The sequence below is a fragment of the Homo sapiens genome, chromosome 12, assembly GCF_000001405.40.
Source record: "Homo sapiens chromosome 12, GRCh38.p14 Primary Assembly".
NCBI classification, from domain to species: domain Eukaryota; kingdom Metazoa; phylum Chordata; class Mammalia; order Primates; family Hominidae; genus Homo; species Homo sapiens.
Window position 1 is genome coordinate 113,612,718 of NC_000012.12, and position 71,756 is coordinate 113,684,473.

General features: G+C 46.6%; 2 long non-coding RNA genes across 3 annotated transcripts, besides 2 other annotated features; both read left to right on the forward strand.

Annotated features, from left to right (window-relative positions):
• Positions 1–26,325: 26,325 nt before the first annotated feature.
• Positions 26,326–31,798, forward strand: LOC105369990 (uncharacterized). 2 transcript variants are annotated; one of them, XR_945348.1, is made up of 4 exons: positions 26,326–26,706; positions 30,468–30,583; positions 31,287–31,377; positions 31,758–31,798. It is a non-coding gene; the product is annotated as an uncharacterized LOC105369990 (long non-coding RNA). The 2 variants fall into 2 exon arrangements; XR_945347.1 differs by lacking the exon at positions 26,326–26,706 and having other exon boundaries at positions 30,034–30,583.
• Positions 28,777–29,295: an enhancer, noted in NCBI's record as "H3K4me1 hESC enhancer chr12:114079299-114079817 (GRCh37/hg19 assembly coordinates)". NCBI's record gives its function as "activates a minimal SCP1, AML or CMV promoter by ChIP-STARR-seq in naive H9 embryonic stem cells {active_cell/tissue: H9 hESC(naive)}" and the evidence as "EXISTENCE:reporter gene assay evidence [ECO:0000049][PMID:30033119]".
• Positions 31,799–40,917: 9,119 nt separating the features above from the next.
• On the forward strand, positions 40,918–43,283 carry LOC105369991 (uncharacterized). The gene is made up of 3 exons (XR_945349.2): positions 40,918–41,246; positions 42,494–42,635; positions 43,124–43,283. It is a non-coding gene; the product is annotated as an uncharacterized LOC105369991 (long non-coding RNA).
• Positions 50,673–53,283: an enhancer, noted in NCBI's record as "VISTA enhancer hs1571". NCBI's record gives its function as "enhancer in: midbrain (mesencephalon)[5/5] | forebrain[4/5]" and the evidence as "EXISTENCE:transgenic organism evidence [ECO:0001131][PMID:17130149]".

Genomic DNA, 71,756 nt, shown 5'->3' on the forward strand with positions numbered 1-71,756 from the left:
TACCGTTATAGAGTAGTTCTACCACCCAGAAATGACAGATAGAAATGACCTCAGAAGCATAGATAATAGTAAAACGTAGACAAATAATCAGGACATGGTGAGTTTGGAGTGCTTATTACCTTTGCTTTAATATGATTGATTTAATTGTAAGCTTATTTTAGTTAATTTTTAATGGGTGGTTGAACACCCAGCTTGCCAAATTCCTGTACATGTGCTGGTCGGCTCTTGGGAACCAGCTCGAGCTGGCTGCAGCTCACTGCCTGCTTGCAGAATATTCTCTGTTTGCTCGGGGCCCACACACTCCTGTGTGCTTGTCATTGCTACATGATGTCAATCAGCAAATTTATCACTTTGTGATAAAGGAAAATCAATAGGCACTTTCCACTCTTCTCCCTGAAAAACAGCCTTCCAGGGGACCCTGGGAGATTGTGTTTTCAGATCAGGAAAGTGGAGTTTGCTGCATTCCCCTGTCTGGAGCTTATATTCTAGATTGCAAGATTGTGGCCTCGTTCCATGCCCATGTGTTCATTCAATAGCAAACCACGAATGCCTACTGTGTGCCAGCCTCTGGGAGAGGGAGATGGAACGAACTCAGTTACAGGCATTCTTCCCTTTCCAGAGAACCATCAACTCAGGAGCAGATGGTGGGCAAGAAGGCAGCTTCAGCCTCCACGGGTTCCTGCACTTCTCTATGAATCGGGGTTCCTCAGAAAGCCTCCCTTTGAGGACTTGCACTTCCCTCTTGCATCTCCCATTTTCTAACAAGATTTCTTCCCTTTGATCCTTAGACTGTTCCTAAGTTAGTTGATAGACTTAAATATAAAAAAGACTCCTATAACTTAATTGCAGAGCTACCTATGAGATTGGCACAGATCAGAAAGCTGAGAAATACAAAGTGTTGGTGAGGACATGGGGACACAGGCACGCAGCTGCATAGCACATTCTGGCATGACCTGGTCAGATTAAGTCTACAGATACTTCATGTCCCAGTAATTCTACTGCTGGGCATAGAGGACAGGTACATCCCTACCCAGGTCCCTCCTTCTTGCTTCTTGGGGTCACCAAACCAATAAGGGTCTAGGATGGACAGAGATCAACACTGATGGCTTTCTTTGCTTTCATCCACCTCCTGAATCTGTGTCCCCTGCATAAAACCCATTGAATGAGAGAAAAGATAAATTTTTTAATTTTAATTTTTTATTTTTTTAGAGATAGAGTCTCTCTGCTACCCAGGTTGGAGTGCAGTGATGTGATCACAGTTCACTGCAGCCTCAACCTCCTGGGCTCAAGCAACTCTCCCAGCCCAGCCTCCCAAGTGACTGGGACTAAAGTTATGCACCACCACATCTGGCTAATTAAAACCAAAACAAAACAAAACACTTTTTTTTTTTTTTTTGGTAGAGATGGGGTCTGGCTATGTTGCCTAGGCTGCCCTTAAACTCCTAGCCTCAAATGATCCTCCTGCCTTGGCCTCCCAAAGTGCTGAGATTTCAGGTCTGGCCACTGTGCCCAGCCCAGAAAAAATTGTTTTAGCTCCCTTTCAGCAACCATAATAAAATTTATTGAGCACTTACTATGCTACATGTGTTATCTCATGGAATCCTCACAACCATTCCAAGAAGGGGGACATATGATTCCTCCCAATTGAAAGTCAAGGAAACTGAGGCTCCAAGACCCATCATTTCTTGCCCAAGGTCACATAATCAGTAGATGCTGGAGCCTGCTGGGGTGTCAGCCCTGTCTGAACCTAGAGCCCATGGGACCTTTCCCCTCACTTGTCAAATTGAGTTACAACTCTCTGTTTATGCGTTCTTGAGGGCATGATCTGGGAACATTCACTGCCTAACCATAGTGTCTGGCATGCCATAGGTGCTCAATAAATGTTTTTTGTTTGTTTGTTTTTGAGGCAGGGTCTTGCTCTGTTGCTCAGGCTGGAGTGCAGTGGTGCAATAATAGCTCACTGCGGCCTCAACCTCCTGGGTTCAAGCAATTCTCCCACCTCAGCCTTTGGAGTAGCTAAGACTATAGGTGTGTGCCACCACGCCCAGCTCATTTTTGTTTATTTTTTGTAGAGATGAGGACTTGCTATGTTGCCCAAGCTAGTCTTGAACTCCTGACCTCAAGAGATCCGCCCACCTTGGTCTCCCAAAATGCTGGGGTTACAGGCATGAGCCACTGTGCCTGGCCTCAATAAATGTATGTGAAGTTAGCAAGGGGTTGAAAGAGAACATTTTTCCTCATCTTGGTATTGGGAGGATTAAAGGAGATAATGGAAACAAAATACTTAACATGTGCTCAATAATTTTTAAAAATTAGCTGTATGATGGTCTTGATCTTCCTGCAGGCTTATAAATAACCAGGTTTTTGGGAAAAGTCCCAAGCATAGGGAGTTGGGAGGGGATTTGGGGAGCAGAAGAAAATACAGTGTGAGGAAATTTTCAACACTGAATTGTTGAGCCCGGGAGCAAATGCACAAATCATGGACTCATAGAAAATCAGGCCTGGCAACAAACATTTAAAAAAATGCTCAACATCACTAAATGATCAGGGAAATATACATCAAAATCACAATGTCTTACTCCCGCAAGAATGGCCATCATCAAAAAATTTAAAAAAAATAGATGCTGGCATAGATGTGGTGAAAAGGGAACACGTCTACATTGCTGGTGGGAATGTAAACTAGTACAACCACTATGGAAAACAGTGTGGAGATTCCTTAAAGAACTAGAAGTAGATCTACCATTTGATCCAGCAATCCCACTACTGGGTATCTACCCAGAGGAAAAGAAGTCATTACATGAAAAAGATACTTGCACACACACTCATAGCATCACAATTAGTAATTGCAAAAATATGGAACCAGCCCAAATGCCCATCAATCAATGAGTGCATAAAGAAACTGGTGTGTGTGTATATATATATATATATATATATATATATATATATATATATATATATATATATATATGTATATGGTGGAATACTACTCAGCCATGAAAAGGGACGAATTAATGGCATTTGCAGCAACCTGGATGTGATTGGAGACTATTATTCTAAGGGAAGTAACTCAGGAACGGAAAACCCAACATTGTATGTTTTCACTCGTAAGTGTGAGCTAAGCTATGAGGATACAGAGACATAAGAATGATACAATGGACTTTTGGAACTAAAGGGGAAAGGGTGGGAAGGGGGTGAGGGATAAAAGGCTACAAATTGGGTTCAGTGTATACCGCTCGGGTGATGGGTGCACCAAAATCTCACAAATCACCACTAAAGAACTTATTCCTGTTACCAAATACCACCTGTTTCCCAAAAACCTATGGAGAGAAAAAAAAAAGAAAAAGAAAATCAGGCCTGGGATGATCCAGTCTTTGCTTCACAGTGATAGAGGAGAAACTGTGGCTCAGAGAGCAGCACTGATACCTGGATGTCTGGCTCCTGGGCCACTTCTTACTGCCACCTGGTTGTCCCATGAGTATCATTCCTCTCCAGAGTGGGAGAATAACTTGCCTACCCCATCAGATTTTTCTCTGACTTCCTTCTCTCCTTTCCTTTCAAGGGCTTGGGAAGAACCAGGCTCCTAAAATTTGACTTGAGCATCCATTGGTGAAGCTGCTTTCCTAGAAAAGAACTGGGTCCAGAGCCTCCTGAAAACTTGAGGTCTCTGTGTAAAGGTGGAGCAGGGGCCATCCCTCCGTGGGGACTGAGGCTGTCTTCTACATATGGCTTAGAGGTCTTATGGTTTCTTTGAGGTCACCTCTGGGCTGGTGGATGGAGCTCTGGGAGGAGCCAGAAGGCTGCTGGTGATAAAGAATACAAACTATGGCAGCAACTGGTCAAGGACACCCAAGTCCTGCATGGCTGCTGGTGGCAGCATCTGGGGAGAGAGGCTGAGCACAAGGTGGTCCCCTAAACTGATGGGCACAGGGCAGCGAGGGGATGGAGAAGGGGGAATGATGGGGATGCAAGAAGTCAGCCCAGCTGCTGAGAGCATCTCTGTCCTCTCTGTACCTCTCTTGCAGAAGGAAGGCCCCCTCGCCGGCCTTCATTCTGTTCCTTGCATGCCCCAAGCTTCCTCCCGCTGTGGGGTCTTTGTCCTGTGGTTCCTTCTGCCTTGAACACTGTCCTCTGAGATCATTGCTGGCTCCTTCACATCATGTGAGTCTCTGCTCAAATGTCATCCTCTCAGATCAGTGAATCCAAAGTCATCTCCCAGCCAGTCACTTCCTAGAACATCCCCTTTCCACTTCCTTTGTAGCCCTCAGCACTATCTGCAGGGACCTCCCTCATTTTCTGTGTGACTTTGGGCAGTTTCTTAACCTCTCTGTGTCACATTTTTCTTATCTGTAAAATGGTCATACTAGTACCCATCTCATGAGATTGTAATACTGATTAAGTGAGATGATGTATGTAAAGTGCTCAGAACACTGCCTGGTATGGAGTAAGCAGTATAGAAGTGTTAACAATTATTATTATTATTATTATTATTATTATTGTGTTTGATCCATTGTCCTCCACCCCCAACTAGAACATCATCTTAATGAGGACACATACTTTGTCTGTCTTGTATTCTAATGCCTGGTACAGGGCTTGGTTCATTGTAGGTGCCCAAGAAATATTTTTTGAGTGAATGAATGAATGAATGAATTTCTAAAAGAAACTAAGCCACAGTTTTAATGAAACCAGGCAATGGGTATTAAAAGCATTGGGGTTTGGGTAGGCTCTTGGATACATACATGGAGGTAGGCACAGTGAAGGCAGGAAGCTGAGGCACCTCCAGATGCCTGTCCCCGGGGCTGGGCCCTTCTTTCAGGTAAGGGGGCAGGAGGAGGAAGGGGCTTTCAGGAACATGGCGGGAGGTGCAATGCAGATTTGGAGGGGGTTCTGATGGGGCTGCATAGTTCCCCCCTGTTCTAGGAGCATTTGCTGTCTCAGGCATGCAGTGGATCTATGATCTGGAAGGGACTCCAGAAGGAGAGAAGTGAACTCAGGAACCTGTTTATCCTCTGCCCACCTGCCATCTTGCAGAAGAGGAGGCTGAAGTCCAGCCCCAGGATTAACACAGCATCCTGGCAGCAGGGCTGGCTCAGTCCTTCCCTGGCCCCACATCTCTGGTGTGCCTGGTCTTCATACAGCATTGGTACCTTCCCAGAATTGAGCTCCTCCCTTTTCACCCTGGTCGTGGGTAGTTTAGGGGTCTATTTGGAAGATGAGACCTGAGGCTCTGTACAGGAAGCCCCGTGGTCCCTGAAAGGCCAAACCTTGGACTCCCGGAAGATCTTCTCAAGTGCTGGAATCCATCTGCTGACATCTGTCCTCCGGGCCTTCACTGTGACCAGACTCCAGGAGACAGCAATGGGGCAGGGCCTGGAGTGGGAGGGGCCTGTGCCAGCCCAGGTCACAGGCCGTAACGGTGATGACCCCTCTGCTCCAAGTGACAATAGCAGCAACAGTAACAACATAACAGCACTGATTTAAAAATTCATAATACTGGGCCAGGCATAGTGGCTCACACCCATAATCCCAGCATTTTGGGAGGCTGAAGCAGGAGGATCACTTGAGCCCAGAAGATCAAGGCCAGCCTGGGCAACATAGTGAGACCCCTTTTCTAAAAAATTTTAAAAATTAGCCAGGTGTGGTGCTGTGCACCTGTAGTCTTAGCTACTCATGAGGCTGGGGTGGGAGGATTGCTGGAGCCCAGGCGGTCGAGGCTGTAGTGAGCACTGTTTGTGCCACTGCATTCCAGCCTGGGCAACAAAATAAGATCCTGTCTCAAAAAAAAAAAAAAAAAAGATATTTACTGAGCACTTACACTGTGCCTGGCACTGTCCTCAGGGCTTTAAAATATTACTCATTTATTTCTCACAAAACGTATGACATGTATGTTAGATAAGAGAATCGTGGCAAAGTCAAAGTCCCTGAATTGGATAATTACATGGGGGTGATGTTGTGATTAGGAAATGCACCCTAAGAACTTCATGGTGAGATGGTACAAGGCTACAACTTGCGAATGGCTCAACAAAATGAAGTAGATAGGTATGCAGATAGATGAATTCATATGGAGACATATGTGTCAACATATTAGCAATTGGGGAATACAGATAAGAATATACAAGTGTTCATGGATCTTGCAACTTTTTTATAGGTTTTAAAAATTTTTTAATAAAAAGGAAAACCAAAAATGTAAGGGCAACACTAATATTGTCCCCATTTTACAGATGGGGGAACTGAGGCACAGAGAAGTTAGCGCCCGTAGTAGATGCTTTAGAAATATCAGCTGTTTTATTATTTACATATGATGAGGCCAAGGCTCAGAGACACTCTGTAACCTGTCCACCATCGCACAGCAAGAAAGTGGGTGTTTGCCTTTGAAGGGTCCTATCTCTCTGACCTGCTAAGGTTACGTGGACCCCAGGCTGGCTTGGCTGGGGTAGGGGCGAGTGAGTGGACTCTCCCCATGCCTTCAGATCAGGCCCCTAGTGTCCTCCCAGCCTTCTCGGGCCCCTTAAGACAGGGCGAATCTTTGTGGAGCTCCCTTTCCTCCCTCTCTCCTTGCCCCTGCAGGAACCTCTCCTGGGAACCCTTACAGCTCTCCCTGATCTCCCCCATCCTCTGTGCACCAGCAGCCCCATCAGAGGGGCCTGGCAGGGTGGGGATATTTGCCAGCAAATACAAGCTATGTGTTAAACACTCCGCCAGCAGCTTCTCCACACCCGGCAATGTTTGCTCAGCAAACATCACTAATTTTCTGGTTTCTTGGGCTGTGCTGGAGCCCCTAGAGCAAAGCCTGTTTTTCATCAGCTCCTCTGACAGTTCCCTGTCCCCATGGCCACCAACCAGGCTCCGGGGCACAGAGTTGAGACCTCCTCCCAACACAAAGTCCCAAGAAGATCTGTGGGGAGAGAGAAGGCTTCTCTGGTTTTCTGGGACAGCATCTTTAACCAGAATTCCTCTAGTGCTGGGATTCTGGGATGTAGGAGAGGGGCTTCAATTATTTCTTGACTTTGAGTGTGTTTGGGGAGTTCTTTTCCTCTCTTCTGGTCTCTCTCCCATCCATCCTCCAAGATTCAGGAAGCCAGTTTATTCCAGTTCATATTCATCCGTCCATCCATCCACCCATCCATCCATCCAACCATACATACATACATTCAGGTTTTTTTTGAGCACCCATTTTGTGTCAGGGAGGGCTGGGTGCTGGAGAAACAGCAGTGCATATGACCAACCTGACCAGCATGATTTCTTGCCCTCCTGAAGCTGACATAATACAGCGGTTAGAGGCCAGACGCAGCGGCTCATGCCTATAATCCCAGCACTTTGGGAGGCTGAGGTAGGTGGATCACCTGAGGTCAGGAGTTCAAGACTAGCTTGCCAACATGACAGAGGGAAACCCCTTCTCTACTAAAAATACAAAAATTTGCTGGGAGTGGTGGTGGGTGCCTGTAATACCAGCTACTTAGGAGGCTGAGGCAGGAGAATTGCTTGAACCCAGGAGGCAGAGGTTGCAGTGAGCCGAGATCGTGCCACTGAATTCCAGCCGCGACAGAGTGAGACTCTTTCTCGACAACAACAACAAAAAAGCAGTGAGCAAATAAATCAACAAGGCCATTCGAGAAGGTGAAGAAAACAAAACAGGGTGATGAAGGGGGTGCTGCTAGCTTGCAAGGGTGGTGAAGAAAGACCTCCTGGAAGACGGGTTATGTGAGCTCAGCCAGTACAATTGACTTTTTTTCCCTCTCAGGCTCTGTATGGCTCAGCCTGGCACTGTTACAGGCCCTGTCTTTATTTAAAATGTGGATATCTTGTTCATCATAGATTTTTAAAGTGTAAATAACATAAAATCCATTCTGACCATTTCAAGGCGAACAATTCAGTGGCATCTAGTGCATTCGCAATGTTGTGCAACCATCACCGCTATCTCACTGCAGACCATTTTCATCACCCAAAAAGGAACCCCTTATCCATTCAGCAGTCACTCCCCAGTCCTCCTTCCCTCTCCCCTGACAATTGCTAATCTGCCTCTGTCTCTGCAGATTTGTCTATTGTGCAGTCATACAAATGCAATCTGTGGTCTCTTTGCGTCTGGCTTCTGAGCGTAATGTCTTCGAAGTTCATCCATGTGGTAGCACTTGTCAGTGCTTCCTTCCTTTTTATGGCTGAGTCATTTTCTTTTGCATGGATAGGGACCATATTTTGTTTATCTGTTTACCTGTTGCTGGACACATGGGTCATCATAATTTTTTTTTTTGTTTTTCATTTTGACTTTTAAAAATATCACATCAAAATTGCATTGGTCTACGGAAGAGGGTTTCAGAGAGAAGGAAACCTGCGTAAGGGCCTTGAAGGGGGATTATGAGCTTGAAATCAGACATTCTGGGGGAGGGAGCTCCAGGCAGAGGGAACAGCCAGGGAAACCCCTGAGGCAGGAATATGCTCTGGGCAGTGGAGGAGCAGTGAGAAGCCCAGATTGGCTGGAGAGGAGTGAGCAGAAGGAGAGGGTGTAAGACTAGGCAGGGGTGGAGGGATACAGGTGAGGGTGACAGGTGGCTGGACCAGGTAAAGCCCTACAGGCCAGGGAAGGGAGTGTGGATTCCATTCTGAGTGTGATGGAAGCCACTGGTTGGTTTTGAGTTGGTGAAATTATGCAATCTAGTTTCAGTTTGCAAAGCTCTCTGGCTGCTCCACGTATGTGTGGACAAACAGGAGGCAGGCAGGCTTGTTGAGGGGCTGTCCCTGGCATAGAGGTGAGACACCATGGGGGGCGGGCCTGCACCAGGGTGGTGGTGATGGCAATGGACTTGGAGAGAGCTGTCAGCTGCCACATAGATTTTGAATGCATAGAGAGATGATCCATTCATCTATTCAGTTGGCAAGCAATTACTGGACACTAACTATATGCCAGGCAGTGTGAGATACTAGGAATACAGGCAAACAAAACCAGACAAGGACTCAGTCTTCATGGAGCTCACAGTCATTAAACAAATAATTACAGATATGCTCAGCTGTGAAGGCCAAGGTGCAGGCATTTTGGCGCTATTGATCTATGGCTATTTCCAGAAATGGAATCCATCGTTCAGAGGAAGTCCCGCTGTGTCATTGGGAGATGTGCCAAAGAAAATTCTGCTTCTCTCTGATGATGCCATCAACCAAGTAGTCATTCCCAATGTCCTGCAACATGGCAGCACCCTTGGGATAAACACTTTGAAGGGGGAAACAACTGCTTTGGATGGTTGAGTTCTGAGCGGTGTTAAAAAAAGAACCAGGGACTGGGCGTGGTGGCACATGCCTGTATTCCTAGCACTTTGGGAAGCCTGGGTAACATGGTGAAACCCTGTCTCTACAAAAAATACAAAAATTAGCTGGGTATGGTGGCGTGCACCTGTAGTCCCAGCTACTAAGGAGGCTGAGGTGGCAGGATCGCTTGAGCCCAAGAAGTTGAGGCTGCAGTGAGCTGTGTTTGTGCCACTGCACTCTAGCCTGAGTGACAGAGTGAGACCGTCTCAACAAAACAAAACAAAACAAAACAAAACAACCAAAAAACAAAACACACACAAAAAAACAAAAACAGGGACTCTCCGCCCATCAGCTCCTCTCCCTCTCTGGTCTGTAGAGGAAAACTGGAGGCCTGCAGGGAAGCTGGAAGAGGCCCATTAGTTCCCACCAAGCCCCCTTCCTTCAGCTCTCTTCGGCCGCGGCCGGCTCCTCTGCAACCAATGATGAGTCATGGCAGGGGGCTGATTTGGAAGAAACGAGGCCAGGAGACCCTTCAGCTCTTGCAAAGGAGACACCCCATTAATCTTTAACAAATATGAAGTTCCACGAGGCCGGGCCCTCAACTAATGAGGCCTGGTTTCCCAGGGACTCCCCCGGGGAAGAGGAATTAACCACCAGAGGTACTCGCGAGCAGGGAGTGGGTCTTCTGAATGAGGGCAGGTTTTTCCCTAGACTGACTCATCAGGGGCCACCCTGACAGTTCCCCATAGACTCAGGCCATATGTACCACTATTCCCTGAATATGCCTCTTTATAGACACTTGCTTTTAAAAACGACCTTACGGAGGTGTAATTGACACAGAATAAATCGTGCTTATTTAACGTGTACAGCTGAGTAAGTTTTGATGTATTATACAACCATGAAGCCATCATCACAATCAACGCAACAAACATATCCATCACCTGCAAAAGTTTCTTCTTTGTAATTCCTCCCTCTCATTCCTCTCTTCCATCCCCAGGCAGCCACTGGTCTGCTTTCTGTCACTACAGATGAGTGTGTGCATTTTCTAAGGTTTTATATAAAAGGAATCATACTCTTTTTTTTTTTGGTCTGTCTATAAGTGAAAGAAACTCAGCATAATGCTTTGGAGAATCATCAATGTTCATCATTGTTCATCCCATCAATAGTTCATTTCTTTTTATTCATTTTAAATTTATTTTAAAATTTTATTATTATTACTTAGAGATGGTCTTACTCTGTTGCCCAAGCTGAAGTACGTGGTGCAATCATAGCTCACTGTAGCCTCCAATTCCTGGGCTCAAGCAATCCTCCTGTCTCAGCCTCCTGAATCGCTGGGACTACAGGTGCACACCATCATGCCCAGCTAATTTTAAAAAAAAATTTGTGTAGAGATGGGGGTCTCACTATGTTGCCCAGGCTGATCTCGAACTCCTGGCCTCAAGTGATCCTGCTGCCTCTGCCTTCCAAAGTGCTGGGATTATGGGCATAAGTCACCATGTCCGGCCCATTCCTTTTTATGGAGCAGTAGTATTCTGCTGTATGGATATACCACCAGTTTGTTTATTGATTTCTCTGTGTCCATCAGGACATTTGTACATCCATTCTCTTTTTCAAAAAATAAATTTATAATTTTAGGATAGTTTTAGACTTAGAAAGATTGTGAAGAAAGTATAGAGACTTCCTATATAACCCCACTCAGTTTCCCTTGTTATTAACATCTTAAATGGTTCATTTGTTACAACTAATGAAACAATGTTGAAACATTGTCATCATTAACTAAAGTCCGTACTTCACTGAGATTGCCCCAGTTTTTACCCAATGTTCTTTTTCTGTCCCAGGATCTATCCAGGATCCCACATTACATTTAGTTCTCAAGTCTCCTGAGGCTCCTCTTGGCTGTGACAGTTTCTCAGGCTTTCCTTATTTTTGATGGCCTTGACAGTTTTGAAAAGTACTGCTCAGGTATCTGGTAGAATGTCCCTCAATTAGGGTTTGTCTGATGTTTTTCTAATGACTAGACCAGGGCTATGGGCTTCAAGGAGGAAGACCACAGAGCTGGACCGCCATTCTCATGACATCATATCAAGGGTATGTCCACTATCATCGTGATGTGCCATTGTTGGCACTAACCTTGATCACCTGCCTGAGGTTGTGTTTGTCAGGTTTCTCCACTGTAAAGTTACTCTTTTGCCACTGTTTCCATACAGTATTCTTTGAAAAGAAGTCACTATGTGCAGGCTACTCTAAAGAAGCGGGGAGTTGGCTGGGCATAGTGGCTAGAATCTGTAATCCCAGCACTTTGGGAGGCTGAGGCAAGATAATCTTTCGAGCTCAGAAGTTTAAGACCAGCCTGGACAATATAGTGCGACCCCATGTCTAAAAAAAATTTTTTTTTAAATCAACTGGGCATGGTGGTATGCGCCTGTAGTTCCAGCTCCTCTGGAGGCTGAGGCAGGAGGATCTCTTGAGCCTGGGAGGTTGAGGCTTCCATGAGCTATGATCACGCCACTGAACTCTAGCCCAGGCAACAGAGCAAGACCCTGTGTCAGAAAAAAAACAAAACAAAAAGAAGCAAGGAGTTATGCTTCACTTCCTTGAGGGCTGAATATCCACATAAATTGTTTGGAATTTTTTTTTTTGCATGGAGATTTGCCTATTCTCACCCATTAACTTATTATTCAATCAGTTATTTGTTTATATCAGTATGAAAGCATGGATATTTATTTTATACTTTGAGTTATAATCCAATTCTACTCTATTAATTTTGTTGCTCAAATTGTTTCAGGTTTGGCCATTGGAAGCTCTTTCAGTTGGATACTGTATCCCTTTGACATGTTCTCATTATTCTCTCTCTGTGTGTGTGTGTGTGTGTGTGTGTGTGTGTGTGTCTGTGTGTCTGTGTGTGTCTGTGTTTGAGCACTTTATTACTTTCTGGTATGACAAGATGCTCAAAGCTCATTTTTTATATTTCCTTCCCCAACCCCAGAACGATCCATTTCTCCAAGGAATCCTGGTTCCTTTTATTGGAATAGTACTAAACCAAGATCTGGGCACTAAAGTGTGCTCATTGCTTCTGGGGTGTTGTGTCAAGGCCCTGTTGGCTGACAGAGCAACGAAATGTAGGCATGCATACATCTCTCTCTCTCTCTTTTTTTTTTTTTTTGAGACAGGGTCTTACTCTGTGGCTGAGGCTAGAGTGTAGTGGTGTGATCGTAGCTCATTGCAACCTCAACCTTCTGGGCTTAAATGATCCTCCCACCTCAGACTCCTGAGTAGCTGGGACTACAGGCATGCACCACCAGGTGTATAATAATACACCTGGCTAATTTTTTTAATTTTTTTTTAGAGATGGGGTCTTATCATGTTTCCCAGAATGGTCTTGAACTCCCAGACTCAAGTGATCCTCCTGCTTTGGCCTCCCAAAGTGCTGGGATTACAGGCGTGAGCCACTGTGCCTGGAATCTCTCTCTATTTTTATATGCATCTATCAGTATCTATATTAAGCTGAACATGAGTTCACACTGATGTCACCAATGCTAATGTATAATACTTGGATCATTTAGCCTCCTCTCTTTGCTTATCTGAAACTTTTCACTCCAACAATGAGAATTCTGGCTCCTACCATCTGCCTTCCATTTACTTAATTGTTTAATTCTGGTATACATGTATAGTGGTTTCAGAATTGTTAACCCATATGCTTGTGGGAAACAAGCTTATCAACTAGAGTACTGTGCTTGCATACAGTTCCTTTTGCCTTTAGTCTTTTTTTCCTTTTTTTTTTCAGATGGGGTCTCACTCTGTCACCCAGGCTACGGTACAGGCATGATCATGGCTCACTGCAGTCTTGACTTCCCCAGGCTCAAGTGATCCTCCCACCTCAGCCTCCTGAGTACAGCCTCCTGAGACTAAAGGTGAGCGTCACCCTGCCTGGCTAATTTTTCTATTTTTGTAGAGACAGGTGTCTCTACACTGGGCAACACTATGTTGCCCAGTCTGGTCTCAAATTTCTGGGCTCAAGTAATCCACCCATCTCAGCTTCCCAAAGTGCTGGGATTACAGGCCTGAGCCACCATGCCTGGCCCCATTTTGAGTTAATTTTTGTGAATTATATAAGGTCTGTGTCTTGCCTCTTCTTGTTATTATTGATTCATGTATTTATTTTTAGCATTTGGATGCTCAATTGTTCTAGCATTATTTGTTGAAACAAATGATCCCTTCTTCATTGAATTGCCTGTACCATTGTAGAAAATCAGTTGACTATGTTTGTGTACAATCCACTTTAAAATTAAAATTTACTTTCAGAAGAAACTTTACAGACTTACCAGCATCTCTTGCCATAAATATAAGGAGATTTTGAAAATAAAATAGAAATGGATATTATAGTTAAATACTCTGCTGTCTGCCATGATTTTGGGGCTGGGACTGGCAGCATCATTACTGAAGGGAGGTGAGTGTATGTGTTAGAGAGGTGTTCATGTGCATCTGCTCTCTGGTCCAACAATTCAACTCCTGGGTCGATATCCAAGAGAAATGAATGCTTATTTGCTTAAAACATGTACAAAAATATTTATAGTAGCCCAAATTCCACTAACAGGGGGATAAAACAGCAAATTGTTGATGGAATGCTATATAGTTATAATATAATATTATATATAAATAAGTATATATTATATATTATGGTATTATTGTATAATATAGTTATTACTGCATAATACATGATATGGTTTGACTGTGTCCCCACCCAAATCTCATCTTGAATTGTAGCTCCCTTAATTCCCATGTGTTGTGGGAGGGCCTGGTGAGAGGTAATTGAATCATGGGGGCAGTTCTCCCATACTGTTCTCGTGGTAGTGAATAAGTCTCACGAGATCTGATGGTTTCATAAGGGGAAACCCCTTTCACTTGGTTCTCATCCTCTTCTCTTGTTTGCCACCATGCAAGATGTGACTTTTACCTTCTGTGTCGTGATTGTGAGGCCTCCCCAGCCACATGAAACTGTGAGTCCATTAAACCTCTTTCTTTTGTAAATTGACTTTATCAGCAGTATGAAAACAGATTAATACAATATATATAATGTATATATTGCACTACAATATATATTATATTATATAGTATAACATATAGAATATAGTGTAATACCTATTATACTATAGTAAATATATAATAGTAATATAGTAATAATATATAGTAATAAAAATGAATAAACTACTGATGCATGTTGTATTAGGCTGTTCTTACATTGCTATAAAGAAATACCTGAGACTGGATAATTTACAAAGAAAAGAGGTTTAATTAGCTCATGGTTCTGCAGGTTGTACAGGAAGCACAGTGCTGGCATCTGCTTGGCTTCTAGGGAGGCCTCAGGAAGCTTACAGTCATGGCAGAAGGTGAGCAGTGAGCAGGCACGTCACATGGTGAAAGTAGGAGCAAGCGAGGGTGGGTCACTTTGAAATTACCAGATGTCACGATAACTCACTATCAGGAAGACAGCACCAAACCATGAGGGATCCACACCCATGATCCAAATACATTCCACCAGGCCCCAGCTCCAGCATGGGGGACTACAATTCATATTGAGATTTGGGAGGAGACAAATATCCAAACTATATCACATACAAAATGGATTAATCTCAAAAACATTACGCCAAGATAAAGAAGCCAGAAACAGGAGTTCACCCTGTATAATTCAATTTCAATGAAGGTTTAGAACCAAAAAACCAAGTCTACATTGATTGCCATTGGGACTGATCTGGCAAGGGAGAACTTGAGACAGTATTGTGGCAGGCTGCCGGGTGGAGGTGGGATAGAGAGTGATGTAATAATAACAAGGGGGAACATTTACCAAGTGTGAACTATGTGCCAGCCACTGTTTTTAAGACCTTGTGTGTATTAATTCATTTAATCTTCCCAGCAACTTCATGAGTGAGTACTGTCACTATCCCCATTTTACAGTGAAGGAAGCTGAGGTACTAGGAGGTCAGGCCACTTCCCCAAGGTCACACAGTGAAGTCAAGAAGTAGGATTCACACATGGCCTATCAAGTTCCTGTATTTTTCCACTCATTGTGCTGCTTCTCAAAGAAGCAAAAGGGAGACTGTTGGGGGTTAGTGGCAGAAGAAGATGGAGTTTTGGAGTCAACAAGCTCATTGGAGTCCTGAATGGGCCACTTGCTACCTGTGTGATCTTAGGCAAGTCTCTTAATTCAATTCCTCATGTGAACAATGGTGCTACCAGTCACTCCTACCATGTTGGATTTGGGGATGACACCCAGCACATAGCCACAGCCCAATGAATGGCAGTAAGAAAACAAATCATCTACATTTCTATAGCTATGCTGGGATTGCTTTTGGAGTCATAACTAGTGAGATTACTTCTCATTTTGTGGATGTGGAAACAGAGGCTCTGAGATGAGAGGGACTTTCCCAATTCCATCTGGCTGGAATTCACAGCTCCTGGCTCCTAGTGCAGCCTAGCACATCTCTGAGGGAAGTGGAGAAAGCAGTGAGCCAGGAGGGGCTGCAGAGAATTCTCCCATGTCACTAATGTACCCTCCAAGGTTTTCTAATAGGACAGCACATCAGAAAGAGTAGTCACAGAATGAGGTAGGAGAGATGATGTCAGATGAATAGGAGGGGAAATGGAGAGGTGTCTTTCATTCTTTGTTCACTTACTTATTCCTTCCTATTTATTAGGTGCCACTGCATACCAGGCATCAAGCCATGGACTGAGGAGGTAATAATCACTGCCATCATGGAGCTTATGGTTTCAAGAGGGAAGTTGCTCAAGCAATTATACAAGTAAATGAGAAATTCTAGCTGTGGCAAAGTGTCATAGAGGTGAGAAACATGATGCCATGAGCACCAACAACAGGAGGGTTTGACTTGGTTGAGGAGGTCAGGGATGGCTTCTTTGGGAAGGCAATACTTGAGCTAAAATCTGAAAGAAGAGTAAATATGTGGAGTAGTCATCAGGATTGTTCATAAATATTTGATTCCTTCTCTTTGTCCAGGGATATGCATGGTAGGGTTGCACTTTCCTGCCCCATTGAACCCAAGAGTGGTCATTGCTTCAACCAGTGAAATGTGAACAGAAGCAATGGCTCACTTCCAGGCAAAAGACCTCAGAGGCAGTACACATTTTGCAATATTCTATTTTTCCTCTATCATAGTTGCTAGCAATATTTCAGATAGTGCTTGCCCAGGGGCCTGGATCCCAGAGTGCAAATGAGAGTAAAAATGCAGGGCAGAATGCCCTGCTAAACCATGACAAACATGAAAAGTGTACAAGTAAAGGATGCAGTGATGAGTTTGCCATTCATTCAGCAAGTATTTGAAATGCCTACTGTGTCCCAGATACCAAGTCTAGCAGATTCATCCTAGATGGAGTGACCAAGGGGAGGGTGGTATCTGAGCTAGGCTTTGAAAAAGACATAGGATGTCGACTGCTTTAGAAGAAAGGGGTTGGGGAAGGCATTTCAGGCAGGATAAATATCACTTGCAAAAGTGTAGGTATATGAAAACTATCGGCTTGTTGGAGAGACAGCTGGAGGAGTAGAAACTGAAGACAGAAAAGCAGGTGGGGCAAAGCCTTGAATGCAGAGCTAAAGAACTGGGGGCCTTTCATCTGAGAGCCATAGGGAGTCACTGAAAAAGTTTGAGCTGAGGACAGTCATCATATAAGCTGTTCTTGAGGAACTGGCTAGGAAGCAATGCCCTGTGATGGCAAGGGTCAGAGAGTGCATATGGGAGCATTTCAGCTTGGAGAACTGTTTGGAAACTGATCCTTATAAATTGCTGGGGAGGAGAAAAGAGTCCTAGAGGGCTGTGATCATTGACTTAAAATGTTCAAAAAGCTCCAAGTGGGTGGGTGAGTGAGTGGGAATCATGGGTATTCTAAGAGAGCAAAAGTGGGTTCAAAGATAGTGATGGCTGGGAGGTATATTTGTTCCAGCAAACAGAACTTCCTGACAATGATAGCAACTATATTCATTTTCTTTTGCTGGCCTAACAAATTACCATAAATGTAGTGGCATAAAATGACACAAATAGATTTTCTCATAGTTCTGTAGGTCATAGTTCAGATGGCCTTTACTCGTCCTCTGCTTAGGGTTTCACAAGGCCAGAATCAAGGTATCATCAGTGCTACATTCCTTCCTGGAGGCTCTAGGGGGGAGTCCATTAATGTAGTTGGACAAATGCAGTTCCTTGCCATTGTAGGAGTGAGGTCCTCATTTCCCTGGTGGCTGTTCACTGAAGGATTGTATTTGCTCCTAGAGGTTGCCCACATTCCTTCCCATGCTTTCCATGTGCTCCCCTCATCCCCTCCACCACAAAAGCAGGTGGCATTTTTCTCATGCATCACTATGCTCAGGCAGGTGGAGACAAATTTGATTTCTTTTTTTGCCACATCTCCCTGACTCCAGCTAGAGAAACTTCTCTGCTCTTAATTTGTCATATAATTAGATTATACCTACCATTTGGGTAATCCAGAATAATCTCCCTTTCTTAAGGGTGAAACTTTAATTATATCTGCAAAATTCCTTTTGCCATGTATTTACACGTTCTGGAGAATAAGATGGGGGCATGATAGAATTTACTACAGCAACACAATAAGCTGACTCAAGTTGGTAGTGAGCTCGCATTTCTGGATGGCAATAAGCATTCATTCGTTCACCAAACATCCACTGGACACTTACCCTTTTTAATGTCATTCTCCTTAAATTCCATTGTGTATGTTATTAATATGGCTGTATATCAGCTTGTTTTTGTTAGTATTTGCCTTGTACCTCATTTTACCCTTTTAGTTGTAAGCTTTCTGTCATTTCTTTAAACAATATATAGCTAATTTTGTATTTTAACTGACTTGAGAATCTCAATCTTTTAATGGATAAATTTAGACCCTTTACATTTATTGTAAGTTATGTGGTTATAATTATTTCTGTCATTTTATTTCTTATTTTTTGATTACTATACTTTATTATACTGTGGTGTATGTGTGTGTGTTTCTGATTACTATACTTTTTATTTTCTCTTCCCCTTTTCCCTTCTCTGCTTTCTGTTGAATTGATTGAGATCATTGATTTCCTTTTACTGTTTTGGAAGTTATATATTGGATTTTTTTTTCCTTCTAGTGATTCTACATTTAAAAAATTCTTATTTGCTTATACTTATTTAACATCTATTCAGTGCCAGCCTAGTTGCAGTTATGCCTTCAGTTGGCAATTCCATTTTGGGATCCTGGAGAAGTAACTGCTACATTTGGAAGAAAGACAGAATGAGCTCTAGAGTCCTCTTGAGTTTAACATCTTGGGGATTTACAAGTCTGTAATTCTAAGATTTTAAAATTCGGTAATTCTCACACTCTGTACATTTTATTCTAATATTCCATTAGTTTAATATTCTAAAATTCTGTGGTTCCCTGTTCTTAATATAATTCTGAAATTTCAAGGACATGAGGCACCCTATATCTAGTACTTACAAAATTAATTAGCTTACTATTCTAGAATTTTTTAATTCTAAAGATTTACTTAGGTTTTAATTAAATTAGTAGTTTAAAATTACTTAGTTAAAACTAAGGTTTTAAAATTTTCTCTTTAAAACTGAAGGTTAAAAGGAGTTTCATTTTTAAAGCTTTCTCCAGTTCTAAAATTCTGTGGTTCTAAGTCTCCTATAAAGCTAGAATTTTAGAATTTACTGGTTTAATATTATAGAAATATATCTATATATTTTAGATATGGAGTCTCGCTCTGTCGCCCAGGATGGAGTGCAGTGGTGCGATCTCTGTTCACTGCAACCTCTGCCTCCCATGTTCAAGCGAATCTCCTGCCTCAGCCTCCCAAGTAGCTGGGACTACAGGCACGTGCCACTACACCCAGCTATTTTTTGTATTTTTAGTAGAGACGGGTTTTCACCATGTTGGCCAGGATGGTCTCTATCTTTTGACCTCGTGATCCGCCCACCTTTGCCTCCCAAAGTGCTGGGATTACAGGCATGAGCCACCACGCCCAGCTGAATTCTATAATTTTAAGATGTTATTGTTGAGTCTTCTAAAATAATACAGTTCTAAATGTCTCTTGAGCTAGTTTTTAAAATTCTCTTGCTCCAAGGGTCTAAGATTCAATCTTAGGTCTCTTGCAGAATCTGCATCTGGTCTCAGCCTAGGTCTCTTGCAGAATCTTGCAGAATCTCTGAGGAGGCTGAAGCCAATCAGTCTACCTTCCTCACACTTGATCCCAGTGCAACCAGCTCTGTCCCAGGTTCTCCTGGGACTGACTAGTCCAGTTCTGGATTAAAGTCAGGCTCTGGCACCTGTCCCTGGAATAGTACTTGAAGATCAGCAGTTTCACCTGGCTCCATCACAGGCCAGGTCTCCTTAAATGCAGTGAGGCCTGGTTCCCCTGGACCCATGAGCCCTCAGTAGCATGGAGGTGCTGAGCAATTTAACGAAGTGGCCGACAGTTGATTGATGATGGGTCCTTTAGAAAGTAGGACACAGGACCGATAAGTTGTGCTGAGAGTTGCTTAGATGGCAGGCTCTTGTACCTGGTGTAGATGGAGATATGACATGTTTCTTCTACAGCCTTTCCACCTTTCCTATTTTGAAATATTGCCTGGAGCCAGTCCTTGCTAAAGGCCAATTTTCTTCTCCATCTACCTACAATTTATGGTCCTTCCAGATTGCTATCTTTGCTAGGTAACAGAGATGAGTGAACAAGGTAGGTGATCATCTTGGAGCAAATAGAGAAGTCAAAGCAATTTCTCCTCATCCTACCAATTTCTTCCTTCACATTCCTTACATCTCTTGGAGAAGGCATATCAGGCAAGAGTTTTTCAGTTGCAAAAACAGGAACCCCACTCTGTCAGTTAGAATTGTATTTCCTTGAAATGCAAATATAGTAGCTTAAATAAGCAAAGCGTTTACTTTTCATAGGTATTAAGAAATCCAAAGATAGGCATTGCATTTGTAATTCAGGCAGGAAAAGGGCAAAAGAGCAAAAGGGCAAAGAGCTTTCTTTTGGGGTCTTGTCTTTTTATTTGGGAATGACATTTCTCCCAAGGAGTCATTGCTGAGAACTGGGTCACATGGCCACTCAGAGCTACAAAAAAGTACAAACAAGTGTTTCAGAGAGCTGCATTGCTATATGAAATGCCAATAGCATTGGAAAGGGAAAATGAATTCTGATCGGTGACCAGCAGCATCTGCCATACCCATTAAAACTTATGTAATTGGAAAACAACTCTAGGTGTATGCAGGCTTCAGGCATAGCTGGATCCAGGGGTTCAGTGTTGCTAGATATAGTGGTTACTCTGTGTGGTTCCATTCTTGGTGGCAAAATGGCTCACAGGCTGGGTATGAACCCAGCACTATAATTCCAGCACTTTGGGAGGCCAAGGCTGGAGGATCACTTGAGCTTACAAGTTCAAGGCCAGCCTGGGCAACATAGGGAGGCCCCATCTCTATTTTAAAATAAAATAAAATAAAACAACAACAACAAACAATAACAACAAATGGCTACCAGAAGCTGCAACTGACATTACATTAGTTTAGCAATCCCAGGAATTGAGAACACTCAATTTTGTTGTTGTTGTTGTTGCTGATAGTTCCAGCAAAAAGCCTAGACTAGAGTCTCATTGTCCTGGCTTGGATCACATGTCCATCCCTGGATAATCCATTATGCCTGGGGACAGAGCTTGTGGTAGAAAATATACTCTGATTGGTCACAGTTGGGCAATGTCTCTCCCTTGGAGCTTCAGGGAAGGGTCAGCCCCATTGGAAACATATGGACTGAGACCAGGTGAGGATGAGGCACCACAAAGGAGAAGGGATATTGGGCAGGTAAAAGTCACTAGTTCCCACTTGGGGATGTGCATGTGCTTTCTTCATTATGCCAAGTCAGCATCAACAGAGGATCAGCCAAGTTACTGGACCTTGAGTCATAAGTCACAAGGTTTGGGATCCACTCATTCATTCATTCATTCATCCATCCATTCATTCATGCATCAAATAATCCTTACATTTCCTGTGTGATTCAAGCTGGCCACACTCCTTTTCAATGGCTTCAGTGTCCTTTCTGGCATAGGAGTAGATACTCCCATAAAATCCCATAATTTTTAAAAGTGTGAACCCCAGGCTCAGACACCTTTGTTTCATTCCAGGTTCTGCCACCTCTGTGACCTTGGGCAAGCCACTTCCCCATTTGGATCTAAGTTTCCCCAGTGTCCATAATCCCACCTACTTATTGGTTGTTGTGAAGAGGGTGAATGAGATCATGAATATGACACATGTACCTGGGTCCTGGGCTATAGTTAGCACTTCCTATCTGGTGGCTATCATCATCATCATCATCATCAGCAGCAGCAGCAGCAGCAGCAGCAGCAGCATCAACATTGTTACCTGTCTCAGGACACTGGCCAAGAATACTTTCATTGAATTGCAAAGCATCTCAATCAAAAACAAACTGCCAAATGCCAAAGCTCAGTACCCCCTGTCTACCCCTTGTCCTGCCCCAATCACCCCCCTTTTCCAGTTTTTCCTGGGCCAAGAGAAGAGTCTCCCTGTCCCAGGAGCTTTGGGGACGGCACGCTGACCCCTTCTTTAAATCCATCTCCCTCAGTGTTCCAGGCCCATCCCTATTGGAAAAAAATGACTCTCACAAAAGACCCCTCAGCAGCAATTATCTAAATGGGAGGCTGCGAGGGGGAGAACCATTTAGAATCCACTTCATTGCAGGATTAGCTAATTAATTAACGGTTTCACTGACAACTCGTTGGAGAAGTGTATGTTAAACAGGAGCACAGTGGGGCGTGATTTATAGACTCTGACACCCCCCCTAATCCCTGGCCTCTCCACCCAGGCTCCCTCTTTCCCACCCCCACCCTTCTGCTCACCCCCAGAGCAGGGAAATCTGTGGGGACCCTCTTGCAAGCTCCCTCTGGAGTTCCAGGGCTGGGCTGCTGGCCGAGGGGGACCCTATGGAGTTGACAGAAGGGCAACTGAGGAGGGGGTGGGCTGGGGAGACAGGGGACAATGAGGAGATAACAAGAGGGCTGAGGCCCCAGGGGTGGCTGCATCTGCCCCTTGCCCCCAGCCCAGAGCCCCTCCATCTGTGCCCATCCCGGCACGTGGGGCCCTGTAGGCACCTGCTGGCCACGGCTGTTTCCTTGCTCCTAGAGTTCAGGGCTTTCCAGAGCCCCCCCACTCTCTGCTTGGAAGAGACAGCACTGTTCAGGGAGCCCAGAGACTTGGCTTTGCCTTTCTTTTGGGAAGCGGGTTTTCAGAGGACGTAAACTAGACTAGAACGAAGGGCAGGATGTCAAAACAGGGCAAGGAAAAGGAGAAGAAGCCAGAAGTGAGGACGATGGACAAGAAGCCAGTGGTAACATCCTGGACGAGGGTTTCTCAAAACACACCTCATGGGCCACCTGTGTCAACACAACTGCGGTGGCACATGAAACACACAAATGTCTGACCCAGACAGATTTCATAGCAACCCAATATCAAACCCTGGTGTGGGCGCTGGGTATCTGACTTTTAACACCCTGATTCTGAATGCCATGGATGTTTAGGAGCCCGACTTAGGGCCGGGTGCAGTGGCTCACGTCTATAATCTCAGCACTTTGGGAGGCCGAGGCAGGTGGATCACTTGAAGCCAGGAGTTTGAGACCAGCCTAGTCAACATGGCAAAACCCTGTCTCTACTGAAAAAAAAAAAAGAGCAAAAAAAAATTAGCCAAGTGTGGCGATGTGTGCCAGTAATCCCAGCTACTTGGGAGGCTGAGGCAGGAGAATCACTTGAACCCCGGAGGCGAAGGTTGCAGTGAGCCGAGATCACTCCAGCCTGGGGGCCAACAGAGTAAGACTCCATCTCAAAAAAAAAAAAAAAAAAGAGCCTGACTTAGAAGCTTGCTAAAGGAGAACGACAAATTTGCTGTATACCGAGAGCCCACAGCAAAGCGGAGCCTGCATTCCAGCTTTGGATCCTTTCTGCTACCAACGAGGTTCTAATCTGGGCTTCAGGGGTGCTGGGGTGGATATGGGAACCTCCTGAGGCTGCAAACAAAATGTTCTGAATGTAGACAAGTATTTTTCTGGGGAGAGGGTCTGGAGCTTACATAAGGCTTAAAGAGGAACGTAACCCCAGATGAGGTTAAGCATCTTCAAATTAGCTTCTCTGAGCTTCAATTTCTTTGGCTGCGATTCTAGAAGAATCACCTCCGTCTCACACACCATAGGGGAATGTGAGCAAAAACACCAGCAGAGATATACATGCTCTCCAATGCAAGGCATGAGGTGCCCCAAAAGGGATCCTCTCACCCTATCCTCAGAGGGCCCCATTTCTCAGTTATTAGGGGTTCAGTCAGCAGTAACTGAGAGGAAAAGCAGGAGGGAACCTGGGCTGGGTCGTGTTACCCGGGGAAATTCTCCAAGGAGGAATGCATCACAGAGGGCTGGATGGGAGCCACCTTGCCAGGGACTCCCAGGGACAAGGGTGGATGGGAGAAGAGAAAAGGGGCCACACCTGCCAGAGCCCAGCATCGAGGCATCTGGAAGGGAAGGAAAGGAATTCATGGTGCTCTGTGTGTCTCCATTTTATAGATGTGCAAACAGAGGCATTATGAGATTAAGTGATAAAGCCAGTAAATAATGGAGTTCCATAAATGTTTGATACATTATAAACATTCAGCAAATGCTTAAATATCATAAAATATATATCAGAAGATTAGAATAGTTCCCGGCACATAGTAAGGGCTCAGTAAATGTTATTATTATGCATTATGTTTACCTATATGCATAGGCCCCACTAGATGGTTGACCCATTTACTGCTCACAATGGCCTCCTAAGGCAGCTAATGTAATGTTCTCCACTGCACAGAGAGGAAACTGAGAAGGTAGGGGACTGACTCTCTTCTAAGGTCGCACAGCCTAACCTGCGGAGCCTGTCTCAGTGTTTCTATGTGAAAGGACAGGTTAGGGGTCCCAGCCTGGCCTCATTGAGCGCCCCAGAACCCACAGACCAGCACTGTGCTGCCAGGGATGACTTTGTGTGACCTTGAGGCCAGCCTCTCTCCGAGTCATCTGTGAGACCCCTTCCAGTCCTCTGGTTTTGAGCTTTTTTTTTTTTTTTTTTTTTTTTTTTTTTTTTTTTTGAGACGGAGTCTTGCTCTGCAGCCCAGGCTGGAGTGCAATGGCACCATCCTGGCTCACTGAAACCTCCACCTCCCGGGTTCAAGCGATTCTCCTGCCTCAGTCTTACGAGTAGCTGGGACTACAGGCACGTGCCACCATGCCTGGCTAATTTTTGTATTTTTTAGTAGAGATGGGGTTTCACCATGTTGGCCAGGCTGGTCTTAAGCTCCTGACCTCAAGTGATCCGCCCGCCTCAGCCTCCCAAAGTGCTGGGGTTAGAGGTGTGAGCCACCGCACCCGGCAAGCGTTTTATATATATACATATATATACACACACATATATATACACACACACACACATATATACATACACACATACATACATACATACATGCATATTATACATATATATTGGCTTTTCTTTTTTAATATATGAGAAGGGGGTCTCACTATGTTTCGCAGGCTGGTCTTGAACTCCTGGGCTCAAAGTAATCCTCCTACCTCAGCCTCCCAAGTAGGGGACTACAGTGCTTGCCACTATGCTCAGCTGTTTTGCTGTTGTTCTTCACTTGATCTTAGCCAAAAGGCCGAGAAGCGATTTTGCTGTTGTACTTGTACATAAGGGGGTCTCACTATGTTGCCCAGGCTGGTCTCAAACTCCTGGGCTCAAGCCATCCTCCCACCTCGGCCTCCCAAAGTGCTGGGATTACAGGCGTGAGCCACAGGTTTGAACGCCCGGCGCCGGGTCCACCCTCTGGTTATCAGGTGGGGAGGTGGGGCTCAGAGAAGTCCAGGCACTTGGCCTAGGTCACACAGCACATCAGGGCGAGCGGAGGAGAACCTTGACCTCCTGCCCTCCCCTCCTCCCCTGCTCCCACCGCCCTACCCCCACCCCTTCCCCAGCTCGAGTTCAAGGACGCAGAGAGGACGGGAGGGGGTTAAAGCCCATTCAAACGCGCAGCCCCCCGCCCCCGGCTCGCCCCCCACTCCCCGCCGGCCGCCCGCATCTGGGCGCGCAGAGGAACAGATTTCGCGTTTCACACAGCGCACAATGGCCGCCCTCAAAGGCGCGCCGCCCGCATTGTTCGGGCCGGCGCCCGCGCGTCCTACCTCCGCGCGCGAATTAACCCCCGTCACCCCGCCATTGTCACCGCGCACTTCGGGGCCGGCCACAAAGGCGCCAGAAAACCCTGCCGTGTTCGGAAGGGTGGGGGGTGGGGGGCTGGGGGGAGGGAAGCAACAGGGACTGGAGGGAGGGGGGCACTGGAGGGATGGAGAGGGCTTGGAGGGGAGGGAGGCCACCGGGGAGAGGGGGCGGACGCAGACTGGGTGGGGGGGCCTGGAGCAGGGCGTGGGGGCGCAGGCTAGGAGAGGGGGCGCTGGGAGTAGGCGGGTAGGAGGGAAGAAGGGGGTGCATAGGCTGGGAGGGGTGGGGGGCTCTTGCCGGCTAGAAGGGCTGCTGGGGGCGGGAGCTAGGTGCAGGGCGGAGGGGCTTGGGGGCTGCCTGTCCACCCCTGTGCCTTCGGATCTCTGATTAGCCTCCTTTATCTATTCCGCCTCTGGCTTCTCTGTTCTCTTCCTGCGATCGTCTCTCTCCGTTCTTTCTCTTGCTGTCTCTGTGTCTGTGTCTATTTTTCCTTTGCCTCTAGTTCTCCCTCGCTTTCTCTCTCTCCGCCTCTTATTATTTGTCTCTCTGTCTCTGTCCCTCTCTCTTCATCTCTGTATCTATTTCTTCCTCTCCTTCTTTCTTATCTTTTCTTTCTTTTTTAAGGCAAGGGCTTGCTCTGTCTCCCCGGCTGGAGTGCAGGAATGGGATCCTGGCTCACTGCAGCTTGGATCTCCCTGGTTCAAGTGATCCTCCTGCCTCAGCCTCCTGAGTAGCTAGCTAGGCCACCAAACCGCGCTATTTTTTATTTTTTATTTTTGGTAGAGAACGAGTCTCACTATTTTGCCCAGGCTGGTCTTGAACTCCTGGGCTCAAGCGATCCTCCCACCTCGGCCTCCCGAAATGCTGGGATTACAGGTGTGAGCCAGGGTGCCTGGCACTGTCTATTTCTTACTGTCTCTCTCCGCCTGTCTGATGATCTTTGTCTCCCTGTTTCTCTCGTTCCCTCCCTGACTCTCAGTCAGTTTACCTCTCTGTCTCTCTGTCTGCTTCTGACAGTGTCTCCCTCTCTGTTTCTCTTGGCCTCTTGAATTCTCTGTCTCTGAACATGTGTGTCTGTCTCTCTTTCTCCAGGATAAAGAATGCTGGCCTCGGTGGGCACCCACAGTCCCTGCAGTTGGACTACCCTGCTCCCAGCTCCCATAAATAGTTTGGCTGATACCTTGAGGACTAAAGAAGTGCATGGTGGGGCACTAGTCCCAGTGGGGCTCCTCATCTCCTGTCATGACCCCCTCAGGGACTGGGACTGGTACTCTCTCAGGGACTGGGTTTCGATTGTCCCTAATCTTGTCGCATGTTAGAGCACTTGCATGTGCACATTTGCGCACGCACACACGCACACACACATGCACACACGCACACACACACACACGTGCGCGCCTTTCACTTGCTCCTCCGTAGTGGCAGAAATCAGACCCATTGTACAGATGGGGAAGTTGAGGTTCAAAAGATACAGCCACCCACCCAGGGCCACACTGTGATTAGAGGCCCTCTGACTCCTGGGCCTTTACACCCATCTATAGGAGGATGGCCAGACCTGGTTGGTGAAATTGAAGTACCCCCACTCCCACTCAAGGCCAGTCCTCTAGGTATGGGAGACCTGTCTGAGGAGGAACCTGGTAGGACTCCACAGCCTCCCAGAGGGCACATCCTGCTCAGGTGACCTCAGCCAGGGTCTCACCTCCAAACCAGTCCAAACCCAAGGGACCTTTCAGAGGTTCCCCTATCACCTTCCCCAAAGACGAGGCACAGCTGCATTTGAATCCTCTTCCAGTGCCGGCAAATTACCTTCTGCATTTAGCCTGAGTCGCTCATACAGGAAAGTGCCCTCAGGCCCCAGACTCTGGGCCTGGCTGGGGAAACTAATAATGCCCATGCCCAGGCAGTACTTACCATGAGCTGGGCAGCGTACTAGGGAATCTTTAACTCATTTTCATTTCCACTTTAAGAGGTTGCCGATGTTATCCTCATTTTTCAGATGGGAAAACTGAGGTACAGAGTGTTTAAGTAACTTGCCAAGCTTACACAAAGCTGGTGGTATATACTGATGGCATAAACAAAGTAGATTTGGTTCTAATATGTCTGTGTATATATTTATAGGGACAAATATGGATATATATGTATAGGTGTGTGATATATATGTAAATATCTCTATAGATGAATATAGACATATACGTGTGTGTGTTTGTTAGTATTGCTATTGTTATTGTAGTTACAGTTTTTGGCTTAATCTGTTTGAATAGTAGACTGATTCTTGAGCACGTTTCTGTTCCTCTAGAGCTTTGTGATCTTTTTCCCTACAGGGGCATTGGGAATCTGGGGAACGGACCTTAGGGCCTTACAGAATTTGTGTTTTTCCACCTTTTGATCTGATGAGCAGCTAAGAGAAGCCTCTCTTCTCCACTTCCCCAACCACGCTGGCTCCAAGTGCCCCCTAGGCCAGGCCCTTGAAGGAAAAATCAAACCCTAAATTTGAAGGTCACTGAAGCTGTCCCTCCACCCCCTGTCAATTTACTAAGAGAGGGTTAGAGGAAAAGTAACCCCTTCACAACAACGTCCAGAGATGTGTGTGTGGTCCTTGGTCAGGAACCAAAATGGTTCTGTTATCTCATGTAATCCTTATAACAACAAGAGAAGATAGGTGCTATTAAGATTTCAAACCCAGGTCTACTCCAAGCCCCTGGCTCATGAGGATCTCTAGGTGACTTCTCTGTTCTCTGCCCTCTGCTCATGCCAATATCATTGAAGCATAATGGGAAGTTACCTACTGCCTCCTAATGAGTCGATTTACCAGTCTGTAAAATGGGCATAATGTTGCCGCTTCTCCCTGGGGCCTTGTGAGGATTAAATGTGGGGAAGCAGGTGCTCCCAGAAAGTGTAGTTTAGACTGTGTCCTCTCCTCCTCGCACTATCTTTCTCTGTTCTACCCTTCATCTACTTGTTCCTCCCCGTATCACCCATCCATCCCTTCCTCCACCTCCACCCCAGCTCCCCGAGTCAATATTCATAAAAATAACTAAGTTGTCCAAATGTGACCTGCAGCATCCTGGGCGATTCTTTCTTTCTGGCTGGTGCCTTGGGTCTCCTGGGCAGGCAGGTCCCTATGTCCCCCAGTCCCCCATCTTGGGGACAGCTTGGCGGGACCTCAACTCACCGTCCCCTGCTCAGCTGTGGATGCCCTTCTGACTGCCCTCACCCCTCACTTGGCTCTGGTTCCCCAGTGCACCCAGCTGGGATGTTTCCCTGCTGGAGCCTTCTGCTAGGCTGGAGTGGGGTGATGTGGAGGGGGGACAGACAGCCAACGTGGCTGCACAGCGTCCTCCCCCTGGAGAGAGAAAGCCCCCAGCCAGGCCTGCTGGGGGTTAGATAAGGAGCGCAAGCCACGCAGCTTGTCCTCTTTTTTGTAATCTCCTCCTCCACCTCCACCGCTCCCTGCCACCGACTCCCCCACTTTTTTTTTTATATCATCTTTATGGCTTTGGAATGATCTGGGCTGACACTGCGTTCACTTAGCCAAGGGCAGGTGGGGTCACAGGAGACAACTTACTCCTATGTGTATATATTCATGGGGGCCGATAAGGGAGCAGCCCCACCCCCTCCTCCCTAGCGGGGAAGAGAGAATAAGGAGACTGGCTGGAGGAGAGGTTGGGGACATGGTGACAACCAGTTCAGGGCAGAAAACAGATTTTGAGCACCAGAAACCCTGCGGTGGCAGAGGCGAGCTCTCAGGGAGCTGTGGCCAAACCTCTGATGGGGAGAATCATTTAAGTTTGAAAGAAGCACTGATTGGCAAAGGAACTGAGTTTTTAAGCTTATTACTTTCTTTCTTTCTTTCTTTCTTTCTTTCTTTCTTTCTTTCTTTCTTTCTTTCTCTTTCTCTCTTTCTTTCTTTCTCTTTCTTTCTTTCTTTCTTTCTTTCTTTCTTTCTTTCTTTCTTTCTTTCTTTCTTTCTTTTTCTTTCCTTTTCTTTCTTTCTTTCTTTCCCTCTCTCCCTCCCTCCCTCGCTCCCTCCCTTCCTTCCTTCCTTCCTTTCTTTCCTTCCTTCCTTCCTTCCTTCTTTCCTTCCCTCCTTTCCCTTCTCCTTCTTCTTCTTCTTTTTTTTTTTTTTTAAAAGATGGAGTCTCTCTATGTTGCCCAGGCAGAACTCTAACTCCTGGGCTCAAGTGATCCTTCTGCCTTGGCCTCCAGACTAGCTCTGCCTAACTAGATGAACTGAATTTTATCTCTAAATATTCTTTTCTTCCTTCCCCGCTCCCTCGCTCCCTTCTTTCCTTCCCCCTGCCTCCCTCTCTCCCTTCCTTCCTTCCTTCCTTCTTTCCTTCCTTCCTTCCCTCCCTCTCTCCTTCCTTCCTTACCTCTCTCCTCTCTCTCCTTCCTTCCTTACCTCTCTCCTCTCTCTCCTTCCTTCCTTCTCCCCTCCATCCCTCCTTCCTTCCTTCCTCTTCCTTCCTTTGCTCCCTCCCTCCCTTGCTCCCTCCCCCTCCCTCCCTTCTTTCCTTCCTTCCTTCCTCCCCTTCCTCCCTCCTTCCTTCTTTCCCTTCTTCCTTCCCTCCCTCAAACAGTAGACCTTGAGTTTCAGGACATGGTTTTAGTTGTTACCTGGTTCGAGCCTGGCTTTTGCAGGCTGTGTGACACTGGGTAAGTGGCTTCACCTCTCTGAGCCTCAGTTTCCCCATCTATAAAATGGAGACAGTAACAGAGCCCACTTCCAGCTGTATTATGAAAACTAGATGAAGAAATTAATGAACGTGCTTGGCACATAGTAAGGGTGGAATCATTGCTGCCTGTTATTTTTCTAAATTATTATTTATTGCATGCATCTCATGTACCAGTGGGGCACAGAGACGAATCGCACAGCCTGTGCCCCCAAAAGTGCTCACTGACATGACAGCTCTCATAAGCAACCCCAAGTTATGTTTTTAAAATAGTATTTTATGTCTGGGCAGGAATACAGATATGTTCACAGCGCTCAAAAGAAAGGTGATACTGAACTTATGAAGCAGATAAATTAGGGGTGATTATTCTCATTACAAAAGGATACGCTACAGGGATTCTTTAAGTGGTAAGTCCTCTAATACTGGAAGCGTGGAAGCCTTAGCTGGAGCTCTCTCTGCCCTGGCTCCCCCACAGAGCAGTTAATGGTGGTGAAATGAGAGAGCCTGGCCTGAGACAGGAACTCCAAATTTGCACCTCATCACTGACTGATCAGGCAGCCTGGGGCAGGCAGTGTCCCCTCTTGGACTCTCAGTTTCCCCAATGACTGGACGACTGGATGGGATTGCATCTCTGCAGCGTCCCCATCCCCGTCTGAGCCCAGATGACAGCTTTGCTACTGGCCTCTCTGCTTCCACTCCTCCCCCAATCCCTTCTCCATATCACAGCTGCAGGGATCTTCTAAAAGCCCAAATCAGTTTCCCCTACATAAAACCCTCCAGTGGCTTCCCCTAACCCTCAGGACCTTACCCTCGCTTCCAGCCCAGCTGATCTCATCTGTTCCCCTTTCCACCTTGCTCCTGCACCTCTAGCCTCGCCAGTGCATTCCTACCCCAGGGCCTTTGCACTTGCTGGTCCTTCCTGGAACTTTGCCTCAGGCCCCTTTTCTTGTTACTAAGTTTCTAGTTGAAATGTCACCATCTTAGGATCCCCCATCTAATAAATATCTAGTACTCACTGGATCATTTTTGTTTTATCTTTATTATCTTAATTGTACTTGGCACTGATATGATCATGTGTCTTTGCTTCTTTAATGTCTTTCATCTACCAAGAATGTTAGCCAAGGACAGAGACTGGGTCTGTCTTCACTGTTGGCTTCTCAGCCCCTTACATGGGAACTGGCACTTAGGAGGGGCTCAGCAGGTATGTGCTGAAGTCATCATTGGACTTCGATGTTTCAATATACTCATTTTAGGTGTGTTTAAGTTTTGTGCAAAGGAGTGAGTGATTGGTTTCCTAACTTTTGGAAAGTAAAGATGATGTGAATCCAGTCATATAGGACCGTCTCCCTGATGCACCTGCGGTCAGGCTGGTGCTGTCTTGGGTCGAAAGCAAAGGAGTGGACTCAGAACCAGCCCCGAGGGGACATGTTACCCCTGGGTGCAAATAGCATCAGGATCTGGGGCTGCTCACCACAGATACCATGATGGAAAAGGTCACCGGCAACTGGCCTGCATGGTTTTCATGTCTTGGCCACGTGGTTCTTTAATTATTTTTATTTTCATTTATTTATTTTGAGACAGGTTCTCTCTCTGTCACCCAGGCTGGAGTGTAGTGACTCAATCATAGCTCACTGCGGCCTCAAACTCCTAGACTCAAGTGATCCTCCCACCTCAGCCTCCCAAGTAGATGGAACTACAGGTATGTGCCATCACACTTAGCTAAGTTTTATTTTTATTTTAAAAATTATTACTATTATTATTATTGTATTTTTTTTGTAGAGACAGGGTTTCACCATGTTGCCAGGCTGGTCTCAAACTCCTGGGCTTAAGGGATCCACCTGCCTCAGCCTCCCAAAGTGCTGGAGTTACAGGCGTGAGCCATCACTCCCAGCCTTTATTTTAATTTTTTTGTAGAGACAAGATCTCACAATGTTGCCCAAGCTTGTCTTGAACTCCTGGCCTCAAATGATCCTCCTGCTTCAGCCTCCTGAGTTGCTGGGATTACAGGCGTGAGCCGCTGCACCCAGCTTTAGTCAACCAAGACAGCAGCAATGCAAAACAAAATGAAGGCGCTCAGAGAGACACAGGGGACATGCCGAGGAGCCCTGGAGGAAGGGGAGAATTATTCTGATGGGAGAGATCTGGAAGGACGAGGCTGGAGTGAGATGGAATGGTGGAACAGCAGGCAGGGGATTGGGCTTGCTGGTACCTGGTTCTGGGAGTGGGGGCTGGGTCTTTTCTTTCAGGTTCCTCTCGTTTGGAATTGATTCTGATGCTCCTAAAAGATGGTTCACCTGATCCCCTTGAAATGATCATACTGAAGTAGGTGCCAGAGGGGACCAATAGTTACCAAGAACTTACCATGTGCTGGACCTACATAAAATATTTCACTTGTGCTGCTTGACTTAATCTTCACATTGGCTGATGCCAGCCAAGTGATGGTATCCTAATTTCAGGGATTCGGAAACAGGCCCAGAGAGGTTGTGACTTTTCTAAGCACACACAGCAAATAAATGCTGAGGCTGGGATTTGAACTCAAGTCTGCCTGGTTTTGGAGCCAGTGCTTGCCGGAGACATCAAGATGCCTCCTGAATTCAAGAAGGGAGGAAGGGTGATGCTGGGTGCTGTGAGAGCAGGGATAAGATTTAGGAGCAGAAGGTACAGTGAAGAGGGGGCCATAGGTGGGGGTTCAGAGGTGGAAGGGAAGAACATTCTGGTCCCAGAGAAGACTCCTGCCTCCAAGCTCCCGGCCCCACTCTACCCAGCCCTCTCTGCCCCTGGCCCGGAGCAGCCCCGGGTGGGGGACGTGGGGAGGAGAACTAAGCATCATGTAATTGCCCTGGCTCTTCTGTGAAATTTGTTTCGGGACACATTAGTTCCAGTGAATTTAGCCGAACAGCGGGGAGCCCTGAGAAATGATTTGCAATTAGCCGCAGCCCCATGGCCCCCCATTGGGATGCGAGGCTTGGGCACTGAGTGGGGAATGGCCAAGGGGATGGAGCCGCCACCCAGTGCCCGTGGAAACGCCAGCAAGCAGGCAGGAGTGGCTGAACTGGTGCATTTCAGACCCGACGTCTCTCTGAGCCTGGCAGAGGCTGACAGGGGCTGAAGTAGAAGCATTTGACCCCCAAACTATCAAGGCCAAGACTTAGCCAGGCCAGAGGGGCATTCGAAATGATCAAATCCAATTCTCCTGCTTTGCAGAGGGGATGCGGGAGGTGAGCATTGCACATGTTCGCCTCTGTGGGGACGGCTCCTGGAGCATCTCCTTGTGATCACTGTGCCGGGTACTTCTCTAATCATAAATCCTCCCCAACAGTTGGGGAGGCAGGGAGATGATGCCCATTTTGCAGGGAAGGAAATGGATGCCCAGAGAGATGAAGGGAATCTTGCCAGGTTAACTGGAATGTGGCAGGAGGAGGACTTGAATCCTGGCCTCTTGGACTCTCCATGTCGTTACAGCTGCTTCCTTTGATGGCCTCTAAGTGGAGGCAGAATGGCAGTCATTAGGGCCCTGAAGCCAGGCACACCTGGCACAAGTCTCAGCTCTACCACTTTCTGGCCTTGTCACCTTGCACAGGTCACTTCTGCTCTCTGAGACTGTTTCCTCATCTGAAAAATAAGAATACGCTACCCATATCATGGTGTATCTTCTAGGATTAAATGAGAATATAAAATGTTATGGCAACGGGAAGAGCTCAATCAGTAACCGCCATTACTATTACTATCATTGATTGATTGATTGACTGATTGGAGACAGGGTCTCACCCTGTCACCCAATCTAGAGAGCAGTGGTGCAATCATAGCTCATTGCAGCTTCAAACTCCTGGGCCCAAAGGATCTTCTTGCTTCAGTCTCCTGAGTAGCCAGGACCATAGGTGTGCCCCACCATGCCTGGCTAATTTTTAAAACACTATTTTGTAGAGATGGGGTCTCACTATGTTGCCCAGGCTGGTCTCTAACTCCTGGCCTCTAGTGATCCTCATGCTTCTGCCTCCTTAATTGCTGGGATTACAGGCTGGGATTATACCATGCCCACCCATTATTGCTATTGTTATTATTGCATCCTGATCAAACTTGTCTGTAGAGGAGGGAAGGGACTGGAGAAAGATCCCATGTTCCCAATAGGTGGCTGCTTGCCCACATACATAGCCTTCCCAGCTCAGTTAGTCCCCTCTGTCCTAGTCATGGGGTGGGCATGGAGATGATCAAGACATAGTCCTGGCCTCACACAAATGCTTCTGGAGTGAGCTAAGCAGTTGGAGCCGTGGGTCTTCATGGCACACAGAGGTCTCGTGGAATGGGTAGTTAGGGAGGGCACCTGAGGGGAGGTGACTTTGTCCCAGTATTGTCCCTGTCATATTGGTGGATCTCCATTGTACAACCCCAGGGGGCGCCCTTCACATTGTGTTTGATGTCAAGCAACACAGTGGCTGGGATTTTGATAAAAATGGCAGACACTCGCCATATGCCAGACACTATTCTAAGCACCTTACAAATTTTATTAGCTAATTTACTCCTCACAGTAATATTACCAGGTAGGCCCTATTATAATTCTACTTTTCAATGAGGAAGAAAATAAAGCAAAGAAGTCTTTTGTGCCTTCCTTCTCCCTGGTCACACAGCAAAAGGCATTGCTGAGACTCGACCTAGGCTAGCTGGTTCTAGAACCACCCTAATCACTACACTACTCTGCCTGCTTCCCCAGGGCCCTTTTTCCCTCCTGCTGGTCACTTGCCATACTTTGTCCTCCCCATGAATAAAGGAGGCAGGACAAGAATGTGAATCTGGGCCTGGCGCGGTGGCTCTCGCCTGTAATCCCAACACTTTGAGAGTCCGAGGTAGGTGGATCACTTGAGGTCAGGAGTTTGAGACCAGTCAACCAATGTGGTGAAGCCCCATCTCTACTAAATAGAAAAAATAGCCAGGCATAGTGGTGGGTGACTGAAATCTCAGCTACTCAGGAGGCTGAGGCAGGAGAATCATTTGAACCCAGGAGGTGGGGGTTGCAGTAAGCCCAGACCGCACCACTGTACTCCAGCCTGGGCAACAAAGCGAGACTCTGTCTCAAAAAAAAAAAAAAAAAAAAGAATGTCAATCTGGCGCCCCAGGTAAGACCCTCAGGGGCTTTGCCCAAGGTCTCACACATGCCCTGAGAATGCCAGGTAATGACTCAAGATTGGCAGTGACCCCATGCTGGGGTCTGATCTGAAAGCCAGCGTGCTTCCTGTATGGCATGAGGATGTGATCAGCCATTTAGCTAAGGGGATCCAGGGCCCCACAGCTGCTCAGAGATTCTCCAGAGAAGAGGAAGAAGAGGAGGCAGAGAAAGAGGTGGCTATTTTATGTCAGCAGTCACCCTGCTGGCTGCTGGTGCAGTGCCGGGCACATAATAGGCCTTTAGTAAAGTGAACTTGGAAATCTTGGAGAAATAAATCATTTCCTCCTTAGCCTGACATCTCAGAGATTTGTCCAGCCTTAGATTGTAGCAGGAATAGGAAATTCCTGATTTCAAAGCAGGAGTGAAAGAAGAAAGCTAGTATGTGGTTAAGAGTTTATATGTGCCGGGTGCAGTGGCTCATGCCTGTAATCCCAGCTCTTTGGAAGGCCAAGGCAGGTGGATCACTCGAGGCTAGGAGTTTGAGACCAGCCTGACCAACATGGTGAAATCCCATCTCTACTAAAAATACAAAAATTAGCTGGGCATGGTGGTGCGCACCTGTAGTCCCAGCTACTCGGGAGGCTGAGGCAAGAGAGTCGCTTGAATCCAGGAGGTGGAGGTTGCAGTGAGCTGAGATTGTGCCACTGCACTCCAGCCTGGGTGACAGAGAAAGACTGTCTCAAAGAAAAAAAAAAAAGTTTATGTGTCACTCAGTTCAAGAAGAAAGAGCCAGACAGATGAGTCTTCACGGCACGCAGAGGTCTCTGTGGGCTCAGGTGGTCAGGGAGAGCTTCTAGGAGAAGGTGGCCTTGATCTGGAATTGTCTCTGTTATGGTGGAGGGCTTCACGTTGCACAACTCCATGGGGCTTTCACCTCCCTCCATGGAGGCCAGAGAGGTAGGTCTCATCTTTCTCAGGTCTACAGATGAGGAAACTGAGGACCAATTGCCCAATGTCATGCAGCTAAAATGTAGGGTGACCAGCCCTCCTGACTTGCCTGGGGCTGTCTGGGTTTAGCACTGAAATTCCCACATCCTAGGAAATCCTTCAGTCCCTGGCAAACTGGGGTGGTTGTTCACCTCATTTTTAGGGACAGGGCTGGGATTTGAACCCAAGACTGGCCGACCCCCGCATCCCCTTGTCCCTCTGCACCATCCTGTTCTTTTTGAGTTCGCTCCCTGTTCCTCTTCTGAATTTATCAGCTCTGGTTCCCTCGGTCCCCGGAGAACTGCCCTGTCCCACGCCTTCTGCGCATCTCCCCAGTGCCCGGGGCTGTGCTTTCTCTCCCTCCAGCGCCTTATCTTCCCTTGTCTTCTTGTGGAAGAAGAGATAAAAGTAATTCTTATGGCCGCTTCACCACTGGCGACGGCCAGCCCCGTCCCCCTCCTGCTGCATTTCCCTGGTCCGGCCAGATAAAGGGTTAGGCCTAAGCACATGTCATTTTCTTTGTGTGAAATCAATATTCAGCAAAGTTTATCTGCCCGACATAGCAGGAAGTGCTAATTTCATCCGCGTCAATTATTTTGATGAATGTTCATAATGCCCGGGGTGTGAGCAGAAGATAAAAGAATTACTGGAATAACGCATACGTACTCCTTGCACACACACACACACGCTCGCCCACAAGTTCACACTGGGGCACACACAGGCCTGGCCAGGGGAAGGTGTTAACTGACAGCTGCCCTGTCCTCCCCAGCTGCTGATGGTTCAAAACATCTCCGAAAGAGGGATCAGGAGAGGGGATTTGTGTGAGAGTGTTATCAGTCCTTGATTTTTAGGATAGAACAGAGGTTCTCAACTAGTGGGTGATTTTGACCCCCAGGGGACTTTTGGCAATGTCTGGAGCCATTTTTCATTGAGGAGGGGAGAGGCTACTGGCATCTGGTGGGTAGAGGTCAGGGTTCCTGCTAAACATCGTGTAGTGCCCATCACAGCCTGAAAACAAATAATTCTCTAGCCCACACTTCAGCACTGTTGAGGCTAAGCTATATTAGAATGGAGTTTTAAAAAATTTTACTTTTAAAGCATTTCTCTGTAAATACATGTTTCTAATTTCTAGCAGTACTGGCAAGAAAATATCTGTGGGTTTGCCCATATAGTTCTAAGATAGGATGAAGAAACAAGAAATCAGATGCTAAATACAAGTAGAGAAATATTTTTACTTAGGTAATTCCACCTCCTGGTGATTCCCTGTGACATTTAAAAAGATATGGTAGAATAAAGACAAATCTGAGTTTTAAAAATTGGCCTGGTAGAAATTCTCACAGGCTATAAGCCATGGGCCAAGCCATAGTCAACAGAATAGGAATGCTAGGAATGAATTCTGGAGGGTCTGAGAGTCTCTCTTGGATGTGTGTGTGTGGGGCTCTGCAGGTGAGGGGGCCCTTGGTCTGCCCCTGGGGTCCTGCCACGTGTGAGTGGAGGCAAACATCATCCCACACATATTTGTCATCGCAGGACATGTACACAGACCGGAGGACCCCTGCCTTCTACTTAAAAGCAGCTAAATTTGAGTGTCTTGTCGGACAGCACGTCTTAAACTGTAACATGCTCACAGATCACCTGCAAATCTTATCAAAATGCAAAGTCTGATTCAGCAGGTCTGGGGTGGGGTCAGAGATGCTGCATTTTTGACCAGTTTAGTGCAAGAAGCCAAATACTTTTTCTATGAGTCTGGCCTAAACTACGTGTCATAGATGAGGTGCTACAGGCTATGTGGTGCTGGGATTTTTCTGCCTTCCTTCATGTCAGCCTCCAGAACCTGTGAAAAACTCCTCGCCTTCTAACAAAAGTCAGCAGCACATACAAATATGTATATTTTTAAACAAATATATCTGAAGATGCCCCTTCTAGGATGAAATGCTGCATGTCGATCACATAATATATGATGTTGTGAGCAGATGTCATGATATAATATGATAAAATATTATGAGCAGATGATATGCTATTTATTATAAGCGGGTGATATATGACGCCATATTACGATTATGGATGATGATGTATTGTGTATCCTGGCATATGTGGGAGATTATGTATTCACATGCTCTGGCACAAAGAGTCTGATTTAAGAACTTCCTTCAACTCACCTACCTCTGGCTCTGCCAATCAAAGTCTCTCTGCTGAGTGGGACAGAGGATCAAAACTCGTCAATCCTTAGGACTAAGCCATGTGTGGATTTGAGATTTCTGGGGATTTTAGGCCCATGGGCCGTGAATTCTGAATATTCTGCAACCTGCTCAGGGCTTTGGGTCTGCAAGAGCTGGTTCTCAGATCCATTTGTAGCATGAGTAATATTAAGAATAAAATTTCTGCAAGCCAATGGCCGGTCCAAGGCATGTAAAGAAAAAGCTGGATATACTCATGATCTTGAAACCAAATTATAACGAGCAAAAATGGAATCAAGAGAGGGAATATCTGAAAGTAATAACAGGAACCCTTCAGAGTTCATTTCATCAAAGCAACCGTCAGGTGAATACCAATGCAAATACTCTGTAGATAAACAATCACTCCTTGCCAATTTGGAGGGAAGGAGAGAGCAAAGAGGAGTTTGAATGAATAGCACATCTGAAAACTAAATATCCTCCAATGAAAAAAAAATCCATTTCCTGCACATCAAATTCTAAGGTCTTGCATTTTTAAATGCAGAGGTAAAATTCACTGGTAATTAACAATTGCAGAGGCAATAAGAGGCAGCGCCTTGGGGTGCAGACTCTGGAGGCAGCCGGCCTAGGTTCAAGTCCAGGTTCTACCATTTCCTGGCTGGGTGACCTCAGGCAGGTTGCAGAATGCTTTGTGCCTCTATTTGCATGCCTGTAAAATGGGCATAATGGCAACTCTTGTCTCACGAGGTGGTTATGGGGATTTAAGAGACACAAAGTGCTTGGGGCAGTGCCTGGCATACAGGAAGCATTCAGCAAATGCCCAATTTTTATGTTATTACCAATGAACCTATCTACCCAGCAATTAAAGTGCTGCACTCCTTAGACAGTTACTCTTCTGAAGAAGCTGAAATGCGCTCCCTGAAATCTAGCTTCAACATCAAAAGTGTGCCCAGCGCACTGCTGTTGTCAGTGGAGTGGAGGTGGACCTTCCCCCAGTGGAAGTGGCATTATTGTTAACGGTCAACTGGATGGAGGCTTTGGTGACTTCAGGGTCAATGAAACACTGAAAATGTGTGTTGACAATTACTTGACATTAATTACACTCCCCATTCATGAAGTCCCTATTAAAAAGAAAATAATAACCCAAGACCTAGATTCATAAGCTTAGGAGAAAGGGCTCCCTTACTGATTCTCACTAAAGTGGATATGGCTATCGTTGATGACCCAAAAGAGTGGTCTCTTTTCATCCCCAAGCTCTCTTCCCACCTCGTTCCACTTCCCCTGAGGCTCAACCCCATAGGTGGCTTGTTTTTCATCTAAAGCAGGATTGCTCAACTTGGAACCATTGGTATTTTGGGTCAAGTGATTCTTGTCATAGACATGCTGTCCTGTGCGTTTTAGGATGTTTAGCAGCATCTCTGAACTCTGCCCACTAGATGCCAGGAGTGTCATCTCCTGAGTTGTGATAGCCAAAACTGTCACCAGACATTATCAAATGCTCCCTGGGGAGGCAAAAACATTCCCAGTTGAGAACCACTGATCTAAAGACTCCCAAGGTCCTCAGGGTACCTGCCTACCATCTTTATGGGGACCAACTGTACCCTTTGTTTACAGGCTGAGGCAGCTAGCTTTCCCAAATGCTATTCAAAAGAGAGGCAGATTCATAGGCTAGGATGTCACCCAAGCAATTGGAATAGGAGGCTCTTCACACAGCACTCTCAGTCTTTGATGAGTCAACTAGATGGTAAAGGAAACAGAGAGGATCTGAATAAGGCAATTAATAAATGTAAATGAAGAGAGGCAGAAGGAGAAAGTGTGGTGGAGAGCGGGTGGATTTTGGAGACAGACCTCTTGGGCTGAAATCCTGGCTGTATAAACCTTGTTATTTAAGGTTTCCAGGCCTGAGTTTCCCTATTCACATGGCGAGGATACAGGTGTCAGTGAGTTCTCTGGAGATAAGTGAGATGATGTCTGTAAATTTTATGCTGTAGTGTCTGGTCCTTCTCAAGTATTCAATACTAAGAAGCTATTGTTACTAACTTTATCAATACACACGCATACCTCTATATCCTACAGACATTTGTGATAATGTAATTGTTTATATAGTTTTTATTTTATGCCTGTCTTTCCACTAGAACATAAGCACATAAAGGCAGGAGCCAGGGTGGACTTTTCCACTGCGGTATCCCTAGTCCTAGCAAATAGTTGCTGCTCTGTGTTTGCCGAATGCTGGATACACTTTCAGATGTGCCCTATACCCTAAGGGAAGTCTGATTCTGCAAGTAGTTGAGTTTCTACTCCTATGTCAGGGCAGTTAGCTGGAGGTATCTACAGTGGAAATACCATCAGTCACCCTTGTGAGCACACCCTATCTGCCAGACTCTGTACTTAGTACTCATATTGGTTATTTATTGCTGTGTAAAAAATTACTGCAAACTTACTGGCTTATATCGACACATATGTATTATCTCATAGCTCTGCAGGTCAGGGGTCTGAGCATGGCTTAGCTGGGCCAGGGTCTCCCACAAGTCTGCAATCAAGGTGCCAGTGGGTGCTGAGATCTCATCTGGAGGCTCAACTGGGGAAAGATCTTCCAAGCTCACATGGTTGTTGGCAGGATCCGATTCCTCGTGGGCTGTTGGACTAAGGTTCCTCAGGGGTGCTGCCCTCTGTTCCTTGCCATGTGGGCCTCTCCATAGGACATCATACATCATCAAAGCCCATGAGAGAGACACTCAGCTAGGAGGACAGAAGTTACAATCATGGAAATGATATCCCATCACTTTTGTTGTATTCTATTGGTTTGAAGTGAGTCCCAGGTCTTGCTCCCACTCGAGGGGGAGTTGTTGGGGGAACATTACACAAGGGTGTGGATAGTAGGAGGTAGGAGCACTGGAGGATGTCTTAGAGCAGGGCTGTCCAATCTTTTGGCTTCCCTGGGCCACACTGGAAGAAGAAGAATTATCTTGGACCACACATAAAATACATGAATACTAGCGATAGCCAATGAGCTAAAAAAAAAAAAATTGCAAAAAAATCTCATAATGTTTTAAGAAACTTTACAAATTTGTGTTGGGCTGCCTTCAAAGCCATCCTGGGCCACATGTGGCCTATGAGCCATGGGTTGGACAAGCTTGTCTTAGAGTCTGGCTACCATAGTCCCTTATAAATATTACCTTGTTAAATCCTCACCACAGCCCCATGGGACAGATTTTTTTTTTTTTTTTTTTTTTTTTTTGAGATGGAGTCTTGCTCTGTCACCCTGGCTGGAGTGCAATGTGCAATCTCAGCTCACTGCAACCTCCACCTCCCAGGTTCAAGTGATTCTCCTGCCTCAGCCTCCTGAGTAGCTGGGTTTACAGGCATGCACCACTATGCCCAGCTAATTTTTGTATTTTTAGTAGAGATGAGGTTTCACCATGTTGGCCTGGCTGGTCTTGAACTCCTGACCTCAAGTGATCTGCCTGCCTTGGACTCGAAAAGTGCTGGGATTAAAAGTGTGAGTCACTGCCCCTGGCCTTGGACAGGTCTTATTCCCATTTTACAGATATGGAAAAGAGGAAAGTCATGGGTGTCACAATGATGTTGTGATTCAGTCAACAATGACCAAGGAAGACAGTGTTGTCACTGTGGTACCTGTGGTATTGGACAGAGTCCACATTGCTGTGGCCACTCCAATGTGCTGTGACTTTCAGCTTAATCCAACTTGGGGTGTTATATGACTGAGTTCCTACAGAATACCATAGGCTCCAGAAGATAAAAAGCTTGAAGGATGCAGCTAGTTTAAGCATGGCCGAAACTGGGAGTTCAGGTCCCCTTTGAGAGGAGCTTGTCTCTGTCTACTCCACGGGATGCCTGGTAGAGTTGGGACATCTAAGATGTTATCACCACTCACACGGCACCTCAGCAAGGATGGTTCTCGTGGCAGGGTTGGCTGCAACTCTTTGACTGGGGTCACATGTCTGGGGACTCAGTTCTTGCCCTTGGCTAAATTTCTTGGTCTTCCTCTATGACATCTCAGGTTCTCTTTCTCCCCACATAACCTGTCCATATAGTCTTTCTAGCAATGTGGCCAGACTTCTTACAAAACAGCTCCAAGAGGGAACATTGCAAATGGCAAAGAAGGAAGCTGGAGATCTCTGAAGGCCAACCTTGGAAGTCACACAGCATCACTTCTAGCACATTTTGTTGGTTAAAGTGAGTCATGGGGCCAACTCAGATTCTATGTAGGAGGGAACTAGACAAATGCGTGGCTACCAGGACACCTGGCTCACGGGGGACTGTGTAAGAAGAGTTAATGTAGCAGGTCTGATTATAGGGCCGGTCCGTGGCTGGTATCTGGGAACTTGGCTGTTGAAATGTTCCCTATGCTATAAGGTTGTTTTGCCAAGCTGCAGGCACCAACACCAGCTTTCTTTCTGAGAATCTGGAATTTTGAGTCTTGTGGCTGTCTATGTGATGAGCCCCCAGTAAAAACATGAGCTTTTAGTCTCAGATGGACTTCTCTGGGCAGAAACATTGCACGTGTGTTGCCTCATCTTGCTACTAGGTAAAGGAGCTCTTTCAACGTCCATTCCTGGGGAGGGAGGGAAAGAGCATCTGAAGCCTGAGTGTGGAGCCCTCACTCAGATGTTACCTGATGTGTCTTTCTCTCTTGCTGATCCTGCCACTGTAATAAATTACAGATGTGAATATAAAACCTCCATGAGTCCTAGCAAGTCACTGAATGTGTGGATGATCTCAGAGACCCTTGAAACAGTGACCATCTCTCAGAAACAAGCTACCACAAATGGGTGCTCCTAAGGCCCATAATGGGAATCAGGATTCCCTTTGGAGGCCAGATGCCAATACCAGGTACTGCCTTACGTCTCTGACCTATCCCACCCTGCTTCCTGGAAAATGAGAGTCTAAGAAGTTTGATTAAAAGGAAGAATATGAGTACTTCTGGATACTCCCCCATAGGGGGCATTCTGGCTACACGTGGTTGAGGGCAGCATCTTTATGAAGGTGATACCAAAACTTGAGTTGCCTCTAACCCCTGCAATCTAATCACAGCGCAGTTGGTCATGGTAGTATTATTGACATGAGCAAAAAATAGAAAACAGCCTAATGTCCAACAGTAGAAGGCTGGTTAAGTAAATCACGGCACATCCATCAGATCTAGTCACTGAAGTGAGGTTTTTGGAGAGTTAATGGCAGGGATGTGCTTATGATATACTATTAAGTTAAAAAAAGATTAAATAATTGCTTAAGTGTGATATTATCACCATGGATCTCGCTTGATGTTGTTCTAATTAATTAATTAATTAATTATAATTGCCTCTTTCCTACTAGGCTGTGAGCTCTTTCAGGTGGAGATTTTGATTTGCATTTTGTGTTAATGGCAAACATTTTATTGGGCACTCACTATGTGGGTTGCAGGTACTCTGTTAAGTATTTTACATGGTTTAATCCTCATAACAGCTGTGGTAGAGTGACTGCATCAATGGCCCCATTCCCTGTATCCCCCTACTTTGCAATGTGACTTTGTAATTCCTCCCCTCAAGGGTTGGAGTTGGTTTCTCTTCCCCTGGAGGCTGAGCTGGCCTTGTGACTTGTTTTGACCAATAGAATGAGGCAGAAATGATGACATGCTAGTTCTGAGCCCGGACCTCACAAGAGACCATCTGCACTTCTGCTCTCTCTTGGGGCCCTGTCTCCGAAATGAGGACAAGCCTGGGCTGGCCTCCTGGAAAATGAGAGACCACGTGGAGCAGAACAGTCATTCCAGCTGAGTCAGCCCCCAACCAAGCCACCAGCTGATTTTAGAACTGCTCAACTGACAGTAGACTTAAGGACCATGATAAATAGTGATTGCTGTAAGCAATTGAGTTTTTTTTTTTTTTGCGGGGGGTGGGGGGCAGGGAGGGGATGTTGGGGTTTGTTACACAGCAATAGCTAACTGATACAATAGCCCTAAGGAGGTAGGTTCTACTATCCACATACCAATCTTATGAATGAGGAAGGTTTCAGAGGCATTAAATAATTTGCCCAAGGTCATGAAGTTAATTAATGCTGGAGGGAGGATTTAAGCTCATGCAGGCCAACTCCAAAGTCCTAGCTCTTACCTTCTACACATACTGCATCTGTATTTCCATGACAGCACAGGACTTGGCATGTAGTAGGTGCTCAGTTATTGTTACTTGAATGAATATTTTACTATTCATTCTAAATTTTAAGCAGATCTTTACCAAAGCATTAACAATGGAAAGCGCTGAGCGGAGGAATCATGGATTTTAAAAAAAATCACTTATTTATATATTTGCTTTAAAAGGAAAACCCACAAAAGTATTATTTACAAAAAAACAATACACAGAGATCAGAAGAGTGGAGGACACGGCTGGTCTTGGGAAGGTCCAGAACTGATCATTTCTTCTACAATGTTGTCAAAGCCAGGTGGCAAGTCTTACCGTTCTAAAGTCTTCCCAGTGCTCTGTTGGTCTCACGCAAAGGCCAGATTCCCACCCCAGCCTCTCACATTCTCTGTTTGAGGGAGCAGAAGCCAGCACTCTATTTCCTCACAGATCCAAGAGCATCCTGAGAAATCCAAACACCAGGGCATTTTCCTATTAGTTTTTGTTGCTCTATTTTTTCAAATAAGGGAATAACAAATGTCATATAAATTACACAATTTAGTACAAAATGTAGTTTAGCCCCAAAACAACAGCTGACAAAAAGAAAAAGAAACTCAGCAGTCTACTGAAGAAGAACTTCATTTAGCAGATAATTTAGAATCACTAAGAATTAGTTGTCTTAAAATCAAGAAATGCTAACAGTATTTCAATGATCTTATTGCTGTTACTAACTGGGGAAGTCTTTGCATAATTAGCAATGTGGCTCTTTGCAAGAGCAACATGTCCCTTTCATGTGGAAAGATGGGATTGAATTATCTGTGGTGTCTTGTGCATGTTTATGTAGGCTTTTATAAGTGTCACCACTGATACATTCCTGGACCTGAGCCAGATCATGTAATGTTTGGCAGGCATTTGGTGTGGGCAGGAAGGAAGAAGTTCGGTGAATGGCTGGAATTATTTCTGCAATTCTTGGTATTGGCAAGGGAGGTCTGAGTCCTTAGTTTCCCAACTGAGACTCATGTCTGGACAATGGACTCATGTCTGAATCATGGTCTGGGTAGGAGTTGAAGTTCTAGGAGCAGAGGAAGGTTAATGGCTTTATTGGGTCCAGAACTGATTATTCAGCAGTAGTGTGAGGTGCAGGCATCAATTTAGGAGATAGTCTAAATTCTTCTTCTTGTATGCAGCCTTTGGGAAAGGACTTACTGGATTGTTTTAGTCAGTAGAGGCTAGGTCATGCTGTGTAACAAACAGTCCAAAAAAAATCTCATGGTTTAAAACAAAGAGGGTTAATTTCTTGCTCATCTCACTTGTCCAGTGCAAATCAGTAGGTGCACCACTACTCACTGAAGTTACTCAGGAACCCAGCTAGAGGAGCAGTCACTATTTTTAGGACACTGCTATCTCAACATATGTTTCCATAATCCATGCAGCAGAGAAAAAGTGTGCTGGAGAATCAAGTACAAGCAATTAAATGTTTGACCAAGAAGCAACACAATTACTCTTGTTCAAATTTAATTTGGCCAGTCACATCACCACATCTAATTTCAAGGGAAAGAAGACTTGTAACCCACTTGTACCTGGAAGTAGAGACCTAGCTATTGATGAACATTAATGATGTCTACTTCATGCAATAAGAGATTTTTGGGGTCTGAGAAATTGGGTGACCAGGAGTGGCTACCTCTAGATATGAACCTTATTAGTTATTAGCAGCAGCATTTCCACCACTTATTATTTTTGTACCTCTTTATATTCTACAAAGGGTATCCACAGCTTACTTGATCCCTTCAGTAACAGTAACTGACATATATTTTTAAACCGGTAACAAGGTAGCTACCAGGCACTTTCCATATGTTGTCTCACCTAATTCTATGAGCACTGTATTACTATAAATCCCCGTTTTACAGACAGAGCAACTGAGGCTCAGAGAGGTTAAGTGACTAGCCCAGCGTTACACAGCAGTAAGCAGCCATGCTTCCAATTCTAGCTGTGCTTTTCTCTTACGGAAGGAAAAAAAAGGGTTGACAAGTCCGAGATGGTTGATTATGTGAAACTAGTCACTTAAGTTAGCCAGAAAACCTCCTCTTTGAATGACTAAGTAGACTCAGTGATCGTTTTAGGCAAAATCTATGATTTCCAAATTATCTATTTTCTCCCCTTCCACCAGATGTATCTTGATCTGTCTTGAAGGCAGGCATCAATGAACAGAGCAGGGGTGGGTTGGTTTGCGGGGTGCAGTGTGGAGGGGAGGGGAAAGAGGCTTTGCGATGGTGCTGAGCAGTGGCAGTCTCAGGGGCGCAATCAGCAAGTGTCCAGAGGTGGGAGGGGGCTTCTTAGCAAGCTTAGTGTGATCAGAGGTGATGCCCCATCTGTCTCATTGGAGCCTCAGGCCATCTGTTTTCCTGCTGTCTCCAGGAGCTGCTGACCTGACCCCTTTCACCAGCATTTAAAGGAAGAAGTTTTGAAACATGCTTGTGCCAATGAGCCCCCCAAAACCGTGAATCAGAAGGAAACGTTTTAGAGCAGCATTGTTTGATAGAACTTTCTGCAACTGTGGAAATGTGCTTCTGCACTGTCCCAATACGGAAGGCAGTTGCTACATGTCTTGAAATGTGGTTAGTGGGAATGAAGAACTGGGTTTGTCATATTATTAAATTTACATTAACTTAAACATAAATAGGCACATGTGGCTGTGGCTACCTTATTAGATAGTGTAAGTTTAGGAAGCACTTCCTAAAGAAGACACACCTTTACGTAATTCACAGACAACAATTTTTTTGTTTGTTTGTTTTGTTTTTCTGAGACGGAGTCTCGCTCTGTAGCCCAGGCTGGAGTGCAGTGGTGCGATCTTGGCTCACTGCAACCTCTGCCTCCCGGGTTCAAGTGATTCTCCTGCCGCAGCCTCCCGAGTAGCTGGGATTACAGGTGTGTGCCACCACGCCCAGTTAATTTTTTGTATTTTTAATAAAAACGAGGTTTTGCCATGTTGGCCAGGCTGGTCTTGAACTCCTGACCTCAAGTGAGCCACCTGCCTCGGCCTCCCAAAGTGCCGGGATTACAGGCATTATCCACTGTGCCTGGCCGGACAACAGTTTTAAATAACCTACAATTACATGATGAGAAGTTATTCTTTCTGTTGTCTTCCTCCAACTTTGGGATTCCAGCCAGGAGGAAGTCTTCTTTGCTGCTGATAGGTTTTTAACACTTTTCTAACAATTGCTCACCTCCCTTTTCAACAAAGAGGGCAAAAGCAGGCCTGGGGCCTTCCACAGATAAATGCATTTGGCTTACATTTAATAGCATCGTTTTGTTATTTTTACTTGTATTTATTTGTATGGTTACCACCAATTTGTGGCAAGAGAAACAGATTTTCCATTTATGGTAGTGATACAGAGTTTCATTTTAAAATAAAAATTTAAAAGTAGAAAAAATGAATTCACTTAAATAAAAATATTGAATTGGTGGGACAGTGAACATATGGAATATAGATATGAAATGGATTGTGATGGTGGTATACTAACGGCCAGGTTTCTTCCTAAGCCAGTGTTATTTTTTAAAAATAAAGTTTATATTTTGGAATAACTTTAGATTTACAGAAAAGTTGGAAAGCTAGTACAGAGGCTTCTCATATATCCTTGGTCCAGATCTCTGCTAAAGTGACCATCTTACATAAGCCTGGCATATTTGTTGAAACTGAGAAATTAACACTGATGCAACACCATGAACTAAACTCTAGACTTTATTTGGATTTCACTGGTATTTCCACTCATGCCCTTTTTCTGTACCAGCATCCATTCCAGGGTACCACAATGCATGATCTAAGCCAATCTCTTCCCACCTTTCATCTGTCAGGATGCCAGGCTTGTCTGGAAGAAGATGCTGGAACCAGCCCAGAAACTTCCCAGAATAGTCCTGCAGCCCCAATCTGAACATTCTCACAGTGGATTTCATGGCACAACACAGATTCATGACCCTGAATCCTGCAAATGAAAACACTTGCCTTTGTTTTTCACCCCTAGGTTGCAACGTGGCATGCTATCTACCATTTTGACTTGGGGTCGTTAGCTTGGTTTACTCTTCTTTTTTTTTTTCTTTGGGAGCCATTGATTTCATGGGTCCCAAGAATAAAACTTCATAATTATCCTTCTTGTATTTCACTTCAGTAGATTCAGCTGAAAGACTTGCAGGAGAAACCTAGGAGCCTTTTGGTTTCAGTGAGGGGGAGAGTTCTGTGGGGAGTGGTGAGGAAGCTTTTCAGGGAGGAATTAGAAGACAGAAGCTAAGAGAGTTTTCCCTGGAAGTGAGGGAGAGTCTTATGATGTATTATAAGTATTCCATATTACTTATTATATTATACAGTATTCCATCCCCACCTGATGGTCATCATATTATACAGTATTCCATCCCCACCTGATGACCATCATAAAATCTCTGCTTGCATACCACCAGCAACGGGGAGGTCACTCCCTCCCAAGGCAACTCTTCTCATCTTTGAACAGCTCTGAATTGGACTCACAGATTTTCCCCATTTCTCCGTGTCATTCACTTGTTGGTTCTCTTCCATGTGACAGCCTTTTCTCTCTTTCAAGGCCAATACACATTCTCCAAGAGAATTTCATTTCTAAGTAAGGCTGCTCTTCCCAAAACAATTTCAAATTTATAATCCAGGATAAAACAGGATATTTTGAGTGTGGGGCTGACCAGTTCAGAGTAGAGCAGTAGTTTTAAATTGAGGGAGATTTTACCCCCAGGCAACATTTGGCACTATCTGGAGACATTCATTTTTGATTATCACTGTGTGTGTGTGTGTGTGCACGCGTGCGTGCACAACTGGCATCGGTGGGTAGAGGCCAGGGACGCTCCTCCACATCCTATAACGGTCAGATGCCCCCTACAACAAAGAATGATTGTGCTTGAAATGGCAATAGTGCCAAGGTTGGGAATCCTGGAGTAGAGAATTCCAGTCTCTTTCTCTCTCTATTTTTGAGACAGGGTCTTGCTCTGTTGCTTGGGCTGGAGTGCAGTGGTGCAAACCATGGCTCATGGCAACCTCTACCTTCTGGGCTCAAGTGATCCTCCTGCCTCAGCCCCCTGAGAAGCTGGGACCACAGGCAAGCACCACCACACTCGGCTAATTTTTTTTTTTTGTAGAGATGGAGTTTCATCATGTTGCCCAGGCTGATCTTGAACTTCTGGGCTCAAGCGATCTGCCTGCCTTGGCCTCCCAAAGTGCTGGGATTACAGGCTTGAGCCACTATGCCCAGCCTCCAGTCTTTTCTTTTATGACTCCATTAAAGCAGCCAAGGATGGGATTAGCCTTGCAGTCAGGCACATCACTCCGATGATTTGGAGTAAGTATACTCCAAAAATCTTTTGGTCTTTGTCTGCCATAGGCTAGGACTATGAAACATCTTCTCCACCCCGAACCTGAGTAAGTCTAAGGGAGCAGAGAGTCTTGCTCAAGGTCTGAAATAGTCTCCAAATGTGTCTGTGCACTCTGCTCCATCTCTACTGTCAACCCCCAACACGAGCCACCATCTCTGCCCTGAGTTACTAGAACATTGCCCACGCGAATGACTACATAGCACTTAATAATAACACGTGCCCATATGCCCTAGTTGTTTACATATATGGACTATTTTAAGCTTCATGATGGCCCTAGGAGACGGGTATGATTGTCATTTTGTCCATCTTTTAGATGAGGAAACTGAGTCCCCAGGTGGCCAGGTAACTTGCCTGAGGTCATGCTAATGGGAGTTGGAGAAGTGGGGTCTTCCATGCCAGGCCATCTGGCCCCCCAAGTCTGTGCTCCTGACGCCCCGCCAAGCACGTGGCCTCTTCTTTCCTCTGCAGTGGGAACTGAGATGAGGAGCTTTGTCCAACTGGAAGTGCAGAAGTCACCACTGGAGGGTTTTATGCAGGGGAGTGACGTAAACAGGATCCCATTTGCATTTTTACAAGGTCACACAGGTGCTGGTAGAGAATGGGTTACTTAAGTTAGCTGGAAAATCTCCGATTTGAATGATCAATAGACTCAGTGATTGCTTTGGGCAAAATCTATGATTTCCAAGTTCTCTTTATTTTCCCACTTGGCTGTGCAGCCTGACCTCCTGAGGCCTCCCCTTGGCACCCACACTCTATCATACTTCTCACACACATCCGGCACCCCTTCTCCTTCAGGTCTTTGCTCTGGCTGGCACCTCCTCCTGGAAAGCCTTAGGGTTCCAGCTCAGGGACACCTCCTCAGGGATGCCCACCCTGATTACGCCTTCTCCACAGGCAGACCTCCATCCCCAGTACTCACCCCTCGTTAGCCTCAGCCACACACCCTGTTTATGTCCGTTATCGCGATGTCACAGTCTGCCACCATTTTTATTGATTGACTTCCCTGCTATGGTTTGTCTCCCTGACTCTGTGAGCTCCGAGACGAAAGGGAGGGAGCTTACTCACCGCCGTATCTAATCTCAAGCACCCAGAACAATGCTCTGGGGCATGCAGTAAAAATAATAATAATAATAAATAATAGAGTAGCCATTGCTATTTCTCGTTCCCATTTTATAGAATAGAAAGTCAAGATTTAGAGAGGTTGAGTAACTACCCTAATCACACATACCGTGTGTGTGTGTGTGTGTGTGTGTGTGTGTGTGTGTGTGTGTGTGTGTATGTGTGTGTGTGTCTCACAGGGGACAGGGCGTCAACCCAGGCAGTCTGAAACGGGCATCCAAACTCCACCCTCACACCATCTCACCTCGCCCTGGACCTCCTGGCTGCACCTCATCTCCGTAATGCATCAGAAAAGCCCTGGGTAGGGAGAGACCAGGGGCAGAGCAGAAAGAGAGAAAGGAACAAGAGAGAGTTAAGGAAGGACCTGAGAAAAAGAGGCTGAGTTGGGAGCGTGGAGAGGAGATTGTGGGAGGGGATATGTAGGGGAGAGATTTTTCCCATCAATTAACACAGGCTTCATAGAAACAGAAAGTATTCCTGGCAGTCTTGCCCTCTTAATACATCATATCTCTAATCCCCGGAGCCCTCTGACCTTACCCATAATCCCTCCTCTTTTGTTCTGCTGCCTAAACCCTTCCTACCCTGAACCGAGTATTACATCCCTGGTGAGGTCTGAGCAGAAGAAAGAAGGTGGCAGGGAGCAGGCCTGGGGGTTGGGGGAAGTGGAAGAATATACATCCTCCTAAGTGTTTGACCAACAAAATCGAGCTAAATTCCCCAGCCCGAGCAGTAAACTGTTCCTCTGAAAGGCCCGGGAGCCTCACCCTGTCTCTTTGGAGCCTCCCTGGCCCCCCTCCCCTTCCCTCCTGGCTCCCCTGCCGTAGCTGAGACACAAAGCTGGGCCCTGGATTATCTTAATTTCCATATGGAGAGCTGTGTAAGCCAGTTCAATGCATGGCCAGTCATTTTGTTCACAACTTTGCAGCAAGCAGGAGCAAAAGCCGCTGGGAAATTAGCCATTCATCCTATCTCACCTTGTGTGTGCATGCATAGATCAGTAAATACAGAGGCACGGGGAAACCGAGTCTTCTTTGTTAATTACCACATTGGGCCCTGCCGCTTCCCTGAAATTCACTGCAACTCTTGGTTTTTGAGGAAAACACACACACACACGTACACACAGATGCACAAACACAAACACACACTTATGTACATGTATATATTTTACATTCACTTTTAAGCAGCACTGGGGCAATGAGGCTTACGTATTTGTGTTTCTTGGAATTGGGCAGCCAAGGGGGGCTATCGGGACTCTCCCTATCCGTCTCCCTTGCACACACAGACACAGTACACCTCACCTCTATATACACACAGGGCCTACCTCACCCCTATACACACACAGGGCCTACCTCACCCCTATACACACACAGGGCCTACCTCAACCCCTATACACACAAAGGGCCTACCTCACCCCTATACACACACAGGGCCTACCTCACCCCCTATACACACACAGGGCCTACCTCACCCCTATACACACACAGGGCCTACCTCAACCCCTATACATAAACAGGACTTGCCCCATCCCTATACACACACAGGGTCCACCCATCCCTATACACAGGGTCCACCCCATCCTACTCTCTTACACACTCATAAAGTCTACCCTGTCCTACTACACACACACACACACACCATCTCCTTCCTATCTATATACAACTACACACGTACCGTCTCCACTCTATCCATACACACACACCACCCATCTCCATCCTATCTATATACGACTACACATGCCATCTCCTCCATCGTATCCACACACACACACACATCTCCATCCTATCCACACACACACACCATCTCCATCCTAGCTACACACACACTCCATCTCCATCCTATTCACACACACACACACCATTTCCATGCTACACACACACACACACACACACGCAGTACATGCCATCCTCCCTCACACTCCCACAGTCTGCCCCTCCCTTCACTCCATCCCCAGTCAAATTCTGAGTAATACCATCTGACAGCATCTCTGGGCCTCTCTCCCCTGACCTTGATGGGGTCTACATCTTCCCTGCGACCCCCAACCTCTCCCCATCCTGGCATTCCCCCCAGGTCTGGGTGGGCTTCTCCATCAGCCGGCCCCTCTGCCTTCAGGATGTCCTCAAAGCCTCCCTGCTGTCTCCAAGGTTCTCTGCACCTCCACCAGCCCCTTCCACCTCCTAAGACTTTAGAGCTCCCCTCGACCCCCCAGGATCACCCTCAAGCAAAGCTCTGATCTCCCAGTGAGCCTGGCCTGGGGTGGTTTTGTGTGCCCCCAGCCGGCCTTCTCGGGGATCTCTGTGCAGGGTTGCATGTCGCCCCCTCCGACACCAAACTCAGGACTGGGGAGGGGTGGGTGCCCAGGCAAGAGGAGAGAAGAGAGAGCAACGGGGTCTTTAGGAGGATCGGGAGAGAAAAGGGAAGATGGCTAAAGAAATAAATAGCCCAGACAAAACACCCCTGGAAAAAGCTTCCAGGAAGTTCAGAGAGGCCCAGATGGGGAGGGAGAGGGAAGCCGGAACAAGAGGGTGTGGGAGAGCTCAGGATGGCCTCCTAGGTGTTTGGGGTTGGCCTGTCACTGTCACCGCAGATGAAACCCTGCATAATTGTCCTCCATCTATTTCCTCACAGTCAACGCAGTTCAGGGAGCTCTCGGGGAGCACTTGGGGAGCACTCCAGGAGCCTGGAGGCAGAGGCTGCAGTGCAGTTCCTAGCTCTGCCTCTTCTCAAGGTAAACCCCTGCACCTGTCTGAGCACCACTCGCCCGATCTGAGAAATGGGTCAAGGCTGGGACCCACCTGAAGGAGTTACCATCAGGATCTAGTGGGTGATGAACCAGGGCAAGTGGCAGGTGCAGTGGGCACACTCCATGGGTAGGGGAAGCCGGGGTGGTGGTTGCTGCTGTCACCTCGGAATCTGGTATAGAGTGAGTGTTCAATGAACAGTGACAACCAAAGTCTTTCCCATGACAATACCTCACATCCAGCGGGTGCTTCAAGATCGCCAGCCGCAATTGCTATTGTGGCTGTGAGTGTCATAGTTACTATTGTCATACTTCTAGTACTAGTACCACTTCTGCTATGTCACAAAGTCTGGAATCCAATAGGTACTTAATAAATGGTAGCTAACACCATACCACAAATCAAGAAACCCAGGGAAATGGCCCCTGCACAGAATGTCATAATATAGGGAGAAATGACTCAGAATAGGAGGCCAATTTGACTGGAAAAGCTTCCTGGGGCAAGCACTTCCCACTTGGGCCCTGGAGGGTGAGTAGGAGCTGGTCAGCAAAGTGAGGCAGGAAGCCTCGCTGATGTGTGCAGCTGAGAGGGTGGGACAGGGTGAGGCCACCTGAAGGTTTGGGGAGCTTCCTCCTTGTCTGGGGAGAGAAGACTCTGCCCAGACCCCTGGGGAAGCTTATAAGGCAGAGAGAGGCTCTGTTTTTTGCAATGGCTGAGAGCTTGGACACTGAAGCCAGATGCTTGGCACGTGACTTTACCTCTCTGAGCCTCAGCTTCCTCATCTGTGGAATGGGGATGATAATAGGGCCTCTCATAAGGTTGATGGGGAGGGATTGATAAGACATGTGAAGCATGAAGCAGTTTCTGGGCCCAGCAAGTGCTCAAAGAATGGTGGGTATCACAACCTTGATCTTGACAAAACTGCCCCTCCCTATCCCCCCAACCTCAAATATCCCATGTGAGCATTCCTATGCTGCCTTGATCATGAAAAGCTGGAACTTTTCTCTCCTAGGCACAAGGCTGTTGTCAAGCCAATCTGCAAACCCCTACTGCAGCAGGGACCCCATCTCCTTCCCCTCCCCACCTGGTATCCCCAGCTCCATCCTCTCCCCTTTCTCAGCCTTTGCACAAACTGGTGCCTCTGTCTGGAACACCATCTCCCCTCTTTTCTCTCTGAGTTGCTGTGTCCCATCCTCTGAGTCCCAGCTGCCAGGCTAGGTCCTTCTGGAAGCCTTCCCCGGCTCTGCAAGCTGGGTCGGGGCCCCTCTTAGGGAGTCTCTGCAGTTCCCTGTGCTTTTCCATCAAGCATGTGTCATTCTATGTGAATGTGAGCAATATAAGGGCAAGGTGTACGTAGTAGGGGGGCTGGCACACAGTAGGTGTTCAACTGAAAAATGTCCACAAAAAACAAAAACACACACAACAAAAATGTCCACATGACCCACAAATCCCTAGGGAGCATTTCAAGATTTCTGAACCACCTCCTATAGAACCCCTGCTGTGAGCTCAGATTGATGGCCAGAATGTCTTGGGTCTCTCTTTCCCAAGTCGCATCCAGCCAAATGAGGTGATGCAGAGTCCCCTGCCCGACTTAGACCTCATTTCTGGATTGGGCCCCTCCTTCACCTCCTCCTCCAGGAAGCCTTCCCTGATACTCTCAGCAGCATGTGCTGGAGTTCTCCTCTGATCTGCCAGAGCCTGTTGGGGTGGCCTTTCTATTTGGATGGTGCTAATTCTTCCCCATACCCTAGTTAGGGATCTCGACAGCTGACCTGCCCCTGCTAGATGGCAAATTCAGGGTGAGCAAGGGCATTCTCAGGCAAGGCAATTTCTGTCTCTCTGTTTCTGGAGTCAGACTGTCAAGATACAAGCCTGGATGCCACATGTACGAACTCTGTGACTTTCAGTCAATTGCTTAATGTCTTGGTGTCTTGGAGTTCTCATCTGTAAAATGGGAATAAAGACACCAACTTCTGAGAATTACTAGGGGATTATCTTCGGCCATGCATTTACATGCTTAGCAGAAAGAAGGGCTCCTAAAAAGCCGGTTGCTGCTACAAAGCAAACCTTTGTAGTTCTTACGCCACTTAGGACAAAACTTAGCACACATTACATGCTCAGTCAATGCCTAAAGAATGCATAAGAGAGAATGCATTATTTTGCCAGCTGGGGTGACGTTGGGCAAGGTTCTGAATCTTAATTTCTGCCTCTGTAAAATAGAAATAATAATTTTACCTACCTCACCTGGGTATGTTGTGGAGGGTAAATGGTATAATGTAAATCATGTAAATAAAACATCTGCCCTGCGTAGGACTGGAATGAATAAAAATATCTAATATTTAATTGATGTTTCTAAATGCCAGGCCCTTGTGTTATGCATTGAATCCTCCCAACCAGGGAGGACCTATTATTGTCACAGATGAGGAAACTGAGGCACAAATAGGTGAAGCCACTTGGCTAAGGTCACGCAGCTGGAGTGGCAGAGCCATGAGGAAACGGCATTGGCTGCAGAGTCCCTTCCCTTATCCACTACACTTTCTTGCCTATTGTGATAAATATTTCTTTCTACCCTTCCCACACTTCCCATTAGATCACCAACTCTAATGGGTGGAGCAGAGGGGAATGGCTGCTGCACATCTCTTATAAAAACTCTCCCTGGCTGGGCGCCGTGGCTCATGCCTGCAATCCCAGCACTTTGGGAGGTCGAGGTGGGCAGATCACCTGAGGTCAGGAGTTCAAGACCAGCCTGACCAACATGGTGAAACCCTGTCTCTACCAAAGATACAAAAATTAGCCTGGCGTGGTGGCAGGCTCCTGTAGTACTTGCTACTTGGGAGGCTGAGGCAGGAGAATTGCTTGAATCCGGGAGGCAGAGATTGCAGTGAGCTGAGATTGCGCCACTGCACTCCAGCCTGGGTGACAGAGTGAGACTCTGTCTCAATAAATAAATAAATAAATAAATAAATAAATAAATAAATAAATAACTCTCCCTGCTCAATGTCTAGAACAGAGTTCTGCAAATATTGGATTACCAGCCTGCGTCCTAAACGTGCAAAGCACTTCACTCCCATGCAAAAGCAGGTTCTGGGGAAGAGCATTGCACGGTGTTTTAAGACCACAGGCTTTAGGGCAGAAAAACCTTTGCTCGAGTCCCAGTTCTGCCTGCACAATGCTGTGTGACCTTGGGCAAGTGACCTCCCCTCTCTGAACCTCAGCTTTGCATCTGTACAATGGCGTAAAATAAGCCTCCCTCCCTGATAGGGTTGGGGCATAGATTAAATGAGTTGTGAACCAGGGGACCCTAAGCACACGGAAAGAGCCAGAATGAGCCCGGGCTGCATTCTGGGATCCCCCATCCCTGGTCTCTGTCCTGCACACGGAGGGGCAGAGTGGAGATTCCGAGAGTGGCCCGGCCGGCTTTTCGGCTGCCGCCTGCGCACGGTGTCAGGCGGCGGGTGATGGATCGGCTCGGACACACTCCACAATAGCTCGCAGACACTCTATTACCCGGTGATTGTCTGCCCAGCGGCCCTGCTCGGGCCGTGCTGCTACAGATAATGGCCCAGAACAAAGATGGCAGCTGCTTTGTAGGGGAACAGATTTGTGGCAAGTTGAGATAAAATAAAGAGGAAGGAGAAAGGGGAGAGGAGACGGCGGCAGGGGGGCAGGGAACATAAAAGGAAGAAAGAGGGAGTGAGGGCGAGAGAATGGAGGGACGGGAGCCAAGATGTTGCGGGAGAGAAGGGTGGTGGGGCTCAGGCTGGGGAAGGACGGAGGCTGGCTTTGTCCAATAATGATGGTGACAATGATGGTGATAATAATAATAATGATGGTAATAGGCTGCAAGCTCTTGGTGCTGTCAGTGGAAAATGCCCCAATAGCTTAGGCTGAGCTGGTACTTTCTATTCTTGCCCAAACTCACGAATAGCGGTGGCTCTGGCCTCCGGCCTGGGGCCTCTGGAAGTGGGTGGGGGTCTGGGCCAGGGGGTTCCACCCCAGGTAGGAGATCCAGCTTCCAACTCCCATCCTCACTCAAAGCTCAAAGAAGGTAGAAGGGTGGGAAAGGGCAGGGAAGGGGAAAGGACCTTCCTTCAGCTGGGGTCGTTCCCTTTAAAGTTTCCCAAGCCCCACACTCAGTGACTTTGGCCGACACCTTACTGACCATCCTGGTTGCAAAAATAGGTGAGAAATGTGTTCTTTCACCTGAGCCCAAAGCTGCCCAGAATAAAACCCAGGTTCTTTAGTAAGGAAGGCAGGGGAATGGATATTGAGAAAGCAGTTAGCTGTCTCCACCTCAGGTACTTAATAATGAACATTTATTGAGCATCTATTATGCTCTTTGACCCATGGCATTCTACATAATGCCTCACCTAGGAGAGAGGCAGTGTGATTATCCATTTTGCAGATGGGACAACTGAGGCTCAGAGAGGTAAACTGACTGCTCAAGGCCACACAGCACACATAGCACTCAAACCTAGGTCTGTGGTCCGGTTTTCTGCTAGATTATCTTCCTTCACCCAAAGAGTCTCTCAATGAGGTCATCATCATGATATTCAGGAGCTGGGGTGTGGCAGGACAAGAAAGTGGATTTTATAATTTCAGGAGGGAGAAGGGTAGGAGCAAGCTTGGAGGAGGTGTGGACTGAGGGCAGAGACACGGTGCCGATGAGGACAACAGTGACAATAATATTTGCCAGTCACTTTCCCTTTTCACACTGTTTCCTGGCTATCATCTCAGTTGAAGTTTACAAATGCCTCTGGGTGAGCCAGGGAAGATTTTAGCAGCTCTGTTGAACAGGTGGGGAACAGAGCACCCACATCCTGAAGTGGAAAGGACAAGTCGAGCCCAGACCTGCATTAGTCCACCTGTTTCCTCCGCCTACAGGGTTTCCCCGTGCATTTTCTCCTCATTCTTCAAGGCCTGTTGGGATGCTCCTTCCTCCAGAAAGCCCTTCCCGTTTCCTCCTGGACTTGTCCATACCTGGGGGAGTGCTAACCTGGGAAAAGGATTGCGCTTGCCTGGATGAGGAGAGTATGTCTCATTTCCCTCTATGTCCTCATGCCCAGCCCGGCCCACACAGCACTGGGCTTATAGGGGTGGAACAGACCACCTGCTCTGTCGTGACTTAGGGACAGGTCGTGGCTTTCTTTCCTGACTGCTGCCGGAACTAGACTTCCCAGGCACAAATCCCACCAGCAGAGTAACCTTGGGCAAGTCTCTTCACTTAGCCAAGCCTCACGTTCCTCATCTGTCAACTGGGGACATAATTGTAGCTGCCTTGAGGGTGTGGTTGTTGTGAGGATAAGAGAGGACACTCGTGTTGAGTGTGAGTGTGGCACAAAGCTTGCACATAGTAAGTGCTCAATAAACACAACCTCTCCAATCCTTCCTGATCTCCACCGCTACGGGGGAAAAGACTGACCCCACCTCTCAATGCATTGTTTGGCTAATCAAGGCCACCTGAGTAACGTGCTCAGAGCGGAACCTGGCAGGCAGTAGGCGCTCCAAGCCCTGGGCTGCACAAGCCTATGGGTCTACACTGAAGAGATCCAGGCCTCATCGCATTGGCATTTCGCTAACCCCTGGGCCTAGCTGGCACTTAAAAGCTGGAACAAATTCCATTAATTTGCTCCACTCCTAACCAATTGGATTCCATGGCTCTCCAAGCGCCAACTGTGTACAAGACCCAGTGTCTAAAGCAGGGACACTCAGTAGAAATATAAAGGAAGTCACACCCATCATTTAAAATCTGCTCATATCCATGTGTTTAGAAAGTAAAAAGAAATGATGAAATTAGTTTTAATAATATGCCTGATTTCACCTAGCATGTCATTCCCATCATCAATATTTTCATTCCCATCATAAATATAGAAATATTGGCTGGGCAGGGTGGCTCAAGTCTGTAATCCCAGCACTTTGGGAGGCCAAGATGGGTGGATTGCTTGAGCCCAGGAGTTCGAGGCCAACCTGGGCAACATGGGGAGACCCCATTTTTACAAAAAATAAAATCAGCCAGCCTTGGTGGCTCTCAACTGTAGTCCTAGCTACTGGGGAGGCTGAGGTGGGAGAATTGCTTAAGCCTGGGAGGCAGAGGTTGCAGTGAGCTGAGATCACACCACTGAACTTCAGCCTGGGCAACAGAGTGAGACTATCTCAAAAAAAAAAAAAAAAAAGAAGAAAAATAGAAATATCTTTAATGGGATATTTTACATTTTTTTTTCTACTAAGTCTTCAAAATCCAGTGTTTTTTGTTTTTGTTTTTTTTTTTGCATTAACAGCAAATCTCTATTCAGACCTTCAACAATTCAAGCACTCAATAGCCACATGTGGCGAGCTACCGTATTGGCAGTGTAGTCCTACACGAAAAAGATTTTTTCACTGGGCCGTAAACCAGGTAGTTTTTTAAAAAATTAAAATTAAGCCCAGGTGCAGTGGCTCACGCTCGTAATCCCAGCACTTTGGGAGGCCGAGGCGGGTGGATCGTGAGGTCAGAAGTTTGAGACCAGCCTGGCCAACATGGTGAAACCCCGTCTCTACTTAAAATACAAAAATTAGCCAGGTGTGGTGGTGTGCACCTGTAATCCCAGCTACTTGGGAGGCTGAGGCAGGAGAATCGCTTGAAGCCGTGAGGTGGAGGTTGCAGTGAGCTGAGATCACATCACTGCATGCTCTAGCCTGGGTGACAGAGAAAGACTCTGTCTTGGAAAAAAAATAATAAAAAAATTAAAATTTTATATTTTTTAAGACAGCAAGTGATACCCTCCCTTCTATAGCTAACATATCTATGTTGATATTTTAAGCTGTGGATCCAGCATGGTCTTTGAACTCACCCTGAATGGTTGGGTGATTTTCTTTTCTTTTCTTTTCTTTTTGTCCAGAGGACTGTGCTGCAGGGCCACATTTAAGAGAAACTGGGGCTTCCTTGTCACCCCAGAGTCTGAGTGCAGCGGCCGCCTCCTCTCTAGAGAAAAGGATATATAACGCTGAACGCTGTGAAATTTGCCGCTGTGAGAACAGCTAATTTTTCACACCCAGACGAACTGGCTGGGTTTGTTAAAGCCCAAGATAATCAAATAATCATTATAACTCATCTTCGCCCCTCCTGTCTTTCGCTCTTTGTACCATTAATGTCCCAGTGGGGAGCAGCACTGGGTTAGTTCAGACCTAGCCTATTTAGATAACCTTCTGGTTGGTCTTCTGAGAGCAAAATATCCCTCCTGGAGTATCTTACAACAAATGAACCAATCCTCTCTAATCTTCTTATCGTTGTAGCCTCTGCTCCAGGCCTGGTTATCTCTTGGGCTTGCAAAAGAGAGAAAGAGAGAGATTTATACATATATATTTATGGTGCATAGAAATTTATATAAATATATGTATATGCATGAGATAACAAAAAGGGAGGTGCCAAGCCAGAGCCTAAGCTCTTTTCTGTCTCTCCCCAGTGAGGCAGCCGGGCTGCAGCGGGCCGGCCCCTCTCCCTGGTTAGGGAGGCGTGGAGAAGCCCCTCACCGGGGCAGCCTGCCCTCCCTCCACCTGCGGCAGTGGCCGGCTGGGCAGGGGAGAGCGAGAGGCTCTGCGGATAGGACCCGGGGTGGGGGCCTGTCCTGACCAGCGAGTGGCAGGGAGCAGCATCCAAGTGGCCGGCCCCCCTGGGGACCCACCTCACCTGTCACTGAGGTTGCCTACCCTTCCTTCCTTCCTTCCTTCCTTCCTTCCTTCCTTCCTTCCTTCCTTCCTTCCTTCCTTCCTTCTCTCCTTCCTTCTCTCCTTCCTTCCTCTCTCTTTTCTGTTTTGTAAAAATTTACTTTATTTTACTTTTTTGTTTTTTATAGAGTTTGGGGTCTCACTACATTGCCCAGGTGGGTCTCAAACTCCTGGGCTCAAGCAATTCTCCCTTCTCGGCATCCTAGAGTGCTGGAATTACAGGACGAGCCACCACGCCTGGCCCTATGGTTTTTTTTTTTTTTTGCCCTCTCTAGTTCCTTCTCTCTCCTTCTCTGTCTTTTCTCTCTCTCTTCCCTCTATTTCGCTCTCTGTCTCATCCCCTCTCTGTCTCTCCTCTCTGTCTCTGTCTCTCTCTCTCCCTCTCTCCTGTTTTTCTTTCCTCGTCTCTCCCTCTCCCGCCTCTCTTTCTGTATGTCTCTCTCGTTCTCTCTCCTTTCTCCTAGTTTTTTCCCTCTGTCTGCCTCCATCTCAGTCTCTCTGCTCTTCCTGTCTCTCCCTCCTTCTCTGTGCCTTGATCCTAGTCTCTCTCTCATTTATTCTCTTCTCCTTCCCTTCATTCCTCTCTCTCTCCCCCTCCCGATTTTCCCTCCTTTTCTTCCCACCCCCTCTGACCAACTCCCCTGACTCCAGCATTCTCCTCTCTCTCCAGACCCTCCTCTGGTGTCCTCTGAGTCCCCCCTTTGCCCAGCCCCCCATCGCCATCATCCCTTCCAGAGCACCTGGCCCCTCCGGCCTCCCTCTGCCACCTCTCCCTGTGGCCACTCACACCCACGTTCTCTCCCTCACCTCCCTCCGCACCCCTTTCTCTCACTGTTCCCATCACTCTCACCTCTGTTCCTCCATCAGCCTTAATTTCTGATTAATAATGTTCTTAGCCAAGGAATGAGAGAGAGAGAGAGAGAGAGAGAAGGGTGGTGTTGGGAAATCTTCTAAATAAATCATTTCGTTATGTGAAGAGCTAATCTGCAAGTGACGGTCGCTGTTTATCGAGTTTTTAGCAGTGCATGTTAAATAGTGATATGGAGGCTACATTTTAAAAACCCCATCGGAGTGCTGGGAAGGGATTTTTAACTTCATTGCCCAGAAAGAAAAATGGTAAAGAAGAAGATAAGACTGCTTGGAAGCGTTGGCCCTGAACCGTTAGCAGGAGCAATTAGCAGGCTGGGGCGGAGGGCGAGAGGCTGCCGGTCTGGCTGGCTGGTGGGGACCCAGGCCTCCCAACCCTCCCCTCCTCCAGCCCCAGATGCAGTCCCCTCTGCCGCCTCCACTGGAGTCATCCCTTTCTCTCCACCCACGTCTGTTTCATACCCAAGAGATTAAAACACAGGTCTTGAGTTGGGCTGGTGGCTTTCAAACACTGCTGCCACCACTAAGTGTGTCTGTTGGGCAGGAAACTTTGCCTCCTCGGGCCTCATTTTCCCCGTCTGGCTTCCTTGAACAGGAGTGCTTGAGATCCGAAGAGGGGGAAAAAGACTAGCTCTAATATACTAAAAGAAACTTCAGGAATCAAAATGGAGCATAATGTCCGAAACAAAATTACAAAATTCCTTCTTGATTGTTTTCACAGAAAATTGTCTTTAATGCAGGATATGGGTGCATTTTAGTGTATTGGATATGCTGGGACAGGCGACTTCCAAATATGAGCATGCTTAGAACCCCTGGAGTTCTTAAAACAGTCCCAATGCTGCTTCTGGTAATAATAATAGAATAATAATGGTAATAACATCTGCTTCTCCTTTTTTGAGTGTGTGTCGTGCTAGGGACGATGATCTGTACTTTGCATATGCTATTTTATGTGATTTTAGCTTATTTCCTCATCTTTCTGCCTGTCCCCAGAAAGATTAGATTGAGTTTTTATTGCCTCAGAGACCAGACCGAGACTGGGGTGTGAATTTACAAGGAGAGACTGACTGCGGCTCGAAATGAACCCATCTGTGAAGGGTGGACCTGGTGCTGGACTTTGAGGATGCTAAGCTGAGCAGGACCAGACCCAGAGCTTGAAATGCTCAACGGAGCTGCCCAGCAGTGGACTGACAAGCTTTGCAAGGTGGGGAGTCTCCCGTCGACTGGGGGCAATCAAGTTCAGATGCCCTAAAAGGAATTCCCGTCTTGAGGGTGAATGAGGATTAGATTCTGGAGTTCGACTGACCTGGATTTGAATCCCAACTCTGCCAGTTGTGTGGCAAAGAAACTTAAGCCTGTTTACCTCAGTCTTGGCTATAAAATGGGTGTAGTTAAACCTCACAGGGAGAGTGAGTTCAAGGGCTAAAGAGAGTTTCTGCAAAAGGCAAATCATCTGCAAAAAGCACTGCTCAGTACACGGCAGTGATCATAATTCTCTGTCTTTTTTCTTCTTGCCGACCTCCAATGAGCTAATGGAGGGGAAGGTAACCAAGACTGGCTCCAGCAGCTGATGTGGGTCTCTAACTCAGCTCCAGCCTCCCATTTGCCCAGTGATCATGCACCTGCTGGGCCTCAATTTCCTTATCTGTAAAATGGGGATGATTGCGTATCTATAAAGACTGTACTCACACAAAGGGAGAATAATCAGCAGGAGTAATATAAACAGTTACCATTAATAGTACAGGGGCCAGGGATTTGCAGATGCACTTAAGTTAAGGGTACAAGCCCTGGGTTCAAGTTCCAGCACTGCCACTTACTAGCTGTGTGACCTTAGATAAATCACTTCACCTCTCTGTGCCTCCACATCTCATATATGAAATGTGCCTGCATCACCGGGCTGTACTGAGTGTTTCAGTCTGGACTCCCTAGGTAGAGTTTTTGCTTTAGGAAGGCAGGGCTGAGGTCTTGGGTTTCTCTGTATCCCTTGAAGTAGAGGGCTGGAGACACAGGCTTAGTTAACAAAGTGTTTGTTGACTGACTGTTTTATAAATATGCAAATAGCAACTCCAGCAAGAAGCTGTAACAGATGCTGTTGGTTGCCACACCTATCACTTGGCACATCCTGGACTGTTCAGATGACAGTTCCCAAAGACATTGATGGCATTCTACATCCAAACCTGCCTCTGCCCGAGGGCTTCCGATGGCCATAGCCATGTGCTTGGTCCCTACACAGGGTAGATGAGAAGTGCCTAGAAGTTAATTCCCCCAAGATCAACCTTCAATCAATGACCATGGGGGTTGGTGGACAAATGTCCCAGCTTCTGTGTCCTCAGAGCTGTGATCTTAGTGGCCTCCCAGGCACCCCCCTTGGGACTGAACCCAGCTGCCCACAGCAGTCACTTGCTCATAAGTACATCTGGATTGGTTTCCTCTTCTTTCTTGTCTCAATTTGGGAAGAACCCAGCCTTCCCAGAATGGCTTACATTTGCATCCCACAGAGCCTCCTAAATTCACACATTGACAAAAATATGTTCTCACATTTTTGCATTGTCAACTCCTATCAGCACTCTGAAGAGATATCAGGTGTGCTGAGAACTTCTAAAAGGGTAGATCTGCTCCAGTCTAAGCGGCGAGGTGGCTTCTGCAAGGAGGAGATATTGAAAGAGATCTGAAGAATAAGAGTTTACAAGCGGGTGGGGTGAAGGGCATCCCAGGTAGGGGAATAGCCTGTGCAAAGGCCCTGCAGTGGAACAGCATGTTGAGTTTTTGGCAGAGAGTGAGGGCGGCATGTGCCCCCTAACTTACTGTGCGATCCAGGAAGTCACTTCACACCTCTGAGCCTCATTTTCTCTATCTGTCAAATGGCCCAAAGCTACCTACTCCTGCCCATAGCTTCTGCAAAACAGGATGTGGGAACTTGGAAGTTAAAAGTGATAAAAGTGACCTAAGGATGGACCCAGTAATAACAATTAATGTTTTCTTCTAATGGCCGGTGGTTGAGTAGCTACCATTGAGACACCAAGCAAGGCTGTGTTTGGTTCATAATGGTTTTCTCCAAAATTTTTGTCCTCATAGAGTGATCATTTAGTGGGGGAGAGTGTCAAAGAAACAAATACACAAATAGCTGCAAAGTATGATATATGCACTGATGAATTTTGTAAAGAAAAATGAAGCAGAAAAGACAGACAGTGTGGGAAAGGAGATGTGTTTTAGATAAGGCCTCAGAGAGCAGAGACTTGAAGCAAGTGGAGGAGACAACTGCAAATACCAGGTTCAGAGCAAGCCAGGCAGAGCTAACAGGAGGTACAAAAGTCCTGAGGCGGGAGTGACTCATTGGAGAGACATAGCAAGGAGACTGGTGGGGCTGAGGCATAGTGAGCAAGATGGAGTGGGGGTGATAGGAGCAGAGGTCAGAGAAGTCATGGAGATTCAGATCCCGCGGGGCTTTGTGAGACTAAGGTGGGATGTTTGGCTTTTAACCTGAGTGAGCAGGGATCCGGGGAAGGAGTCAGAGCTGTCGTGGATGACATCATGTGACTTATGTTTAAGGAGCATCCTGGCACTGTATGGAGAATGGCCCGGCAGAGGGCAAGGTTGGAGGCAGAAAGGCAATTGACGAGCCCCCTCCCTAGCCCACTTCCCAACTCAATGCATTGGACCTGTTCCCTACAGGGACATCCCTCCAATGTCCAATCCCTAGGCCGTGCCAGCCAGTGAGTGATGGGCTGCAAATGAGTGGGCAGGCAGGCACCTCTAATTTCCACAAGCGCCGTGGGTAAAGGCTGTGGCAACGTGCAATTAAGCTCCGAGCTTTGAAAACATGGTAATAAGGGAATACGGGCCGAGGAGGCAGCCTGGTAATTTAAATGATATCCAGCTCGAATATGGAGTGTCTAAATGTTCTCTTCCAGAGATTTATATCAGCATAGACCTGCCTTATTCATTTATTTAGTTAACTAGCTACTTATTGGTACATCCTCCCAGCCGCTCTCCAGTGGAAGAAACAGAGGTCTGGGTGGCTGCTGGGGGTGACACAGTGGAGGGCTGGTCATAGGGGGAATAACGACTGCAGTTATCATTGGTGTGTGTTGAAGGCCTACTGTGTGCATGCTGAGGATCTAATGTGAGAACCAGAAGTGGTGTTTGCATGAGTTTATGAGATCCGCCTCATTGTGACATGAGGAAACCGAGGCACAAGGAGGAGAAATGACTTGTTCAAGTTCACACTGCTAGTGAATGATGTGCCTGGGATTCAACCCAGGTCTCCTATACCAAAGCTGCAGCTTTGCCCATGATCTAACATTGAATATCGGTTCCTTGATTCTTTGTCATTTTCTTGATATTGGTCCTGGCGTGTGTGGCTGTTTTCCGTCTAATGGTTGTGCAGCCATCAGAATTTATCCTGGTCAGGTGTGGTGGCTCACATCCGTAATCCCAGCACTTTGGAAGGCAGAGGCAGGAGGATCACTTGAGCCCAGGAGTTTGGGACCAGCTTGGGCAATAACAACAACACCAAAATTAGCTGGGTGTGGTGGTGTGCACCTGTAGTCACAGCTGCTCGAGAGACCAAGGTGGGAAGACTGCTTGAGTCCAGGAGTTTGAGGCTGTAGTGAGCCATGATCGTGCTACTATACTCCAGGTGGGTGATAGAGTGAGACCTTGTTTCTAAAAAAAAAAAAATTAAATTATCTTGAGTGTATCCTGTACATAAATCCATCACCCCATTCAGACTCTCCAACCTGAGTGGGACTTTATAAATCACATAGGCCAGGGCTCTCAATTTCAGGTACCTCCAAGGGTAGTAAGGCGAAGAAGATAACCTACAAGGGCTATACGCAAAAAAAAAAAAAAAAAAAGTTTCTCAGTTTTGTTAGAGACACGAATATTAAAAATATGTCACTTTCATCTTTACCAGAACAGTGGTGTAAGTGCAATGGTAAATGGAGCTAATGCTCCTCTTCAGTGCCTGAGATGTGATAGGGAGTGGTGGGGACTGTGGCATTCATGGGAGCAGCTGCAATTCAGCTCTGGCCAAATATTGCCCCCTGAAATATGGATCCAGAACTTTAAGTTATTGAAAGATGCTGGAAATCTAAAGTGGCATCATACAATTTCCTTTTAATTGTGGGATCAACTTGTTTAAAGACACTCCAAATAAAAATATATTTGCAGGCTGGAGTCTGCTCAGGGAGCCCTGTTTGAAACTTCTTGTCCAGTCCAATGCCTGCATCTTGCAGATGAGATGGCTGAGGGCTGGAGAGGGTACGAGGCTCTGAAGGTTGCACAGGATCTGAGAGGTGGAGCCTGAAACTCGAAGCCAGGTAGCCTCACCCTGCATCAAACCTGCCCATTGCTCCTGGACCACTACAGCCAGGGAGCTTTTCCTCCTCTCTTCTCCTGTATCCCTGGTTCTCACCCACTCTTCCAGGCCCAGCTTATGTCCCTCTTCTGCCAGGAGGTCTGCCTGACCACCCCAACTTATTCCCCATGTCCAAACTCCTAAATCTGTTTTTCCCAAACTTCATTCATGACTTTCACTTTGCCCATACACTGCCTGTGCTATTATTTACTGAAATTTTTCTTTAAACGAACTCCTTTGAAAAAAAAAAAAAAAACCCAAACACATTATTTTAAAAGAAGACTTAGGATCAGTACTGTAGAGAGAATATCCCTTTGCCATAAAGAGAAAGTAATAGATACACTAAATGCAGTGAAAACAAGTCAGTTAATGTTATTACATTCCAACAAGGCACAGTTTGGAAAAGGCTCAAAACCTGGGGCTTGTTCTCTCTTTGTTCAAAAAGGAGCTGAGCAAAAATATACCTACCCAATGACCAGAAATTCCACACTTGGATATACCCAGCCAAAATAAGGCCATCAAAAGACATGCACAAGAATATTCATGGCAGCCTTATTCATAAGAGCATCAAAGTGGAAACTACCCAGATGTCCAGCAACAGGACAATGGGCAATAAACAGGGGTGTGTTCATTTGATGGAATATTATGCAGCAATGAAAAAGAATGAACTGTGAGCACACTATAACATGGATAAATCTCACAGATATAATATTGAGTGGAAAAAGCAGATCCAAAAGGTACGGACATGTCTATCCACTGATGAATGGGTAAATAAAATGTGGCTTATTCATGCAATGGAATACTAGTCAGCCACATGAAGGAATGAGCTACTGATACCTGCTGTCACCTGGATGGACCTTGAAAACACCATGTTAAGTGAAAGAAGCCAGATGCAAAAGGTCACATATGTATAATTTTATTTACATGAAACGTCTAGAACAGGTAAAGCCATAGAGACAGAAAGCAGATTGGTGGTTTCCAGGGGCGGGGAAGAATGGGGGAGATTGAGGAGTGTTGGCTGAAAGATTCTTTCTGAGGTGATAAAATATTCCAAAATGGATTGTGGTGGTGGCTCTACAACCTTGTAAATATATGAAAAGCCATTGAGTTGTACACTTGAAATGGGTGAATTGTGCAGTGTGTAAATTATATCTCAATAAACTATTTAAGGGAAGGGTCCATATTATATGATTCCATTTGACTGAAGTTCAAAAGTAGGCAAAACTAGCTGAGTGCAGTGACTCACACCTGTAATCCCAGCACTTTGGGAGGTTGAGGTGGGAGGACCGCCTGAGCCCAGGAGGTTGAGGCTGCAGTGAGCTGACATTGCACCAGTGCATTCCAGCCTGGGCAAATAGTAATAATAATAATAATAATAATAATAATAATAATAATAATAATAGGCAAAACTAATCTTAGGTGAATAGAAGTCAGACTAGCGGGTATGCTTGGAGAGGGTATTGACTGGGAGGGCATGTGAGGGCCCCCTGGGGGCCATTGGGATTCTACTATCTTGATGTAAACATCACTTTGGTGGTGGAAATGTAAAAAGTTATTGAGCTATACATGAAAGCTTTGTGTACACTTTCATGTATTTAAGTTACACCTCATTTTTTTTTTAATGGAGACAACGAGAAGGTGTTAGAGATGGGGCAGCACCAAAATGAGCCTTTCTCAGTGATGGCATTAGAAGGACCAAGGAGAATTGAAAAGGAGTGACTTTCTCCCTCTGTTGCTCAACATTAGCTAATGCCCTTTCTCTGCACCACCTAAAACTACCTTTAGTACCACAGAGGAGAGTTCCTGCCTTCCATTCTTAGAATAGTTCCATGGGAATAATCCTGAGCCAAGGGTTCTTCACTTCTCATCTCATTAGAAACACACCCCCCTCATTATCCCCTTTGTACAGATGAAGAAACTGAGGCTCAGAGAGTTTGGAGAATTTGCCCAAGGTCTCCCAGTTACTAAGTGGCAGAGCTGGGATTTGAACTGCCTGGAACCCTGAGTGCCTTTGTCACTCCTTTTCCTCCTCTGAAGCTTGGACATCTCACAAGAGCCCTTCCTGTCAGGGTGTCACCCCGGAGATTGAATACCCCCCAGGCAAGGAAGCTCACTACTGTTCCAGGTGATTTGTCCCATAATTGGGCACTGAGTGTCCACACAGCCCTGTTGAGCCTTGGCTCTGGTGTCTTCTGTGTCCACTCTTGAGGACGTGACCAGCTTGGTGGCCCCTGAGGTCACCAACCCTAACAGCTGGGTGAAGGAAAATCTCACCCATCTCCAAACAGACCCCACTGGCCATGCCCATTCACTCCTCCTGTCCCAAAAACTCTGCTGCCTTGAGGGTCTGGAGTCCTCGGCCTAAGGAGGGCCTTATGCTGTGTTGAAAATGACCACCCTGTGGCCTCTTTGAATGTGGGGACACGCAGACAAAGCAGAACCTTGTCCTCTACATGAAAACCCTTTTTGTGTCAGACAAGCCCTTTGCTGTGTAGAGAATCACTTCCTCCTTTCCAAGCCTCAGTTTCTTGATCTGGAAAAATGAGGACTACAGTGGCAGCTTTCTCAGCGGCTGAAATGAGATCTTGGTGTGACCATGATGCTGTTTTATGTGTACCAAGAGAAAGTGAGTGTGATGTTAGGACCCTGAGATTTGGTGTATGACAGACCAGGCTTCGTACCCAGCACAGTACCTGGTGTGTTGCGGCTGATGGGAGGACTTGCTGGAGAAAGGTGTGAATCAGGGATCTGCTCTTCTGCCTTCTTGCCATCTCGGGCAAGTTCTGCAGCTGGCCGATCCTTGGGCCCTCTTCTATCGAGTGGAGATAATGGTACCTTCCCCATCACTTTGTATGAGACTTCAACGTGAACATGCCTTAAAATTACACTTCTCAAACTTCAACCTGTGCATGAAACACCTTTTATTAAAAGAAATGCAGCTTCTACTGAGTAGATCTGGGTTGGGCCCATGATTCTGCATTTCTAGTCAGCTCCCAGGTGATGCTGAGGCTGCAGGTCTGCAGACCACATTTTGAGTAGTGAGTCATTGAAGCGCTTAGCACATTGCAAATGCTCAATAAATGCAAGCGATCTACAGCCTTAAATTTCTGTCTTTCCAGAGTTTCCTGTCTCCCAGCTTCCTTCCTCCACCCCCTGGTCCCTAATTCTCTTCCTGTTCCTGGGAGGCAAGGGCACTGGGGCCTCCTTCCCTCCCGAGAGTCCCTCAGCCTCGTGCCTGTCCCCACATGCTGCAGGGCCCATTTCACCCCTCCAGCCGCAGGGGCAGGTTCCTTCTGCCCATGGCTGCCTTGGGTAGGTTTTCAGGAACAGCTGCCAGCAGCTGAGATATAATGACTGCCTGGAGAGTCGTTAGGAGATAATTAATATTTGCAGCACAGAGCTGTGACTGCTAAGCCGCTCCCATCCACAGAACTGGGGCCTCCAGCTCTTCCCGGCTGAGGGTCCCAGACCCTAAGGGCAACACATCCTTGGGGCAAGAGGGGGACCCTGGAGGCAGGGGCTGCGGTATGGCCATTGGGTTCTGTTTCGGGAGGTTCTGTTTCCACTCAGCTGCTAGGGTTGGTGACCTCTGGAGGCTTCCAGGCTGGATACAGCATCAAGAGTGGTCAACGAGGGCACCAGGGCCAGGGCTTAAGGTGGCCACAGCCCCTCCTTGCACCTGAGGCCAGCTGGCCTTTGGCGGTTGCCATGGTGATGGTCGTCCCCAGCAGTTGGGCAAGGACGTTGCAGCAGCAGCAGCAGCAGCAGCAGCTGTGTGTGACTGCATGAGAGAAAGACGGTCCATCTCGGCTCCCGGCTCCCCTCCGGCTCTCCATCTGTGAGGGGCAAACATCTCAGCCACCCAAAGTCACCCCCGTCAGTGCTTATGTCAGAGACAGCTCCAGCTGGAGGTCTGGGCTTTCGTCTGCCACCGGGCATTTGTTTTGGTGTGGTTTGCACCGTGACTCAGCCAGAGCCTGATCACTCTCCCAGCTCACATGCTTAGCAGCTGCAGGACCCTGCTAGACCATCACACTTT